At 37.9% G+C, this 72,089-nt stretch overlaps 3 protein-coding genes and 1 pseudogene across 3 annotated transcripts; 1 reads left to right on the top strand and 3 right to left on the bottom strand.

The window, feature by feature from the left end:
- Positions 1–19,374: 19,374 nt before the first annotated feature.
- On the bottom strand, positions 19,375–20,463 carry LOC145064648 (putative F-box protein At3g16210). Its single transcript, XM_079012055.1, has one exon. The coding sequence runs from the start codon at positions 20,461–20,463 to the stop codon at positions 19,375–19,377; it is 1,089 nt and encodes a 362-aa protein (XP_078868181.1).
- A 17,768-nt stretch (positions 20,464–38,231) lies between these two features.
- Positions 38,232–39,320, bottom strand: LOC145064647 (putative F-box protein At3g16210). Its single transcript, XM_079012054.1, has one exon. It carries the CDS (start codon positions 39,318–39,320, stop codon positions 38,232–38,234), a length of 1,089 nt encoding a protein of 362 aa, XP_078868180.1.
- Positions 39,321–45,552: 6,232 nt separating this feature from the next.
- LOC145064646 (putative F-box protein At3g16210) lies at positions 45,553–46,139 on the bottom strand (annotated as a pseudogene).
- Positions 46,140–47,453: 1,314 nt separating this feature from the next.
- Positions 47,454–49,055, top strand: LOC145064643 (uncharacterized). The gene is made up of 7 exons (XM_079012053.1): positions 47,454–47,529; positions 47,616–47,632; positions 47,719–47,776; positions 47,848–47,984; positions 48,078–48,245; positions 48,523–48,573; positions 48,931–49,055. Exons 1-7 carry the CDS (start codon positions 47,454–47,456, stop codon positions 48,949–48,951), a joined length of 528 nt encoding a protein of 175 aa, XP_078868179.1. The 3' UTR covers positions 48,952–49,055.
- Positions 49,056–72,089: the final 23,034 nt, after the last annotated feature.

Raw genomic sequence — 72,089 nt, 5'->3', positions numbered from 1 at the left:
ACGGACCATCCAAGCTCTGGAGGATATGTTGCGGGCGTGCGTGCTAGACTTCGGTGGTAGCTGGGATACCTATCTTCCCCTGGCCGAGTTCTCATACAACAACAACTATCACGCGAGTATTGACCGTCCCCTATTTAAGCTATTGTACGGACGAAGGTGCAGGACCCCGATATGCTGGGGTGAAGTTGGCCAGAGAGTCATGAGGAGCACCGAGGTGGTGCTCAAGACGACCGAGAGGATCCAACAGGTCCGGAGCAGGCTTCAGACTGCTCAGAGTCGGCAGAAAAGTTATGCCGACAAGCGTCGATCCGACTTGGAGTTCCAAGTCGGGGATATGGTTCTCCTGAAGGTGTCGCCTTGGAAAGGCGTCATTCGATTCAGGAAGCGGGGCAAGTTGGGCCCGAGATTCATCGGACCGTTTAGGGTTGTAGCCAGGGTGGGCAAGCTGGCGTATAGGCTGGATCTGCCAGCCGAGCTCAGCCAGATCCACAACACTTTCCATGTTTCTCAGCTGCGGAAGTGCCTAGTGGACGATTCAGCAGTAGTGCCATTGGATAATATTCAGGTTGATGCCAGCCTGAATTACATTGAGCGCCCAGTTGCAATCCTCGACAGGAAGTCGAAGGATTTGAGGAACAAGAGGGTGGAGCTAGTGAAGGTGCAATGGCAGCACCGCAAGGGTTAGGAGTGGACTTGGGAGCCGGTGGACGAGATGATGGAGCATTACCCCGAGCTGTTTCAGGATCGAGCAGCAGACTTCGAGGACGAAGTCTAAAATAAGTGGGGGAGATTTGTAGCACCTGATTCCTGGTATGTAAATCTTATTTGAGTATTCTCTTTCTTTTTACCTTGGACTCGGCGAGTCATAGGTCATACTCGCCGAGTAAGGACGGGACCCGGGACCATTTTAAGTTGGCGACTCGGCGAGTCCATATTCTGGACTTGGCGAGTCACCGATGTTGGATGAAACCCTAAGTTTCAGGGGTTTGCACCCTATTTAAACAACATATCCGCCCCAGGCCAGCCCCCATTCACCCCCCAGAGCTCCCAACCCTCGTTCTAAGCTTGTTCCTTGAGAGTTTGAGGCTATTGTGTGTGTTCTTGAAGGTTTTGAGGCAAAAAGAGGAAGTAGATCAAGAGGGAGGAAAGGATCCAGGCATCTTTGCACTCTTTCAGCAGTTCCTTTAAGGTATAATCCGTTTTTCCCCTGTTTCTATGCTTATAACTTCATGTAAGTCATCCTTGAGCCAATCCCCAAGTTTGTATGTGCAAATTATCTCGTAATAGGCTGATTGGCCCTTAGATCTAGGCATGGTTGAGCTCTAGGAGCTCAGATCTGTTGCCTTTATGGACCCTCATTGCATGAAGACCCTAGATCTACCCTCTTGAGTACATTTTGAACCCTAAAACCCTCGTGGGTGAATATCTACACGTAAAGTTGGAAACTTTACGTGTGATTCGTGTTCTAGAAGTCCAGATCTGTGAATGGCATGGACTGGAATCGAGCAAATCTGTGTATTTAGTGAGTGCATGGCAACGACTCGGCGAGTCTGCTCGCGAGTCTCCGAGTTTGTCCCCTTTTCGTAGTGTTGAGTGTGCAGTGAGTCACAGGGTGTGACTCAGTGAGTTGGCAGCTGAACTCATCTATGGAGGAACTCGACGAGTCAATGCCCTGACTCGGCGAGTTCAAGGCAATCTCCTTAGAACAAGAACAGACTCGGCGAGTTGTTCATACGACTCGGCGAGTCTTAGCATTAGTGTTCATCGGATGAAGATGAACTCGACGAGTTGTTCATACAACTCGGCGAGTAGGATGAAGGACTCGAATATCAGTTTAGAAAAAGAACTCGTCGAGTCATAGCCTAACTCGACGAGTAGAAATGAGACCCAGGGCAATCGTTTGGGTATGGACTCGGCGAGTCGGGTCAACTGAAAGTTGACTCTGACTTTGACTTAGGGCGTGACCAGGGGTAAAATGGTCATTTTACCCAAAGGTCAGCCAGCAGTATTTGATTGAGTATGTTGTGGGAATTGCAGCCGGAGGATTTCCGGAGCAGCAGCAGCAGCAGTAGACAGTCAGTTCCCAATCAGATCAGCAGCTACTTCGAGGTGAGTTACCTTCCAGTAGCGGTGGGTCTACGGCCACAATGGCGGCCCACCAGTAGGAGTTGTATGTAGATGATTGTCTTTGTGATATTCATCTAAGGGATTACTACTACCTGTGTTGCATTTATGTACTAGTAACAGTAGGGGGAGATAGTCCCCAAGATATCCGGTCGGTAGGGCCGAAGGGGTAGTCATACCCAGCCATGATAGATAGATTCTGATATTGTGTTACATGTTATGTGGTAGTGGTAGAGGGGAGACATGGTTTCCTCAGTATCCGGTCGAGAGGACCGAAGGGGAGGCCAGCACCCAGATATGCTAGGCAGTATCCGGTCGAGAGGGCTGAAGGGGAGGCCAGCACCCAGATATGCTAGGCAGTGTCCGGTCGAGAGGACCGAAGGGGAGGCCAGCACCCAGATATGCTAGGCAATATCCGGTCGAGAGGACCGAAGGGGTAGGTCGGGCACCCAGATATGCCTGACAATTTACGTATGTTATGTGATTATGTGGTATGTGGTACAGTGGGGGAATTCACTAAGCTTTGTGCTTACGTTTTACAGTTTTGGTTTCAGGTACCTCTTCATCGAAAGGGAAGGAGCTGGCGCGGTAGCGGCACATCATGCACACACTCTGGTTTCCGCATTTACGAGATTCTCTGGGATTTATACTCTGATATTTTGATGGGTTGTATGATTTTACTTTTTAACTTGGTCTACGTTGTATTATGGTTTGATCCAACAATGTTTTTAACTGATGATATTTCCTAAAGTAATGTTTTAAAACGAAATTTTTGGACGCGAAAATTGGGTCGTTACAACATGAGATGTTGGTTCAGTCAATGAGACTGTAAGCTTAAACTTCTTGATCATAATCATACCTACATTTTGGTTGATTCTATAGTGACTTGCATATTCGATGCAAAATTGTAGGTTGATAATAGTGTAATTAGCATATTTTCAACATTTTGGTTGTCTAGTAATTAATGCGACTTGTTTCAGTCACATCTTGTGTTACATATTTAATATTTATGTTTTATCATGATTGTTACTCTTTGGTTCACTTTTATGCAAATATGAAAGGTAGTGAACAATGGCAGAGCTAGACCATATATATGGTTGAATGTGTTCTAAAATGGTAATCTTCATTAAAAAGTATACATGTCTCCTCCCCCTGGTATTGCTTACCAATCAGGTGAAGTTTGTCGGCTTTAGAAGACACTATATGGCCTCAAACAAGCCCCTCGTGCTTGGTTTGAGAAATTTTCTATGGTGATTACTTCGTTTGGTTTTCAACCAAGTAACAATGACTCGGCTCTATTTGTTCGATATACGAATGCAGTTCAGATTATTCTTTCCTTATATGTCGATGACATGATTATTACTGATGATGATCATGATAGTATAGAGTCTTTAAAGCGTGATTTGGCTCACCGTTTTGCTATGAAAAACATGGGTTTACTACAGTATTTCTTGGGGATTAAAGTTGCTCGGTCTCCAAATGGTTATCTTTTATCTCAGACGAAGTATATTTCTGATTTGTTTCTACTACTCGAACTACCCGAGATAGAACCAGACTTGCGTAGGAAAGAAAACAAAGTAAGTCCTCTCCTTAGCCTTCCTCCTGAGTTGAGACCAATCTATCATATAGATGAGGATAAACTAGTGACCTCGGATATTAATGAAATCTATAGAAGAATTATCTATCGGAATAATACTCTTACAGATCTAAATCCGTGAATAGGATCTATACATCTCGATCGGAAAAGAATCAAGAGAAAAAGAAAGAATCAGAATTGATCGATATATTTCTCGAAACAAATGAAAAACCCGATTGGGAGTCAGAGGATCCATAGTACCTGCAGCCTCTCGGACTTCATATTCATCATTTTTGAAAGCGAACGTGCACGACTCACGGATAATCGGACAGTTGATATGCCTATATAGATTAATGCAAAGTACTCTCCAACTGATGGTGTCCCATTATCAGATCCAAGCCTTTATCATACCATTGTAGGGATTTTGGTTTACCTGACTGTCACTAGATCAGATATTGCTCATGCAGTTCGTGTGGTTAGCTAGTTTGTCACTGCTCCTACTACTGTTCATTGGGGAGTCGTTCTTTGTATTTTGAGATATCTACATGGTAATCAGTTCCCCACTCTTGTGTTTCCATCAACATCCTCTCTTGATTTATATGCCTGTTGTGATGCAAATTGGGATAGTCATATTTATGATCGTAAGTCCACTACTGAGTATTGTGCTTTTCTAGTAGATTCATTGATACCATGGAAAGGCAAGAAACAAGATATTGTCTCTCGATCTTCTACAGAATTTGAGCATTGAGCCATGGCTATCGCTACTTGAGAAATTGTTTGGTTGAGATGGTTTCTTGCAGATATCAGCATTCACATCTCTCAGCCTACCCCTTTGTATTATGAGAACGAGAGTGTGATAATGATTGCCAAGAATTCAGTGTTTCATGCGCGTACAAAGCAAATTGAGATTGATTGTCATTTCACACGACATCGTCTCCAGAATGGAACTATCTCTCTTCCTTATGTTTCCTCCACTTTGCAGATTGTTGATATTCTTGCAAAGCCATTGACTGCTCATCGATTTCATTTTATGTCTGACAAATTCTCAATGGATATTGCTTTGTTGCATTGTGAGGTTGAAGGGGATATTAACATAATAAGATTATGGACTTTATTTTGTATTGGGTCTTATGTTGACCCATTAGCTAGAAAACTGTAATTAGCTAGTATGTATTTTCCTTTTATTGTATCTTGTACATCTTATTTGATAATAATATAAAACCCTAGCCGTTTTATGTCTTGATGGTTTACATAAGTAAATGGATGCACCAGATATTCATCAACTAAGATTGACGGTGAAACTAATGAGCATGAACAACTCCAATAGAAGTAATATATTTACATAAAAAAATAATTATAAAATAGTTATGTTCTCAGTTATATGATGTACTTCCGATTGCCATGCATCTAAATTAACAAATTAACTCAAAACTGAGATAATGAAAAAAGTAATTGGTTGTGAACGAAAGCGATAGGGATAAACTTATTAAAATGCAATGAACTAATTGCGCATGTCCTATGTATACAAAATAGATATTCAAATAACCAAAGTTTGGTGGTCGTTATGCTCAACTACATTATCTAATATATTTTCAAAAAATATCATCAATACATGATTATAGTGTCGATGAATCTGGATATCCTTACAGCCATAATCATATAAACTGTAAGGCAAAAAAAGATCTTAAAGGGAAATTAAGAAAACAACTCAACAGATACGAGAAAGGAAGGAGCACCGAATCACGATGGAGAAGGAGAAAGATTTAGCAAAAAAGATAGGTTTTATGTTTGGATGTAAGCCCGATCATTAAGAAGTTGGAACCATTCAATTCAACATTGAATGCAATTTATAAACATCCGCTACGACCATGAGCATGAGTAAATCCTAGACAATAATACATTTGCATATATTTACACTAAATTTTAGTAATAAAAAAGTTATGTTATCATAACATACAATTTCAAAGAGAAATATTCAATAAATGTAGCTTACAAGATTATAAGGTCGGTTAATTTAAACATTTTAGTATCCATCCTCGCATAAAATAATAGGAGAAAAAAATAAAATCTTAAAGAGGAACTGACTATTAACAAAACCACTCAACATAGAACAATTAGAAGACAACTATGGATCACACGACGAAGAAGAAAGCTTTAAACGACTTAAATATGTTTGGATGTAGGCCTAACCCAAACTCTATTTATACTCGAGGCCCTACAAACTCAGTTATATTTATGGGTTATTGATATAAAAGCCTCTAATACTTAACAAAATGTTCGTTTATGCTCAAATGGTAGAAAATATGATTAGTTTTGCCTCTTAGCCAAATTTTACCTACTAAGGTCGGTTAGGGTCGGTCACCTAGTGTGTGTGTATATATATATATATATATAAAACGTTTTTATACATGCAAATAAAGTTAACAAAACTATAAAATTGGTCCAAAAAGTTTTCAACTTGTATGGATGATCCAAAATCAAGATTTTTTCTTTACTTTTGGTCCTGAAAATATTGAAATGTCCATTTTACCCTTATTATTTCTTTTTTCCATTTTTTTATTGTGTTATAATTTAAAAAATTATAAAAAAATAAAAAATAAAAATTATCATCCTCTCTCTCTCTCTCTCTCTCTCTCTCTCTCTCTCTCTCTCTCTCTCTCTCTCTCTCTCTCTCTCTCTCTCTCTCTCTCTCTCGTCAACAACCAATAACACTCACATTTATTGCTTTGTTCTTCAACATTCAAGAACACCGTTGTATCTTCTTCACTCACATCCTCTCTTGACTCCGGCTCAGGTAAGTATTTGCTTTGTAATTGGTTGTAAGATACATTCCTCTCTTCCGATCCACACCAGTGCCTTGTCGTCCTTGTGATCATTTATTTCGTATCGGGAAACAAAGATGAAGCAAAAAAAACCATAACTATTTCACCATCGCTGGAAACCCTAACTTTGCAATTCCGGATATAACCTCCATGGCAAGCGGCGGTGCAAAGCCTATATCTCAACAAAACCCTAAAAACGAAATGAAAATTGAAGGTAAGATATCGATTTCTCAATAAAACTTTGTCTCTGTATACCTCCACCTCGATTTAGGAACTTCAATGGCCAAATATACAACAATATCATTTTCTTGAAATTTCCAATCTATTTTTTTAATCAATTTTTGATCTGGAAGGGTTGAACGTCTGAAATCGAGTTTTGAACCAAATTCTATCCGTCGGGGCGACTCTATGGGAGAAAATGAAATCTAAATTTGAGTTGCAAGCACAATCAGAGGCCCAAGAATGCACGGGTCTAACATCGGAGGTCTAAAAAAAGGGAATTTTTTTGGAAGTGTCCCAGAGTCGACGGTGAGGAATCTCTTTGTGCAATTTCGCAAAACTCCACCGTCGCATTGGTTGTTTATGCTCTGAACGTGAAGATTGGGTGGTGGGGGCTTCGGTGGTCCTGAATCCGGGGAGTGATTTGAAGAATTTCGAGTTCTTTCCCATTTTGAAATGTGGTTAACAGTGGTGTATTGAGAGTAGCTCCGACAAGTAGTTTGTTGAGGAATGCATCTTACTGAGAGAGAAATCGATTTGTGTTTTTGTGAGAGAGAGAGAGAGAGATTAATTTTTATTTTTTATTTTTAATTATTTAAATACCAAAGTAAATAAAGAAAATAGAAAAAAAGAAACGAAAAGAGAAAAATCGACTTTTCAAGTGTCTCAGGACCAAAAAGCCAGAAAAACTTTGATTTTGGACATTCCATGCAAGTTGAAAACTTTTTGTACCCTATCCAAAGTTTTTTGAATATCACAGGGACCAATCTTACAGTTTTGTCAAATAAATTCTTATACATATTTAATTAACATATAGAAATATTTTTATACATATATAACGTTTATATATATATATATATATATATATATATATATATAATTAACCTTTAAAAACACATATAAAAATGTTGTGCATGTATTTGTACCATTGTACGTAAAAAAATGTTATATATCTATTTTTAGATATAAAAACATATAAACATCCTATTAATATATTTATACGTGTAAAAATGTTATATACATATTTATAGATATAAATACGTATAAAATTGCATTTACATATACATATATACATATAAATATGTATAAATACATAAAAAAGCATACAAATATTTGTACACAATTTTAAAATAAACAAAGCATATACCTATATTTATATACCTTTACAAACTTATTTATATGGTGTAAAGTATCTTTAATTATTTTTAAAGGTATAAATACAATTTTAAATAAATAAATACATTTTTTTACTTATAAAAATACGTTTATAAATTCATGAAATAATAATAATAATAATAATAATAATAATAATAATAATAATAAGAAAACCTACATGTTAGATATTAAGTATAATCTTTTAGGAAAGTTTTCAAACAAACTCTTTTAGTCTAGCAGTAAAGGTGTTGGCTTTCTGGGGAGGGTATATGGGTTTGAACGCCCTTCCTCCATTTCTCGTCGATTACTTGCGTTTTTTCGCTTGAATAAACCATCTTTCCAACCTAACAACTTCATCGCATCAACTAAGGTGTGACCTACCTTTAAAGGTAAACTCCTAATATGGGGTAAAAACAAACAAATTTGTTGAGTGCGTCAGCTAATGTGTGACCGTCCTTTAAATGTAAAATCCGGCTAGGGGTAAAAAATGAACAAATTTGTTGAGTGTAAAGGCTGAGTTGCTTATTGGAGTCATCATAAGCATGGCTACTTATTGGCAGTTCGCTTAAGCAGGTTACATATGGTAGTTAGTTAGCAGGGGGGAGGGGGGGGGGGAGGGGAGGGCGGGATGGACACTTTAATCGGAAGGCCCGAAACCAATAGTAATTGTTTTACCATCTAGATGCAGACTATGATTTATTAATAGTTAACAAAGTAGTAAAATATAATAACAATAATTATATTTTGGTACAACTAATTATTTTAACTTTACAAAAATTATTTTACAAAATTACTAATTATACATTGACAATTAGCCGATCAAATTATTTTCATTAATGTTAATTTTTCTTTAAACTTTATAATATTCTTTTATTTAAATAAATATGAGTTTAGGACTAACAAACATTAAATAATAGACAAAATTGCAAAAATAGTCCATGTGATATGCTTTTTTTAGGGGGTTTTAGTCCAAACTCTGATATATTTTTTTTTTTTGCTTCGTGATCCTTTTGAGCTAGTTTTATTGCCTATTAGGTCCATCGGTAAACTGAAATGTCTTTAATATGCTTGTGGTATTTATTTTTCATTTTTCTTTCAATTTTTTTAAAAATCTAATAGTTATTTAATTTATTTTAATAATTTTTTTAATAATATAAAAAGAGGGCCCACCTCTCTCTCTCTCTCTCTCTCTTTCTCTCTCTCTCTCTCTCTCTCTCTCTCTGCAAATACAAAACTCAAGAACATATATTCATATTCATGAACACACACTCAAGAACACATACACTCTCCACCTACCGTCCGCCACTACCACCGTGCCCTTCACCTCATTTTTTTTTTAAATTGATTTTTCTGGTAACCTCCACCCTCTCCTTCTTCTCCACACACGAAATCAAATCTGATGAATGATATTCGGATGAACACCTTCAAGAAGAAAAAATCAAATCGAGTGCATGGGTCTCCGATCTCCTCCTCAGCTGGCGAGCTCCTCCTCCTCCTGTTAAAGCAAGCCCTAACGTCGCCGCTGTAGGTCTTCTCTTTTAGCCGAGACGAGCTCAAGGAGATGATAACTTTCATATATGAGGACCTCGTTTTCAAATCCGAGTATCTTGTTTGCAGATCTGGTAGCGGTGACGAGCTCAAGGTTTTTTCATTTTTTAATTACTAAAATGAATAAATAAGTATTAAAACTTAGCAAAAATGAATTTAGAAATAGAAAATAAATAATCAAGGGTATTAAAGTCATTTCAATTTACCGAGGGACCAAATCCGCAATGAAACTAGTTCAAAATGACCATGAAGCCCAAAAAAGCGGGGTTTGGACTAAAACTGTAACATCCCGGAATAGCAAGAGTAAAGTTGAAGGGCTAAAAGAGTAAAATGGGAAGGAGCGACTCGGCGAGTCCACGAGTGGAATCGGCGAGTAGGGTCGCGACTCTAGTCGCGTGTTAAGTGACCAACTCGGCGAGTAGCATGGGTGGACTCGGCGAGTTGGTGCTGAGTGGAGAAAACCCTAAATCCGGAGGTTGAGCCATATATAAAGAACATTATGTCTCCTCCCCAGCCTCCTTATCATCCCTTGAGTTCCAGAAGCCCTAATTTCGTGAGGAAACCCCATTGTTGAGTGAATTAGAGCTTGGAGAAGGATATTTGGTGCTTTAAGCTAGAAGATTGGAGGCTTGTATCAGGAAGCTTGGGAGAATCAGCAATCTACAGTCGGTTGGGCTCATTCCAAGGGTAGGGAACCATTTCCTTAAGCTATTTTCTTCATGGGTTCATGTGTGGTGGTTGGTATGGCATCTAAATTGAGATAGAAGCTTGGATCTGAGGATGCTACTTCAGATCTAAGCTTGTGATGGTCCTATATGTCATAAAGTCCCTGTTGATGAGTGTTTGAAGGAGCTATTTTGTCCCAAACCCTAGCCCTAGAGTGTAAAGTGCCTAGATCTCCTTGGATTCACGTAAAGTTTGCCACTTTACGTGATGGATGGCCTTAGGAAGGGTAGATCTATGGTTTGGATCATCTACATGGCTTGGAAAGCCTCTGTATGGATTCAGACCCGGTGGTACTCGGCGAGGCACCGGACCCATACGCGTATCAGGGAAACCATGACCTCTAGGGTTGGGTTGAGAGAGTTGGTTCCCGGATTAGTGGGAAGTGTCTGAGATTTTTGTGGTGTTTTTCAGTATGGAGATTCCAAGGCATGTTGGGAGTGGATCCGGGTCAGGATCGGGAGCAGGAGAGGGAGTTCCGGGCGGGTCTGTGCCGCCCGAAGTTATTGGTCAGATGAGCACGTGCGAGCTGGATGCGAGGATTCGTGAGATCCTGCATGATGAGGTTGCTGCGTTGTTCCGGGCCGAGTTGCCGGAACTGTTTGGGTCGATCAAGACCGCCATGGTTGAGTATTTTGATGAGCGCTATGCAGCTCTCACAGAGACGGCTACCGTTGCAGCTACAACGGCTGTAGCAGCGGCAGGGGGAGGAGCCGGTCGGGGCTTTCAGTATTGGGACTTTGATAATACAAAGCCTCCCACCTTCGATGGATTTCAGGACCCGATTGTTGCTATGAGGTGTTTATCGGACGTGGAGGGGTGTTTCTTCACGTGTTCATGCCCTGCTGAGCAGAGGGTGAGGTGTGCTCTAAACCTATTGAGGCTCGGGGCGAAGGATTGGTGGAGATTGACCACGGGGTCATATTCGGATGCGCAGAGGGCTGCGGTTGCATGGGATCAGTTTAGAGAGATGTTCAGCACTCGTTATGTTCCGCGAGTTGAGAGGGAGAGATTGGCTCAGGGGTTCCTTGAGCTGAACCAGGATTCGGAGTCGGTGACTGAGATCACCAGGATGTTCACAGAGAGGGCGATGTTCTGCCCTGAGTTCGCTTCGGAGCAGGCTCAGATGTCTCGATATCTGAGCATGCTCAAGAGGGATATCAGGCAGTTTGTGTCTACACAGAGGTGCGAGACCTTGTTGGAGTTGCAGGAGGCTGCCAGGCGGCGTGAGTTAGAGATTGAGTTGCAGTTGCGTGAGCTGAGGCAGGCTCCGGTGCAGTCGCAGCCGACGCCAAAACGGTCCAAAAACGTTGATGCTAGAGTGGGAGATCTGAGCAGCCACACTTGTGGGAAGTGTGGGAGGGGTCACACCGGAGTTTGTAGGTCCGGTGGTGCATGCCGCAAGTGCGGAAAGGAGGGGCACTATGCGAGGGATTGTCGGCAGTCAGCGCCGGTTCGGGATTTGATGATTTGTTATCATTGTCATCAGGTTGGACATTTGAGGGTTTGCTGTCCACAGCTCGCTGCAGGACCGGTGCAGGCTCCAGCACCGGCCACTTTGAGGATCACGGGTGGAGGTCAGGGTGGAGCGGAGCCCCCAAGGGCTCAGGGTTGTGCTTTTCAGCTTACAACAGAGGAGGTCAGAGCAGTGTCGGATGCAGCTGCGGGTATGTTTCTTCCTTGATGTCTTGTTATCTTGTGATTATTGTGGTGTATTGTTTATGTGCTAGTATCTTTGTGTGGTTCTCGGTGTGGTATTCGTTGTTCTTTGAGGGTTATGGCATGGCTATGGGTTTAGTTTTGGGAATTTCGTGGTTATCAATTATGGGGGGTTGTTAGTGGAAACCTGGCATTGGTCTGAAGGCCGGGTAGCATCTGCTTTCTGAGGAGTGGTTAGCTACAAATTGATTTCTTTCGAGCGGGATAATCAGTGTTGATATGGGATTTTGTTAAGGTTGTTTATGCTTGTGGGAAGCAGTCCGCGTGTAAGTGTTGGTTTTGTGCAAGGTTGTTTTGGGTGGTCGGTAATGGTGACTGGTGTTTGATAGTCAGTGCTATAAGTGGGGGAGAATTGGAAAATTCTCCGGAAGATCGTTGAGCATGTGAGGTTGCTTAGCTGTTTGGGATTCAGCAGTGTTATGTCAGCCCAGAGTGTAGGCTAGTAGGAGCAAGTGTCGGGCATGCAGGGCGGGATACAGACCTAGAGCATTTGATTGTGGAGGGCCTGGGATCAGGCCGGGATCGATTATGTGTGATGGAGATAGAGTTCAGAACCCCTAGAGGGCTAGAACAGTATGCATGGGAGGATTTCTCGGAGAGGTAGCTCGGAATGATGAATGCTAGTTGAGCGGTCTGGATAGACCGGAGGCCGGTAGGCGTACCAGTCAGGCCGAAGGCTCGGAGGACGGTCCAGCCAGACTGAAGGCACAGAGAGCGGTCCAGATTGGCTGAAGGTTTTGAGAGTGGTCCAGAATGGCTGAAGGCCTGGTGAGGCGGTCCAGTCATGCTGAAGACTCTGCAGGCGTTGTTAGATCGGTTCGAGGATATGGATTGTGTTTATGTGGCATGATAGCATTAGAAGGTCTGGCCCCGGGTTTTGATCTTGATTAGTGGAGTTTGTGCATGGGCTTGAGAGTCCCTGCGATCAGAGTCAGAGCATGTGTGCGGTTACGCTATGAAGGAGTGGTGTAGCGTTGGGCGAGCACCGTGGCACTTGTCGGAGTGACAAGGCGGGCAAGTGGATTTCCTTGGCAAAGGAAAGAGAGAGGAGTGTAACTCCGAGAGGGAGTGCAAATTCACGGAAGTGAAAGCGGCAGAGCAGAGTTATGATTATAGTGATCCAATTATGGGCTTTGAGCAGCATGATTGCGGCAGTGGCATGGAATCACATCCGGTTTGGGATGTCTGCTGAGGTCGCGGAAGGAATTCCGCGGGTGTAGAGCCAAAGGGCTCGGAAGGGATGCAGGGAGGGAGTCTTGGGCTCTCAGTGTGATTCTGATCAGGAAATTGTGTATGTAGTAGTGGTTCATCCTGGGGGATGTTTGGAAATGTCATCAGTGTATCGGGTTTTCCCAACCTGAGGGTGCTAGAGCTAGTTGAGCATGTGTATGTGATTGCAAGAGGAGAACTCATGGGAGTTGCTCTGAAGAATGTGTCTTTCTATCAGCAGAATGATTAAAGTTGGACTCGGATCGGGAATCCGGTGGTGCATGGTTATTTCCTAGCTCATATGGGTCGAGTGATGGTTGTAATTTGGAGCAGTGTTGCATCATGAGTAGTACTCAGTTGTTAAGTGGAGTTATCAGAGGGTAAAGCCGGTGGCCGGCTCGAGACGGTGGTCAGGACACCGTAAGGAAGGAGAAAGTGAGTTTCTGGTTCTGTGGTTGTGTTTTGAGGAACCTGGTTGGGTTAATGCCAGGTGATGCGTGGCAGGAGTATTTCTAACAGTTGAGTTGTTGCAGGCTTCGAGGACGAAGCCTAATGTAAGTGGGGGAGAATTGTAACATCCCAGAATAGCAAGAGTAAAGTTGAAGGGCTAAAAGAGTAAAATGGGAAGGAGCGACTCGGCGAGTCCACGAGTGGACTCGGCGAGTAGGGTCGCGACTTTAGTCGCGTGTTAAGTGACCAACTCGGCGAGTAGCATGGGTGGACTCGGCGAGTTGGTGCTGAGTGGAGAAAACCCTAAATCCGGAGGTTGAGCCCTATATAAAGAACATTATGTCTCCTCCCCAACCTCCTTATCATCCCTTGAGTTCCAGAAGCCCTAATTTCGTGAGGAAACCCCATTGTTGAGTGAATTAGAGCTTGGAGAAGGATATTCGGTGCTTTAAGCTAGAAGATTGGAGGCTTGTATCAGGAAGCTTGGGAGAATCAGCAATCTACAGTTGGTTGGGCTCATTCCAAGGGTAGGGAACCATTTCCTTAAGCTATTTTCTTCATGGGTTCATGTGTGGTGGTTGGTATGGCATCTAAATTGAGATAGAAGCTTGGATCTGAGGATGCTACTTCAGATCTAAGCTTGTGATGGTCCTATATGTCATAAAGTCCCTGTTGATGAGTGTTTGAAGGAGCTATTTTGTCCCAAACCCTAGCCCTAGAGTGTAAAGTGCCTAGATCTCCTTGGATTCACGTAAAGTTTGCCACTTTACGTGATGGACGGCCTTAGGAAGGATAGATCTATGGTTTGGATCATCTGCATGGCTTGGAAAGCCTCTGTATGGATTCAGACCCGGTGGTACTCGGCGAGTCACATGGGTGGACTCGGCGAGTTGCTTGAAGATAGGCTGGAACTCGACGAGTTGGAAGAACAACTCGGCGAGTTGGATGAAGATGGCCTGGAACTCGACGAGTTGGAAGAACAACTCGGCGAGTAGGTTGAAGATAGCCTTAGACTCGACGAGTCTGTTCTTGGACTCAGCGAGTCTTGTCGAAGAGTCCCAATCTTTTCTGGATGAGCCGTGAATCGGTGAGTCAGGGGATGACTCGGTGAGTTGTGTGTGTGTGGACTCAGAGTTGTTGAACTCGGCGAGTCTCGGGGTGACTCGGCGAGTTGAGTCGCGGATTGGGGAATTTTTGAGCATGGGGACTCGGCGAGTCATCGGGTTGACTTGGCGAGTAGAGTCAGTCAGGGTTGACTTTGACCAAGGGTTGACCAGTGGTTTCCAGGGGTATTTTGGTAATTGATTGGATATTGTTTTGAGTTCAGTGCCTTGGTGGTTGTCTAGTGGTGGAGATCGTATCAGTGATCGGAGCAGCTTGGGTTATCTGTTCAGTCGGCAGTTTCGAGGTGAGTTATCCTCACTATATCAACAGGGTCTAAGGCACCAAGGCCGACCCTTTATCGGATTGAGATCCGGGTACTTGTTGTTATGTTATGCTTTGATATGTTTGCATCCTGGTAGCTAGGATGGTATATGTTAGAGACTTGGTTGAGATCGGTAATCTGAGATGTAGGGTGATGATATGCTAGTGACCGGTTAGGTCGGTATCCTGGTTAGGATGATGATATGTTATGTGATCTGTTTGATCGGCTTGTTGACTGTGAATTGTTATATGATTGTATGTTATGTGCACATGGTTGTTTGGACTGGAGTTGGGTTGAGGTGGGTCCTGCTTTGTGCTGTAGGCCAAGATACCCAGGGCGGACCGGTTGTCCCGAAGGCCCAGCGAGCGGTCCGGATAGGCTGTAAGCCCCAAGAGGGCGGACCAGACGTGCCGAGGCTCGGAGAGAGGACCAGGCCGACTGAAGGCCCGGTGCGGGCGGACCAGTCATACTGTAGACTCAGAGAGTGGACCAGGTGGATTGAAGGCCCGGTGAGGGCGGACCAATCACACTGCAGACTCGATGTATGTGGTTAGATTCGGAGAGTGGACCAGGTGGATTGAAGGCCCGGTGCGGGCGGACCAATCACACTGCAGACTCGAGGTATATGGCTAAACTCGGAGGGTGGACCAGGTGGACTGTTGGCCGGTGCGGCGGACCAGTCACACAGTTGACCCGAAGTGCATGGTTGTTCTGTGATCGGATATGTTATGGCATGTTATGCGTGTATGGTATATGTGGTTGGTATTTTGGGGATATCTCACTAAGCTTTCGGGCTTACAGTTGTGGTTTTATGTTTTTCAGGTTCTTTAGGAGACCGTGGCAAGGCGAAGGCGTGATCGTACCGCTCCTCGTGTTTATGTTGTGATGAGATTCTGGGAATACTTAAAATAAATTGTATTGAAAACCTTTTTGTAATAACTTTAATGGAATCGGGTTGTTTTCAAAAATTTTAAATTGGTTGAAATTTTTGGTCGTTACAAAAACCCCATAAAAATGCATACCACATGAACTATTTTTACAATTTTGTCTAAATAATATTAAAAATACTTAAGCCTCATAATAGACTAGCTAAATAGCTAATTCTCTTAAAAGTGGTGCGGGTTTATAACGAGTACTCTTTAAAACGTAGATATTGTAACATGCTAGTGAAAGAAATGGAAAGAAAGATAGAGATAAAAGAGCAACTTATAGATCAATTTCAATAAAAATCAATGTCAACGGAGGTCATTGCCTCACTGGTCCGAGATGCAGTGTGGCATACGGTGGAGAAAGCCCTCCAACAAAGGACTAGCAGAGATCGATGTCGAAGTTTCAGGCTACTCAATGGCTGAGAGGAGCAGGGTCGGCCCAATACATGGGCGAATTAGGCTTAGGCCCAGGGCATCAAACTTTTAAGGGCATCAAAATGGTCTAGCTATATATACTATATATTATAATGGCCCAAAAACTTAGCCTATATTTTGTTCTGTGATGTGATCTCAACGTGAGAAAGCAAGAGACGTGCCAAACAAATGAATAATCATCGTCTCATCAATCATTCGCATAGATAAACCAAACGTCGCCTCTCGCTTGGTGCCTATTGCCCAGAAACCTGTTGGCTTTGTCAATGGGATTAATGCGGCATTGCCTACCTAGAAACGTCGCCAACAAATAAAAAAGTAAGATTTGATTTCTCTATTTTTCACTTCCAGTCCATAAATCGATAACATATATATCTCTCAAATCTCGTTATCTCAATTTCTTTTTTTATTAGTTGACACTTAGTCACGATATATCAACGATTCCTCTGATCTAGTCCGGTTTCAAGGTCCGATTTTCTCTAATCTTTTCTTGTGAATTTCTGATTTAGTTATTCGTTGATTTTGGTGTGATTTGTTTCTTGTTGATTGTTTCAGAAATCAAGTTTGGGTGTGTTCATTCGAAAATTATGTTTATTTAATTTAGGTTTTCAAAAAACTAATTAATTTCTTATTTAACTCGTTTTCATAAGTTATTTTGAAAAATAGAATGAGAGTATGAGACTCGTCGATTTCACTTGAAAATAGTTGAGATTCAAAATAATAAGTAGAATCGACACCTTTATCTTGAGTTTTTCTGTACTCTCCTAATTTCAAAAAATATTGATATTCCAACTATTAAATGATTTCATTCGATTTGGTTTCTGTTTCAGAAATCAGATTAGTTTTTTATTTATTTGATTTCTACTCTATTTGATTACAGGAAAAAAGAGTGGAATCCTCAAAAACTTATTGGATTTTTATTTATTATCATTTTTTCACTGTTGCACTAATCAGATGTGGGTTTTGTTGGTTCTGAAAGCATATTTGGATGAGTTCATTCGAAATATGTGTTTAATTTGCCTTGTTTTATAAATCGAATTTATTTCTTACTTCTTGGATTTTATATTTGATTCAGGTGTTTTTGTTTCTGTAAGCAATTTAAGGTGAGTTCTACCGTTTTCTCCAAGTTTGAGCTGTTTCAGAAATCAGACTTTAAGAAATCAGATTTGTATATTTTGAAATCTGTTTGTATATGCTGTTTCAAATATGTTTTCTCCAAATCTGATTTGTATATGACTTTTCAGAAATCAGATTTTAGGATTCCGGTGAGTTTAATTTCTAATATGTTTGTGTTTAATATTTGTTGTCTAAACAAATTTTCTAAACCTTTGTGTTTTTTGAGGTGATGTGAAACAGAAACAATATTTCTAGCTGCTGTCAAAAGATCACTTCTAATCAGATTTTCGACTTCTAGAGGCAGCAAAATATTAATTATTGTAAAATAAGAGATGTTTTTGCTTCAAAAAATGCACAAAGACATCGTTTTAGATTATTTTTGTGTATTATTTGGTTGATTATAAAATTTGCTGCATTTTTTATTTTGTAAATTTTTTATATATAAGGACATAAAATTCTTATCTAGCCCAGGGTAGTAAAAAACAATGGACCGGCCCTAGAGTGGAGAGACAAGGACCGATAGAGGCGGACACAAGAGAGATGGCGGTGAGCACTCTGGCGGCGGCGATATATTCTAGTTGGAAGTTCGGCGGTGGTTATGTTTCCGGTGAGAAATCATTTTTTTTCGGCAGCGGTGAGTTTTAGTCTAGGGTTGTGTATCTTCTCAAATCTCAAGGTATGTGTTACTAGATTGGATGGTTTTTTTTTATAGAATTCTCGTTTCCTAATTTATCAAAATCCTAAATTTACTCATAATTCCTTTTGATGTTTTTAGTATTTAGTGGAATCTGTTAATTATTTATTTACCTTCCAAGTTTGTTAGGCTTGCTATTTCTATAAGATTATCAAATATAAATATCAAATAAGATTGTGTTTCTAGTTTACAATTAGTTATTTATGCATATATAGAATAATAGAAATGCATATATCATGAACATGGGGCCAAATGGTTAGTTAACACTCAACCTCCATGGATTGTGTTTCTATTTTACAATAAGATTGTGTTTCTATTTTACTTCTAAAATACTCCTTAATTCCATCTATGTCCACAACGAGACTTGAACACTCAACCTCAAGGAGGAAGGACAACACTGGATACCGTTGAGATAGAAGCCTTTTAGTAATTTAGTTTACAAGAATAAAGGTAGCAAAATTACAATTATTTCCACAATACTTTACAAATCATTAGGGCCAACAGCCGGTAGAATCAAGAAGACAAAAAGACATTATTATAAACAAATGCAGCATAATTTTATTACCTTTCCACTCTTGACAATGAACAACTTTAACCTCATTGGTCTAAGGTAGTTCCCAACAAAATAAACGTCCTCATTTAGCAGTTGAGACTCGATAGATTGTCCACCTGGTTCAACCTCGCACGTAGGGGGTAATCACATGCACCATTTGTCCGCTTTGCAATGCTTTCATCGACTCTTATATTGAACGACTCATTTGATGCCTTCCTAGGGATAAACTCTACTTATGGTGTGAAAACAGGTCTCAATATATTTTTGAAGAGATTTCAAGGGTGCTATTATTGACCATATGGACGTACAGGCACGGTATGATTTTCAATAGCAAAGTGAAGATATTGTCTACTCTAACTTATGAGGCCTAGACTTTGAGCATTTTATGGCTTAAAAGTAAAGCTAAATGGTGTAGGGATTTGATATGGAACTCATGGGCCAACACCTTCTATATTGTACAATGTAATTCCTGCTTCTTGAAGTTCAATTTATATAAAGTCTAGCCGTTAAAACAGCCCCAATAAGATCTCATTTTATTGGCAAAGAAGTGGGAAATTACATATTCGGTTTTTTATTAATAGAATGAAGGAATCAGTAACATCAACTCTTTTGTATTAATGATAAAGACTAAAATGGTAATCAAAATGCGTCAAAAACCCAAATGTTGTAAAAAAAATTCTCATAGTTGAGTTGTTTCGCAAGCAGCCTCCCCCATGTCTAATAAATGAAGTGTTTCCACACACTCCCAAAAGTCTATTAAACTAGAAGCAGCATTGAATCCAAGTATTCCTGATCGCACCCCTGTCTTGGGATTATAAATTTGGAACCCTTCCCCATAAGTAGTGAGCAACAAATTACACTCGTTGGTCGTTTGTGGTTGTGGTTGGAATTGAAAAGCTCCATCAACTGGAAGTTTACCTGTTCCCAATTTAAAAACCACAGACCAAGAAGCATCTCTCCATACCAGAATCCAACTATCATCAATACTCATGCGATAACAAATCAAAGCTAGAGAATCTTGGATGGTTGTTAGTCTTGTCGTCAACCAGTCCGGAGCCAATCCAGGAAATGGAATCATACCAAAAACATGAGTGCTCAAATCGAATGTCAGTATACAAGAAAAGTCTAAGTCAAAATGATTTACCTCCCAATGCAATACTCCTTTAAATAAAAACGCCTCACGTCGCACATAAGTAAACTCAGGTTTAGGGGAAGCAATCTCACACCAAGTGCCTGTCTTCACCGCATAAACAAATGAAGTGTCTTTTTCATATGATATCCAAACAATTTTGTAATCGTCACTGATTGGGTCAAATCCAAACCCAATACCTCCCAAAGCGAGTTCAGAACTCCGAGGACATTCAGCCACTCTTACTTTGCGTCTGATTGAAGGGTTCCATAGAGTCAAACCATTTTTAGTCTTCAAACAGAAAGTTCCATTACATGAACCAACAGTTCTGAACATATTGCTACAAGGAAACGGAATTCTTGTTGTTATACCAATATATCCGCGTTTGGGACACAAACACAATGGCAATTCGTCTTCTCCATGTAATGTATAAACGACTTCTGTTATTTTATTATTGTCAATATTTTCATGCGTGAAGCGGATTTTTTGTGGGGATCGGAATGTGTGCAAGCGTATGAACTGGGGACTAGAAATACAAGTATATAACGATTTAGAGAGTGATCTAAATCGGAGGAGGGATTTCGGTGGTAGTCTTGTAAATATTTCAACAATCAACTCTTCGCATAGATAATCTGTCATCTGCATTTTTCCAACAATATAAAAGTCAGTTGTAATAGGGTGCAATTAAAATTCTTCTCTGTTTGAATAAGTTTAGAATTCTTGTCAATATATATATATATATATATATATATATATATATATATATATATATATATATATATATATATTCATGTTTTTGTAAATGGATACACCTGATGTTCATCAACTAAGATTGACGGTGTTACTAATGAGCTAGAATAACTCCAACACAAGTAATTAATATATTTACAATAAAAAAATTAATAATAATAGAGTTATGTTACATGATCTAGGTCCAATTGTTATGCATCTATGTTAACAAACTTACTCAAAACTGAGAGAAAATGGAAAAAGTAATTGGTTGTGAAGGAAAGCCACAGGGCAATTATATGCATATTTATTTATGTATAAATATATTGGATTTAATTTGATTTGTCGTATTTGCAACTGAGATACAATTCGATTTAATTTTGTTCGTCATATTTGCAATCGATAAATTTATTAAAATGCAATGAACCGATTGCTAATGTCCTATGTATACAAAACAGATTCAAATTACCAAAGTTTGATCGTCGTTATGATTAACTACATTATCTAATAAACTTTCAAAAGAAATATCTTCCATACGTGATTATAATGTCGGTAAATCTGAATATCTTTACAGCCATCAATACATAAACTTGAAAGCAAAAAAAAAAAAAAAAAAAGATCTTAATGGGGAATTAACAAAACCACTCACCAGAGAAGAGGAAGAAGAGGAACACCGGATCACGACGAAGAAGGAAAAAGATTTAGCAAGAAAAGATAGGTTTTATGTTGGGATGTAAGACCAATTCCTCAAGGGCCCTATAACTCGTATCTATTTCATATTTCCTTCGTATATATTTTTGGTTTTATGTTGGGATATAAGACCAATTCCTCAAGGGCCCTATAACTTGTATCTATTTCATATTTACTTCGTATATATTTTTGTTGCGTTTGTTATTTAAAATTAGTTATATAACAGATGTTTTTGCTTTAAATGCAAATGATATATATATATATATATATATATATATATATATATATATATATATATATATATATATATATATATATACACACACACACACACTAGCAGGACACCCACGCACAGCGGCGGACGACCATTAGTTTTCTTTCATTCATTTTTTTTTTCGAAAACATGTCATATTCGGAAAATATAAACACGTAATAAAATGAAGCAAATGTGGAGATTTTAAGGCTGAACGGTATTTTTTTTTTTTGACATATTTGGATTGTAGACATATATGTTGGGGTTGGTGAGTTGGTTGAAATATTTTAGCTTTTACTATTGAGATTAATTTATTTATGTTAAGATGTTATCTTTATTTTATAAGAAAAATGTTTTTATGGTATAAACGGAAAACAAATTAGAACGACTAAATAAATTGTTAAGAACCCCACTTATTTATATAACTTAATAAAAAATTGTTAGGTCGCATAAATACATAACTAAAGCCTAAATTTTATTGTTATGTAACTTCTTTTTCATCTTGAACGAAATGGTGGCTATTTTTATTTTCGCATATTGAGCTTCCTTTATTATAAAGATGTAAAATTGTCGTTAATTTTAAAAATTACAAAAATGTCTTTGATTTTGTTAACTATATAAAAACATCATATTGTCTAAAAATAAAGGAATAATTCAAGTATTTTAAATGTTATGTCAAGTATTGTGTTGCGTCTATTGGGCTCGTTAGCTAGTCCATGTTTATCTCCGGTATGGGCCTGTCCATCCGTGAGTTTTATAGGGTTTAATATAAATAGATGCTTGCATGCATCCTAGAATGAAATGATTAGAAACGATTAGAGAAGTATTGTTCAGCATATTAATCGTTCTTATTTTGTAACCCTAGAAGTCCTCTACAGCGGAAGTTCTTAGTCGAGCTCTGTTGAGGATTGAGTAATCTAATCATTCGACTCCTTGTGATCCATACTTGTGTTTTATTTCCTTGTTTTTTACGTTCTTTACTTACCTGTTACGAAGATCTAATCGATCAAAGAGTTTTTATAACTTATCAATTGGTATCAGAGCAGGAGGCTGTGTAATCAATACACATCTTTTCTGTGAAAGAGTTTGCGATTAGGGTTATTCTGCATTAACTGATATTTATTGAGCCGTCATTCCATAATTGACGTAACTCAGCATTTATTTGTTTTGCCCTAATATTACGTATTACAAGTCTGATCTTTCAAACAGGTTAAACGATCAAGCATGGACGAGTCACAATCTAATCCTATCAACATCTCAAACAGCATTGGATCAACGACAAAGATTCCTATTCTCTACACCCAGGATTATGAAGTCTGGGCGCATCATTTTGAAGATTATGTCATCGGATCTGAAGATAATGGATATCTTATTTGGGAAGCAATCGTGTCTGGACCATTCACTCACTTAGGAACATCAAAGATCATCAAAACTCAGAAAGAATATAATGATCTGTTAAAAGATGTAAAAGACGTTGCTCAAGACGAAAAGGAGAAGTTTCAGTGCAATATCAAAGCATTGAGACTAATCCGATTCGCTTTTCAATCTGATACATTCAGGTTAGTGAGTTCCTGCAGTACCGCTAAAAAAATCTGGGATAGGTTGCGAGAGCTTTATTCCACAGATGAAGATTTGGAGCATTCCATTCAGACGTTGCTGTTGTCTGAATTTGGTGAATTTAAGCAGAATTCTGATGAAACTGTTACTCAGACGTTCGATCGCTTCAATCATCTTCTTATTAATATGATCAAACATGATATAGAAAGGAAGCTAATTGAACAGAAGGTCACCTTTTTTTGAATGGCCTAAGATCCGAGTGGAGGGCTGTCGTGTCCACTGTTAAAGCCCATGAGCAGTTCAAGTCTTATTCACTGGCCAAGCTGGTGGGAATCTTGAAATCTCAAGAAAAGATTGTCTTGCAAGAGAAAAATGTGGTCTCAAGTTTGGGGTCCTTGGCCCTGCTGTCTAAAAGCAAAAGTATGGTAGAAGATGAAGATCTCAACTTAGAAGATTATGATCTTACTTCTGAAGATTATGCAATGATGGTATCTAATCCAAAGAGGTTCATCAAGAAAAGGTTCCCTACCAATAAGAACCAAAATTGGCAGGGAAGCTATAGTTCTGAAAAGGTTAAGGAGGAGTCGAAGACAGAGGAACCAAAGAAAGAGGCGAAAGTTGAAGGAGATTCTGGTGTGAACTGCTACTACTGTGGAGGAAAGAACCATTATGCCAAAGACTGTGTTCTGAAGAAAATGACAGAGAAGGATGAGGAGAAAGATGAAGAAGCTGTGTTGATGAAAAAGCTGGATGAGATCAAGAGGAAGAAAGCTGCTACTAACCCTTCTATGAATGCTCTTATTCTACAGGGTTCGGCAGCGGATGACGAGTTCGGTGGCGTGCAAGTATGGTCTACCGACTCTGAGGATGATGAAGTGAGAAGGCCTTCACATGGAAAGGCGTATGTGGCAAGAGGTGACGAAAGTAGTGGGAAATGTTTGATGGTGACTGATGTATCTCACGTGAGGGGATACAATACTGATGGCGGAAAAGAGGAAACCAAGGAGCGAAAGGACTTATGCTTCACAGCAAAACCTCTCAGTGTGCAGATCAATGAGCTTGATGAATTGATCAAGAAGGTACAATCTCTTTTTGTTTCATTCAAAGTCCCACAGAAATCATATGAAAAAGAATTAAATAGCTTAAATTCAAGAATCTCAAATTTGGATAGTTGTTTAACTCAAACAAGATTCACCAATTCTAACCTAACTGACCAAATAAGCAGGGTGTCATCCAAGAGTGAGGAACGGAGGATGTGGATAGAGCTGAAGGAGTCGGAGCTGATTAAATCTAAAGACGGAAACATTTATTTACAAAGAGACAATTTAAAACTTTTGAAACAGAGAAATGTTTTTTGTTTAATTGCTAAACGTCTTTATGCTAACATCACTCAACTTCATCTGAGTTGTGAAATAAGGCAGAAAATTCATCGCATGATTTTGCCCTTCCTTGAGTTTAAGGAGGATGAAATCGATGCTGAAGCATATAATTGCGAAAGTGTAGTTTCGTCTGATGATGTGAATCTGACTTATATGTATGGACTGGACAAAATTGAATCTTTCATAAAGTCCAAGGACCATAAGGACATGCTGAAAAACCTTTTAGATGAAAACGATAAGCTGAAACTAAGGACCGAAACCATACAAAAATTTGACTCGTTGAATGCCAATTTAAGTTCAGAAAACAAAATTGATCTTGAAAACGCATCTGAACTTAATGAGGATGATGATATCAGCGTAATTTCTATAGAGGATGAAGTTGACTGTTCTGAGTTTGTCAAGAGCGAACCCGAAAACCACAAAAATCTTATTTCTGAAAATTCAGTGGAGTTTGCACGTTTATCCCAAAATAAGTCCCCGATTCTTGAAGAAAAGGCTGTAGTGTACCAAAAGGTGAGAACAACACCAAATCAGGTGTATAAGGTCACAGGAGTAACCGAACATCAGACAGCCGAACTCACCGCCATAGTGAACGAAGATAATGCAGATGGCTGTGATGAGTTTTTCTGGTCTGCTCCTATAAATAATGCTGACGAAACTGTCGGTCTGTCAGAGCGGACGTCATGGAAAACCAAAGGCAGATATGTGCCATAGCCACTAAACAAGCCTGACAACTTCGATGTGCCAAGCACTGGTGGTACAAAAGAAGTTCCTGTAGAAGAAGTCACTTCTACAAGCGAAACATCATCTGTTAAAAGTGAACCGGCTGATAGGAAGCAGAAGCAAAAGGCCAACATCCACCGACAGCCGAAACAAGTGAAGGATCAAAAGCAGCAAAGGAATCTGAGATACAAAAAGAATCCCTCAGAACGAAGACAATTTTGGCAATCTCAAAACGTCCATTTCTCTTATCATGACAAAAATTCAAAGTCAAAGAAAAGTGTTGTCAGGCCGCAAGAGAGTAACAACAACCGAAAGGACAAGTTCGATTCGGAAAGGAATAACAGCCGAAGGGACAGGTTCGATTTAGAGAGCACCAGCTACCGAAAGCATAGGTTTGGTCCCAAAAGCAAAAGCTACCAAAGTTCAAGGTTTGGTCCCACTAGTGACAAAAAACAAAAGGGTCACTTAGAACCTCAAGTCAATAAAACTTCTCAGTCCAAATTCTCTCGTTCTAATTCCTCTCAACCTCATTCTAAACCCAATTCTGTTCAAACTCAAAATCCAAAATCTTCAACAGATTTGAAAGGAAAATCGAAGGTTTCCTCATTCAAGAATGATCAACAGCAGTCCAAGGCCTAAACGCCAAAACCTGAATCCAAACCGAATGTAACAAATCCTAACAAAATTAAAGTATTCACCATTAAGAAGAAAGATGAAACAACTTTAATAAAAAGAACATATCTTGTTGACATTTCTCTTACTATTCCTGTTCCTGTGAAAGGCTCACGTGGACCCAAGAAACTTTGGGTTCCTAAATCTGCTTAATTTTTGCAGGTTATTAGTGACGAGCAGTTCGACGAAGAATGGTATATTGACAGTGGCTGCTCACGTCACATGACAGGGAGGAAAGAAGAGCTAAGGGAGTTTCGATCTCTTCAAAATGATGGAAATTTTAAGTTCGGGAACAACTCATATGGAACGATAAAAGGTTATGGGATGATAACAAATGGTGACTTCACAATTAGAAAGGTTGCGTACGTTGAAGGGCTACATCATAACCTCATCAGTGTATCTCAGCTTGTTGGAGGTACCGGTCTTAAAGTTTCATTTGACGATGAGGGTTCGGAAATAATAGAGAAGAAAACAAAAAGGGTAATTCTCAAATCAGAGCGTAAAGGCGAAATGTTTCCTCTCAATCTCAAACCTATCAAAGGAAATCCAACTATCTGTCTGTTATCCAAAGCACATTCTAATGAAAGCTGGTTGTGGCACCGAAGGCTCTCTCATCTCAACTTCAAGGATATCAACAAGCTTGTCACCGGAGGTCATGTTAGGGGTCTTCCATTGCTCAAGTTTGATCGAGAACATTTGTGTGCTACATGTGAAATGGGGAAGCAGAGTCGTCAAAGTCACCCATCCATTATAAACACTAAAGTTGTTGAACCACTTGAGTTACTTCACATTGACTTGTGTGGTCCATCATCTATCGAAAGAATTGGTGGTAGCAAGTATATTCTTGTTATCGTTGATGACTTTTCACGTTTTACATGGGTGTTGTTTCTGAAGCACAAATCTGAGGCCACTCTCAAGCTAAAGATGTTTATTAAGCAGGTTGAAGTGCAACTGAGGAAAGTTGTTCGCAACATCAGGAGCGACAATGGACTGGAGTTTAAGAATAAAGAATTTGAAGACTTTTTGGCAGAAAAAGGAACCAGTCACAACTTCTCAGCACCCTACACCCCTCAACAGAACGGAATTGTCGAAAGACGAAACCGATCTTTGTGTGAGGCGGCCCGAACCATGTTAAGTTTTGCTTCTCTACCTTTATATTTCTGGGCTGATGCTATTGCTGCAGCATGTTTTACGCAGAACAGATCCTATCTCTATAAGCGTTTCACTCTTACTCCTTATGAGATCATCAACAACAGGAAGTCGAACGTTAAATTCTTCCATGTATTCGGCTCACGATGCTTCATCTTCAACTCTAAAGAAAATCGCAACAAGTTTGATGTTAAAGCTGATGAAGGAATTTTTCTGGGATATTCATTCACTTCAAAAGCATATCGGGTTTTAAATAACCATTCGAGGAAGATTGAAGAAACGTATTATGTGACTTTCGATGACAGCTACGTCAAGAAGCTGAAGGCCTCTGCAGAAACAATTGGGGAAATTTTCTCTCAAACAGGTCAAGTCACGGCCTCAATTGCTAATTTGTTTGAGTAGTTTGTGGAATTATTCGATGAACCGGAGAAAGCTACTATATCGGAAGCCAAGGCAGCAGACAACAAAGTCGACCATCTGAAGCAAATCGTCGAAGATGCTGCCAAACGAATGAGTAAAGGAGAACAAGTTCCAAACGAACCTCATTAGCAAGGCGCTTCAGTTGAGGGGGAGAATCCATCTTCTCCAAAACAGTCGAGCTTACAAGTTGAGGGTGAGATCTCTACTTCAGTTGCACCCGAAAGCTCTACTGCACCCGAAGGTACTGTAGCACCCGAAAGCTCAACACCACCCGAAAGTCTTGTAGCACCAGAAAGTCCAGCTACACCTGAAAGCTCAGCTGTCGAGGGGGAGAATGCTGATGTATTTTATGACGATGATAGCCAATCTGAATTAGAAGAAATGGTGAATGCTGAATTGGATCCATCCTATGATCCAAATTACCCTCCTCTTGTCAAGTGGACCAGAGATCATCCCGTTTCACAGGTAGTGGGTAATGTCTCCGAAAAATTCCTGACCCGATCTCAACTAAAGGAAAAGCAAGCATCTCTATTCTCAAAAGTAGAGTTCTGCATGTTTAACTCTTTCATCTCAAAAGTTGAACCGAAGACAGTAAATACTGCTCTTGATCACTCTAACTGGGTTCAAGCTATGCAAGACGAACTCAACGAGTTCGAAAGAAATAAGGTTTGGTGCCTCATTCCAACTCCTAAAGACGCCTCAGTTGTTGGTCTCTAATGGGTCTTCAGAAATAAAATAGACAAGGAAGGCAATGTGATAAGAAACAAAGCTCGTCTAGTGGTGAAAGGATACTGCCAGGAGGAAGGAATTGATTATGAGGAAACTTTTGCTCCTGTAGCTAGGCTGAAATCTGTTCGAATATTTCTTGCCTATGCTGCACACAAGAACTTTGAGATCTACCAAATGGACGTAAAGTGCGCATTTCTGAATGGAGAACTTGAAGAAACCGTGTACGTGGAGCAACCTCCAGGCTTCGTTAATGAAAAATACCCTAATCACTGCTATATTCTTGACAAAGCGGTTTACAGTCTGAAACAAGCACCTAGGGCATGGTATGAAACGCTAACCAAGTTTTTAAAGATGTCTACATTCAAACAAGGTTCGGTTGACCCAACCTTCTTTCGTAAGAAGGAAGGTAACCACCTTATGATTGTTCAAATCTATGTCGATGATATCATCTTTGGCTCAACGAATCCTAGCTTAACGGTTGAGTTCAGAAAGCTGATGGAGACTAAATTTGAAATGAGCTCAATGGGTCCAATTAACTTTTTCCTTGGTTTAAATATTAGATAGGGACCCGAAGGCATCTTTATCAACCAGTAAGCTTATACCAAGACTCTTCTTGCTAAATTTGGCATGATGGGAGACTCAAAAGTTAAAGTTCCAATGGCATTCGGCACCAAGCTCACACCATCCTTGGATAAACCGGCAGTTGATATTACGCTATATCGCCAGATGATCGGTTCTTTAATGTACCTTACTGCTAGCAGGCCTGATATAATGTTTTCTGTCTGTTACTGTGCTAGATTTCAGGCGAATCCTCGTGAACCTCATATGCTTGCAGTGAAGAACATACTCCGATATCTGAAACGAACTACCTCTCTCGGTTTATGGTATCCATCAAACTCAGGTTTCTTCGTTCAAGCCTACTCAGATGCAGACCTTGGAGGTTGTGGACTAGACAGGAAAAGCACCACTGGAGGCTGCCAATTCCTTGACGGGAAGTTGGTTAGCTGGCAATCAAAGAAACAGACTTGTGTATCTCTGTCTACAGCTGAAGCAGAATACATCGCAGCTGCCTCCTGTACATCTCAAGTGATTTGGATCCAAAGCCAGCTCCGGGATTATGGACTCAATATGAAAAAGATCCCACTATATTGCGACTCAGAAAGTGCAATTAGGATCTGTCATAACCCAGTGCAACACTCCAAGACTAAGCACATAGCCCTGAGGTATCACTTCATTAAGGATCATGTGGAAGATGGGAACGTCGAAATTCACTTTGTTCGAACCACTGATCAACTGGCTGACATCTTCACTAAAGCTCTTCCTGAAGCTTCATTCAACAAAATTCTACAAGGGCTAGGAATGATGGAATCGGATTCAGTACCAAAGATTACTTCTCTAGATCGAAAGTTAGAAGCAAAATAGACCGAACGTTCGGGTTCGGGTCTCAAGTATGCGGAAATGAACCGAACGCTCGGGTTCGTGTCTTGTTCTGGTATACCGAAATGAACCGAACGCTCGGGTTCGGTTGTATCATCTGATCTTCGCTTATCACTCAAAGGTAGTTTCTTTGGTTGTAATTCTTTTGTATTATTTTCTCAAATTTATTTATCTTATTGTCGAAGTTCTTTTCTTTTTCAAACTTTTTTTTTTGGCAACCGAAATAGACCGAACGCTCGGGTTCGGTTCCAAAATTTTTCTCACCCGAAATAGACCGAACGCTCGGGTTCGGTTCCAAAATTTTTCTCAACCGAAATAGACCGAACGATCGGGTTCGGTTCCAACATTTTTTTTGTATTCATTTTTTTATGTTTTATTTATTTTTTTTTATCAAAAATTCCAAAAATATTTTTTATTTTTTTTCTCTTTTCGTAAATTCAAAAACTCCAAAAATAATTTTATTTTATTTTATTCTTATCTTTTTGTATGTCTATTTGTGGGAAAATCATTTCACTAGTTAAGTGTCCTTAGCATGAAAATCCTTTTGATTTTCCAAAATTCAGGTTTCATTAGTTACAAGGCATTTTAATGGGATTGGCAGTTATTAACGGGTTGTGGTCAACATTAATCCACGTGGGTAATTTTTTGCTTTAAAGATGCCGTTAACTCTAAAGGGATAAGATTATAAAAAGCTGACTCAGGCAGGAGTCCAATCGATTTGATTTCAAATGGCGCTAGAAGGCCACATGTGCGAATTGGAACCGTTTCATCTGAAAATGGCGCTTGATGGGAAGGCGTGTAAATCGGGACTGACACTCTCTCTCATGCGTAATCATCGGCAATAACAACTGTCACGCGTCAATCGCCTCTGAAAAACTCTTCATTTTTCACTCGAAGATTTCGAAAAGATTCTTCTCTCTCCTTTACCCACAGTATAAAAGGTAACGTAAACCTTTGTTTACCTCGTTACTGCACCCATATTTCCAGAGAGCAAGAAAACCCTCTCCAACACTCTACTGTTCATCATCTCTCCCATTCTCTTCACAACAATGGCAGATTCTTCATCAGTTCACGCTACTTCACACATCTTATCGATTCGTCCCCAGCAAAGTTTGATCATTGATCTTACTCCTCAAGCATACGACGCTTTCATGTTCCCCATTATCGAATGCTTGAAGTACTCGCCGATTGCTCCTGCTCTCACCATGGAGTTCCTGTCCCAGATATTTGCTACTGCTCACTACGACAAGGTCGTCGACCGGATTTTCTTCGACGTATTCAAGCACAAGGCGTCGATTTCCAAGCAGAGATTCTGCTCATTGTTAGGGTTTGAACCTGATTCGTCGAGGGTTAACCCTGAAACCATTCCAATGGGTCATCTTTTCAACATGTTCTACAACATGGGGTATACTGAGGTGTTGACCACAGTCACGAAGTTCATGAAATCGTGCCTACCCCCTCAGTGGAATGGGATGTTTACAGTGCTTTTCAAAGGGCTGTCTGAAAGGAGTGCTGGATCAGACGGGGCAAGTCGTCTGTTCCTTTCGATCATGTACGGGATCTACAACGATGTCAATATGGACTACGGGTCGGTCCTTTGGCAACAGCTCATTCAGAGCCTATCTTCCACTTCTCGACATTCAGAGATTTCATACGCCCGGTTCTGGACTCTTGTCACTAAATGGGTGATGGACAAGTACCACATCCCCATTGTTGCTGGTTCTCCAATGTCTTCGATTGGTAGCTTCCATACCACGAAGATCATTGTCTCTGACGCATCAAAATTTCCCTTCAACGGTTCAATCCCTGAATCAATGTACGGTGATGTTCCTGCTGACAGCCGGATTATCAAAGCATACAAGGAGTTCCGACGTTCTGGTCCGAGAGACCTTACTCCTAAGACGCTCAAGTCAATTCACGATGCTGACAAGCCTGCCCCAAGAGGAAAGAAGGCTGATAAGGGCAAGCAGGTTGCAAAGGGAGCGAAAGGCCCATCTCCCAAGAAGAGGAAAACCACCAAAGCCGCCCAATCCCCTCCTATGAAGAAGCGAAGAACCCAACCAAAGAGAAAGCTGATCATCGCTTCGTCCTCAAGCGAATCTGAGGAAGAGGGTTCTGATTCTGAAGGATCTCAACGTGGTAACACTCCACCACGCTCTCCTACACCAGAGATTCATATTTCCACTTCTCCAATTTCTTCTCCACCAGTTACAATTCCTATTTCCATTCCCCCCATAACTTCCACCACTCAAATACCATCCACCTCCATCCCAGTACCACCACCCATCTTTACCGAAGCAACCACCACCACTGCCGAAGTAAGAACCAACGTATCTGATACGGGGGCTCATACTGACGCACCCAAATCCACCTCAGCACCCGAACCCACACCAACAACCGAACATACCACCCAACCCGAACCTACTACTACTACAGAGCCTCAAGCTTCACCACCACCATCTTCTCCTGCTCATGCATCAGAGAGTGAAGAACCACTCCTTGGCGAGGAGGACATGACCTTCGATTCGGTCTATTATAGTCCGTTTCAAGTTCAGAGTGACGATGATGACGATGCTCCTGTCACAAAAAGACATCTCAAGGAGCTACATGATAAAATCGATTCGCTCATCGCCTCATCTTCTACATCTCAGTCCTCCATCTCTGAAGCTGCCATTCAGAAAATTGTTGATGCTTTTTCCAAAGCTTATCAAGTTTCCCTTGATTCCGCCACTGACGCCATTGACGCCTCAACCAAAGCTTGTGAGGCAGCGACCGAAAAAGTCGATAAACTATTTACTGATGCTTCTACCCTGTTACAATCTTTACAGGAAACTGCTGCAGCCACCAAAACAACGCTGGAACCAATTGTCAACCAGTTGGCTGCAACAGTTGCATCGGAGCTGAAGTCGTTCGCTTCACTTCGTCAAACTATTTCTGACGACAACTCAGCTTTCAGAACAACCATTGAGGAGTGCCTTGCCAAGCTTCAAGAAGACTTAGCTGCTGAGAACACCCTCATGGATGCTCTCGCAAGGAAGACTACCGCTCTGAAGGTCAAGAGTATTCAACTCTCCAACTCTCAACAGTAGATTGAGTTTCTTCGATCTGAAAGAGAGGTGGTTAAATCGTGTGTTTCGGATGTCCACTCAGCTATCTCAAACATCCTTGAAGCACATGACCCGATCCTCAATTATTCTATGAGGCGTGACCTTGCAGAGAAGCTTGCTCCCACCCTCTCTCTACTGAGCAAAATTGAAGGGCTCCTTGATTTCATGTCTATTCCGAAACAAGGGGGAGAAAAAGAGAAGGTGTCTCAACTGCCTCCTACTTCAACAGCAACACACACAACCGAACGTCCTCCAGTAGGCCAAGCCTCATGTTCCGGTGTGAAAGACAAAGGCAAGAAAATTGCTGAGGAGAGTGATGATGATGATAAGGAGACAATTGCCGACCTTTTGAAGCGACAGGGTCGAGATAAAGAGGCTGACATCAGCGCTCGTGTGGCTAGAAAGGCTGAAGAAGCCGAAAGGAGACAGAAAGAAGCCCACGACCTTCTCGAGAGCAGGAAAACCCTTTTTCCTCCTTGGACTCTTAAGAAACTGATTAAAGAAGCCATCGAAACACCCAGTATCTTGTGGCTAGAACCCGTGATCTCTTTAGATCGTTCTAACACTGTCGACTCTTAGTTCGATATGCCATTGATCCGAAAGGCGTTTATCTTTCATGCCTTTGCCAACATTGCTGAGTTCCCTCATCCTCATCCAAAAATTGATAGGGACTTAGTTGATTTCTATCTGAGGGCCGCTCAACCACAGTACCAAACATGGAGCGCTCAGAAGATTATCAATGTTCGGGTTCTAAAGCCGTACAGGGAAGGCAACTTCACCAACGTTCGGTTCAAGATACTACGGGGATCTGCCAAGACCGAACATGCCATCTCACTTGCAGATCTTCCCAACCTTAATCCCCATGACTGGATTATCTTACACAACATCCTTCTTACAAACGAAGCTGAATATGGTCCGATCATCGACCACTTTAAGAGGATGCTTGTATGCTAAGTCATGGAAGTTTCCCTGATGGATCAGGAGATAGCGAGCGTATTCAAGAAAAAGCCTACCATATCTCCTGTTGGCTCTGCCAGTGATCTCAACAAGATGCAGATGGGGAAGATTGACCCAAAGAGAAACTCCGTCATGTTTACCAGAAACGAAGGACATAAATGTCTTTTCGCCTTGGCCGACAAACATCTCTATACCACTGCTTGTTTGGAACACGTCTTAGGGATCTTCCATCGGTGCAAGCAGAACACAGCGGATGATATAAAGTACTTTGATGATATGATTCAATGGTACATTCGCTTCAGACAGACTATCCTTGCACTTATCTCACGTCTGTTTGATACAACAAAGAAGGCTCCCGCTGCTGGTCCAAGCAAGAAGAAACAGTAGTCTCGCTCCAAAATGACGCAAAGGGGGAGATTGTTAGGTCCAGTATTGTGTTGCGTCTATTGGGCTCGTTAGCTAGTCCATGTTTATCTCCGGTATGGGTTGTCCATCCGTGAGTTTTGTAGGGTTTAATATAAATAGATGCTTGCATGCATCATAGAACGAAATGATTAGAAACGATTAGAAAAGTATTGTTCAGCATATTCATCGTTCTTATTTTGTAACCCTAGAAGTCCTCTACAGCGGAAGTTCTTAGTCGAGCTCTGCTGAGGATTGAGTAATCTAATCATTCGACTCATTGTGATCCATACTTGTGTTTTATTTCCTTGTTTTTTACGTTCTTTACTTACCTGTTACGAAGATCTAATCGATCAAAAAGTTTTTATAACTCATCATTAAAATTTCTAAAAAATAGTAAAAAGCAAAAAAAATAAAAAATAAAAAAAATAAAAAATGGTTAGGTAACAAAGTTAAACTATCATCCATATTTACGCAATTCTACACAATTCTAATGAATCGTACGTACCTTTTTAGGTTGTGTAAAAAACATTGGTTGAATTTTCTAAAAATCATGGGTTAAATACAAGAAATGTCAAATTCCATTTGATGTCATCATTTGCCAATAATTTTTCGATTTTGTGTTATGCTAGGTTAGAAGTATCCAACCCTAACACTAACATGAAAACAAAAAATAAAAATAAAAATAAAAATCCATTCAATTTTCGTGTTTGCTAATTTTTAAATGAAGTATATATGATTTATAAATCAGGATTATATTCATAATTGCAACTGCATGCATCATATATGCATATGGACATATATGGCTTAATTATATGTAAATGCTATGACCATTTACATATTCTCTTAAAATTAATGGGAGTGAGAAAATTAATTTAACTATGTTCAGATGCCTAGACATAGTTACATATGCTAAACATTAGGTTGACATAAACCAGTTGAGATCTCTTGAGCCCTGTTTGCGACAATTGAGATATTATGATCAACCAAACATATGCTAAGATTCTAATATAAAAGTCTCATGAAGTAATTTTTTAAATTGTTCCATTTTGTCACATAGGATCAACATCATAAACTTAACATTTTTCAAGAAAGTTAACAAAAATCAACTGATTTTGCAGTGAAAATGAAGGATCATGCTAACTCTACCCATCTTTACTTGAGTACACATATCTTGATGAAAAATGCAACGCCAATCAAGTGAAGGGCTACCATTAAATTTGAGGATGGTTCAATGTTGTTTCCTAGCTTTAAAAGTCACTTGAACTTTTTTTTGTAGCTCGTTGATACAGTCTCTACATCTCCTTTATTTATGTAATTTGTGGTTATGGTCATCCAATGACCTTCCTTAAGTTGAAAGGATTTCTCGTCTTTTTTAAAATCAACTTTAAATATCATACCTTGAAGCCGAAAAACAATGCATTAGTTCCTCAATTAAAAGTAAAATATGTTGACTTTTGAAGCAAATAGGATACTGATAACAACATAAAATAGTTTAGTCGTTTAAATGCAAAAAGAGGCACAAAAAGGTTATTGTGCAATCTAGAGAAAATAAAGAAAATGGTAAAATAAACATTTTGAAGTTCATCCTAAAAGAATCGTTGGATCCTTTCCCAAAAAAACATTTCAACTTATGATAATGTTTTCAACAGAAAATTACAAACATTAAATATTAGTTCCTATTGGGCAAATTGTGAGAAATAAAAACATGATTTACTCCTTTTACCAATATAGACAATCTACTTTACTCTTTACTCATAATAAAAAGATATTTATATTCATTTACTGATAATGGAAACGTACTTACACTTCAAGCAGCATGTCGTTCATTCAAAATATCACCTCTTAACAAGCTTATGTTGAAGATCAGCATATGCAGATCACCGATAGTCATTGCTAGCCCATTTTCACAAAATTCCACCTCCTACGACAGCAGTTGCAGACTGAAAAAAAGTGAGATTCAAAATGTGTGACCTTGAACCATCCTTGAAGGGTAAAACAATAATTACATCAATCTTCGAATCATGTTTATTTGTCTATTTTATTTTTTTTTGAAATGAAAACAAACAAAAACTACATAAAAATAAACGAATTTTAAGAGTAACAACATAAATGATGAAATACATAACCACTATTTTTTAGGATGACACTTTTTTATATAAGGCTTTTGACCTTTCAGCCCACAAATGATGTCCACAGTAAAGCAAGATGGTGGGGTTACCCTACTCCCTAAAATGTCATGCGTCAAATCCTTTTTCTTTTTTAAAATACCTAGCATATGTAACCATAGGCTTCAATAAACATGTCATGTTTCTTATGCCTGAAACATTAACTAAACTTAAATCTAATATTAGAATGGATTAAAAGGATACTTTTATCAAAATTACAAATAGAATACACACCTTTAATTACAATGGAGATTCCACGAAAATGGATAAAAAAAGAAAATTTAATCAAAATTACAAATAAATTACACACCTTTCTTTTTATTTATATCTGACACAATCAGTTCACTGCAAAGATGGGGAATTCCAATTAGAAACTGAGAGTAATAGGGATAATAACAATAAAGCATACAATTTGATTTTAGATTTAACAGTCAGTTGCATGCTACTAAAACCAAAATTAACATTTGTCAAATTACAATTATGCCCTTGACTTTCAAAAACATCATATGGCCCGAATTTGAAATTTGAAAAGATTCTTGAAAAAAAATATAACATAAGCTTACTATTTTTTGTCTCTGATTATTGATGCGTCTCTGGGCCAAAAATACGTTGTTGTATAGATTGTGTTTCTGTTTTACAATTAGTTATTTATGCATATATAAAAATGCGTATATCATGAACATGGGGTCAAATGGTTAGTCAACAAATAAAACCAATCTTTTATATATAAAATCAGTATTAAGGAGGTCCAAAATCAGTGGGCCATGGCCCCTGGCCCTTTAGAAGCTCCACACCTGTTAGCAGGAGTAGGTTATTTATGAGTCAGCAGCCAACTTAACATTCCTTAAGCGTGCAACAAATGCTCAAGCAGCATAGCATGTTTTCTTTTAGAGCAAGTTTTGACTCGCACTGTGACCAATTTTGCCAACACTGACTTCGGCCCATGACGTTTTTTGCCCTCAACCACTCTATAAATAGTCTCATTTATTGTAATCCTAATGTATTGTACGAAATAGCCTTTTATGACAAGAAGTAATAAATCTCTCTCTCATGTTCGTCATAGATATAACCGATCAATCATAACCGATCAATCATGTGGTCCTATAGTTAGAGAATCCAACTTCTAATCTGTACGACGCACATTAGATTGGAGCTTGCCTGCATGAATAACATACAATCAAAATAAGACCATTAATGCACATCAAGTACTCGTTAAATTGAATGAGACAGGCCGGATTAAAAAAATCTAATGGTTGGAAATATGAGGTAGCAAAATGAAATAATATCCTAAATCATTTGCATTACTTTTAAGTTTTTTTTTTCTTTTTCTTTTTTGAACAGAAAATATAATATAACCTATCTACTTCTAAAATACCTCTTAATTTCATCTATGCCTACGATGAGACTTGAACATTTAACCTCAAGGAGGGACGGAATACCGGATACCGCTGTCCTAGAAGTCATTTGGTAATTTAATTTACAAGAATACAGGTAGCAAAAAAACAATTATTTCCACAATACTTTAGAAATCATTAGGGCCAACGGCCCCTAGAATCAAGAAGACAAAAAGACATTATTATAACAAATGCAACATAATTTTATTACCTTTTGACCGTTGACAATGAACAACTTTGCCTCATTGGTCTAAGATAGTTTCCGAAAAAAATAAATGTCCTCAATAGCAAAGTGCAGATATTGTCTACTCTAAGTTATGAGGTCAAGACTTTGAGTATTTTATGGCTTAAAAATAAGGCTAAATGGTGTAGGAATTTGATATGGAACTCATGGGCCAACAACCTTCTATATTGTACAATGTAATTCCTGCTTCTTGAAGTTCAATTTATATAAAGTCTAGCCGTTAAAACAGCCTCAATAAGATCTCATTTTATTGGCAAAGAAGTGGGAAATTACATATTCGGTTTTTTATTAATAGAATGAAGGAATTAGTAAGTAACATCAACTCTTTTGTAGCAATGATAAAGACTAAAATGGTAATCAAAAAGCATCAAAAACCCAAATGTTGTAAATCTTTTCCTCATAGTTGAGTTGTTTCACAAGCAGCCTCCCCCATGTCTAACAAATGAATTGTTTCGACACACTCCCGAAAGTCTATTAAACTAGAAGAAGCATTGAATCCAAGTACTCCTGATTGCACCCCTGTCTTGGAATTATAAATTTGGAACCCATCCCCATAAGTAATGAGCAACAAATTACACTCGTTGGTCGTTTGCGGTTGTGGTTGGAATTGAAAAGCTCCATCAACTGGAAGTTTACCTATTCCCAATTTAAAAACCACAGACCAAGAAGCATCTCTCCATAGCAGAATCCAACTATCATCAATATTCATGCGATAACAAATCAAAGCTAGAGAATCTTGGATGGTTGTTAGTCTTGTTGTCAACCAGTCCAGAGCCAATCCAGGAAATGGAATCATACCAAAAACATGAGTGCTCAAATCGAATGTCAGTATACAAGAAAAGTCTAAGTCAAAACGATTTACCTCCCAATGCAATACTCCTTTGAATAAAAAGGCCTCACGTCGCACATAAGTAAATTCAGGTTTAGGGGAAGCAATCTCACACCAAGTGCCCGTCTTCACCGCATAAACAAATGAAGTGTCTTTTTCATATGATATCCAAACAATTTTGTAATCGTCACTGATTGGGTCAAATCCAAACCCAATACCTCCCAAAGCGAGTTCAGAACTCCGAGGACATTCAGCCACTCTTACTTTGCGTCTGATTGAAGGGTTCCATAGAGTCAAACCATTTTTAGTCTTCAAACAGAAAGTTCCATTACATGAACCAATAGTTCTGAACCTATTGCTACAAGGAAACGGAATTGTTGTTGTTATACCAATATATCCACGTTTGGGACACAAACACAAGGGCAATTCGTCTTCTCCGTGTAATGTATAAACGACTTCTGCTATTTTATTATTGTCAATATTTTCATGCGTGAAGCGGATTTTTTGTGGGGATCGGAATTTGTGCAAGCGTATGAACCCGAGACTAGAAATACAGGTATATAACGATTTAGAGAGTGATCTAAATCGAAGGAGGGATTTGGGTGGTAGTCTTGTAAAAATTTCAACAATCAACTCTTGGCATAAATAATCTGACATCTGTATTTTTCCAACAATATAAAAGTCAGTTGTAATAGGGTGCAATTAAAATTCTTCTCTGTTTGAATAAGTTTAGAATTCTTGTCAATATATATATTCATGTTATTTTGTAAATGGATGCACCAGATGTTCATCAACTAAGATTGATGGTGTAACTAATGAACAAGAATATCTATTTATTTATGACATTTTAGATATTTTGTATTACAGATTTAAGAGTCCCAATGCCAAATAATTAACAAGTTCACAAGATATATATACAAATAAACATAACAACAAACTAAGATAAGAGTTCTCACAGTCATATGTAGCGTATCCTATTTGGATATTGGGTAGAACTGTTGAAGCATCATTTCTCTTTATTATCACAAATTTTTACATATGGCCAAATAGAAGACGTGAGATAGATTAAGGTTGTGAGACGAAACCTGTCAATAGGCCTAAGTTCAGGGATGGCATTCAGCATCGACTATTGGGGTTTTAACGGTTGTCAACTAAGACCGGAGGCTGCACATAGCAGGGGCAACGGTGACGGGGAATGGTGGTGTCCGGTGGTGACGGCCTGACGTTGTAAGGAGAGTAGGGTTTAAAGGTTTTTTTTTTTATCTTTTTGGTGAGTTTTGAGACTTGTTTTCCCCTTTTCTATATTTTTGTGGCATTTTATAAACCTTTAGATAGATCACACGATAATGTTTAGGATTTGTGGATTTTCTATTAAAGGAGTATTTTAATCTCGCATTAGAGAAGGCTTTTCTTTTTGGTAAGTTTTGAGACATGTTTTCCTCTTTCCTCTATTTTTGTGGCATTTTATAAAACTTTAGATAGATCACGGTTTAGGATTTGTGGATTTTATATTAAAGGGGTATTTTTATCTCGCATTATTGGAAAAGGCTTTGCAATTTTCATTAATTACCGCTCCATGTCTCCGTCTAACCGGTAGTAGGTAGATGGTAGCAGGTAGCAAGTTACAGGTAGTTGGAAGCTATAGTTTTTATTTATTATAAGAATGTTTGACAAAAATAGCCGGAAGCTTTTGAAATATAAATAATTACATACAATGACACTTGTTTAAATGCTAATTGTGTCAGATCCTCTTAAGGGCCATAGCCCCTTGATTTTTTCACCAAGACCAATATTATATGTATATAAACGATTGCTTTCATTTTTCCCAACCTATCCCCTATTCTAATAAATAATAACAAATTTGTCACATGGCATTTTATTAGCCCCCCCCCCCCTGCCCAACAATTTATCCCACCTAAAATACTTATGTAATTTTCCGAAACAACCCTTTGTGCCTCTTATTCATTCGTTATCGTCGAGAGACAGCAGCTCGTCAATTTGAAACCCTAATCCAGCCGCTCTTCAGTCGTTGGCCCTCTCTCTCTCTCTCTCTCTTGTCAAAACCACCATTGTTACCTTTTTCTCTTCTCAAGAAAATGGTAGCATCTCAACGAAAGAACACCATTTATGACGACTAAAGACTTACATATAGTAGGTATCTCTATCGCTGGTTTACAATCATAAACAACCCCATACCTAATTGGAGAAGTACTTTAGGAACGCATAAAGAGGGGACACAGGGGCTCGACACTCCGGTCAAGAGAAATTCCTTAGCATACGGAAATGTCATCTTCTTAGGCTACCATTTTTTTCTTTTACCGCTCAAATTCTAGATGTCGTTCAGGAATTGCTCAAAAGATTCCTAATTTTTCCTTTCATAATATTTGTTATTGTGTTCTTTGCTACCAAAAATCTAACCTCCAAAATCATGAATCGATGATATTTTGAAGAGCGAAGCCAAAAAACGCGAATAATGAAAGCATTGATATCAGGTTAGCTTCATCTCCGAAACTCATTCTCAGCATTGTTGAATTAGCCAAATTTTACCTACTAGAGTCGGTCACCTAGTAGGTAAATTATATATATATATATATATATATATATATATATATATATATATAATTTACCGATGAAAACATTGTGTATGTATTTGTACCTTTATACATATAAAAATGTTATATATCTAAAAATATACATATAAAAACGTATAAAAATCCTATTAATATCTCTATACGTGTAAAAATGTTATATACGTATTTATAGATACAAATACGTATAAATTGCATTATATATACATATTAATAAGTAACATAAATAAAAAACATACAAATATTTATACACAATTTTAAAATGAAAAATGCATATACCTATATTTATATACCTTTACAAATTTTTTTATATAGTATTAAGTGTCTTTATTTATTTTTAAAGGTATAAATACAATTTTAAATAAACAAATGCGTTTCTTTTACATATAAAATACATTTATAAATTCATGAAATAATAATAGTAATTAGAATAATTATAATCATAATAACATGTTAGATATTAAGTATAATCTTTCTAGAATGTTTTCAAGAAAATTTTGTTCTTGCTTCACATGTGCCGCCTCCGCCTCCACCTCCGGTGGCTTCACCTTTGTCGCCTTCGCCTGTGTTCTGCATGTAAAATTTTCTTTTTCTATTGTTATGTATTTCAAGTTTTATGCTTGAAAATCGAGTATGTTTCCCCTGTAATTTGAGTATCAGAGAATTGTTGCTCTTTTTTTTTACAGTGAAAGTTTTTTTTTTTTTCTAAATTCAAAGCATCTTTTGAAGTCGTTCCACCAAACTAGAACCTTACTTTGAGGTTAGTTGTGGTTCAGTTTTGATTTATGATAATGTGTTGATTTCTGAAATATATTGGTTGATTTCTGATTGTGTTTATTTGGTGAAATATATTGCTGAGAATATGTTACTAGTTTCTCATTGTTCTTTTTTATTGAAAATGTGTTCCTTGTTGCTAATATAAGTTGCTGATTTTGTTCATTTGCTAAAATTTGTTGGGGATCTTGTTATTATGTGTTGAATTGTCGTTGACATCTGTTGTTGATCTTTGAAATTTGTTAATGTTGCTAGTGAAATCATATGCTTTGCTTTTTTTTTTTCCCTTCTGAAATATGATAATATTTTGCTGATGAAATCATATGCTTTGATGTTTTGCTTGATGAAATCTGATTATTAGCATGTTATGGATTCACTAAATGAAAGTACAATGTTATATCTTGAAAATGTGGTGTCTATTAGTAGAGGAGATTTCATACCCACAAGTTTACGGAGCTCATTAACATTAGATTTGTTATGGATGGTGATGGTTCTAAAAGATTTCACAAAGCAACGAAACATGAGCTTTGGGTATAATCAAGAAATGATAATGTTATGTTTGATTTGGATTTATGTTTAATCTGGATTTTATATGGTGTTTGGAAATTTTTTATAATTATTCAAGAAGTTTATTCAGTTATTTTATAAAAAAAAATGTTAAATTTAGCAAAAAATAACATAGAATGGTAAAATGGCAATTTTATAATTCAGCACTACAATTCAGAGGTTCCAACCAAACAACATTTGAAAATTCAGATGTTAAAAATTCAGACCCTCTTAGAAATTCAGGCCACTTAAAAATTCAACTCTTATAAATTCAAATCCTGCCAAACAACCTTTTACGCCCTCCTCCATTTCTAGTCAATTACTTTTGTTTTTCTCCCTTGAATAAAGCAACGCTCCGACCCAACAAGTTCATCCCATTAGCTAAGGTGTGACCGTTCTTTAAAGGTAAACTCCTGCTATAGGGTAAAAATGAACAAACTTGTTGAGTGTGTCAGCTAAGGTGTGGCCTCCCTTTAAATGAAAAATCTAGCTAGGGGGTAAAAATGAACAAATTTGTTGAGTGTAGAGGCTTGAGTTGCTTATTGGAGTTATCATAAGCATGGCTACGTATTGATAGTCCGCTTAAGCAGGTTGCGTATGGCAATTAGCAAGCACGGGGAAACACGGACAATCGGAAGGGCTGAAACCAATAGTCATTGTTTTACCATTTAGACGTAGACTATGATTTACTAATAGTTAGCAAAGTAGTAAAATATAATAACAATATTTATATTTCGGTATAAAAAATTATTTTACAGAATTAATAATTATACATTGACAATTACCGGATCAAATTATTTTCAATAATTTTAATTTTTCTTAAATCTTTATAATATTCTTTTATTTAAATAAATATGAGCTTAGAAACTAACAAACATCAAATAAGATTGTGTTTCTATTTTATAGTTAGTTATTTATATGAATATATAGAAATACGTATATCATGAACATGGGGCCAAATGCTTAGTCAACAAATAAAACCAATCTATTATATATAAAATCAGTATTAAGGAGGTCAAAAATCAGGGGGCCATGGCCCCCTGGCTTAGAGGCTCCGCCCCTATTAGCAAGAGTAGGCTATTTATGAGTAAGCAGCCAACATTCCTTAAGCGGGCAACAAATGCTCAAGCAGCATAACATGTTTTCTTTGAGAGCAAATTTTGACTCGCACTGGGACCAATTTTGTCAGCATTGACTTCGGCCCATATTTTTTTGCCCATTATTATTAGGTCAACCACTCTATAAATAGTCTCATTTATTTTAATCCTAATGTATTTTACGAAATAGCGTTCTACGACAAGAAGTAATAAATCTGTCTCTCTCTCATGTTTGTCATAGATATAACTGGTCATTCATGTGGTCATATAGTTAGAGAATCCAATTTCTAATTTGTATGACGCACATTAGATTCGAGCTTGCCTACATGAATAACATACAATCAAAACAAGACCATTAATGCATATCAAGTACTCGTTAAATTGAATGAGAAAGGCCGGATTAAAAAAGTCTAATGGTTGGAAATCTAAGGTAGCAAAAAAGTCTACTCCTAAAATACACCTTAATTCTATTTATGTCCACAACGAGACTTGAACACTCAACCTCAAGGACAGAGGGCAACACGGGATATCGTTGAGATAGAAGCTCTTTGGTAATTTAATTTACAAGAATACAGGTAGCAAAATTACAATTATTTCCACAATACTTTAGAAATCATTAGGGCCAACCGCATGTAGAATCATGATGACAAAAAGACATTATTATAAGCAAATGCAACATATTTTTATTACCTTTCGACTGTTGACAATGAAAAACGTTAGCCTCATTGGTCTAAGGTAGTTCCAACAAAATAAACGTCCTCATTTAGCGGTTGAGACTTGATAGATTGTCCACCTGGTTCAACCTCACATGTAGGCGGTAATCATCGCATGCACCATGTGTCCGCTTTGCAATGCTTTCATGGACTCCTATATTGAACGACTCATTTAATGCCTTCCTAGGGATAAACTCTACTTATGGTGTGAAAACAGGGCTCAAGATATTTTTGAAGCGATTTCAAGGGTGCTATTATTTACCATATGGACGTACAGGCACGGTATGATTTTCAATAGCAAAGTGAAGATATTGTCTACTCTAACTTATGAGGTCAAGACTTTGAGCATTTTATGGCTTAAAAATAAAGCTAAATGGTGTAGGGATTTGATATGGAACTCATGGACCAACACCTTCTATATTGTACAATGTAATTCCTGCTTCTTGAAGTTCAATTTATATAAAGTCTAGCCGTTAAAACAGCCCCAATAAGATCTCATTTTATTGGCAAAGAAGTGGGAAATTACATATTCGGTTTTTTATTAATAGAATGAAGGAATCAGTAAGTAACATCAACTCTTTTGTACCAATGATAAAGACTAAAATGGTAATCAAAATGCGTCAAAAACCCAAATATATGATGTAAATTTTTTCCTCATAGTTGAGTTGTTTTGCAAGCAGCCTCCCCTATGTCTAACAAATGAAGTGTTTCGACACACTCCCGAAAGTCTATTAAACTAGAAGCAGCATTGAATCCAAGTACTCCTGATCACACCCCTGTCTTGGGATTATAAATTTGGAACCCTTCCCCATAAGTAGTGAGCAACAAATTACACTCGTTGGTCGTTTGCGGTTGTGGTTGGAATTGAAAAGCTCCATCAACTGGAAGTTTACCTGTTCCCAATTTAAAAACCACAGACCAAGAAGCATCTCTCCATACCCGAATCCAAGTATCATCAACATCCATACGATAAGAAATCAAAGCTAGAGAATCTTGGATGGTTGTTATTCGTGTTGTTAACCAATCCCAAGTGGGTCCAGGCAATGGAATCATACCAAAAAACATGAGTACTCAAATCGAATGTCAGTATATAGGAAGGAGCTATATGTCTTGTGATTTGATATGATCACGAGTTACTTCCCAATGCAACACTCCATTGAATAAAAAAGCCTCATATAACACAGAAGTAAACTGGTTTAGGGGAAGCAACTTCACACCAAGTGCCCGTCTTCACTGCATAAACAAATGAAGTGTCTTTTTCATATGATATCCAAACAATTTTGTAATCATCACTGATTGGGTCAAATCCAAACCCAATACCTCCCAAAGCGAGTTCAGAACTCCGAGGACATTCAGGCACTCTTACTTTGCGTCTGATTGAAGGGTTCCATAGAGTCAAACCATTTTTAGTCTTCAAACAGAAAGTTCCATTACATGAATCAACAGTTCTGAACCTATTGCTACAAGGAAACAGAATTGTTGTTGTTATACCAATATATCCACGTTTGGGACATAAACACAATGGCAATTCGTCTTCTCCGTGTAATGTATAAACGTCTTCTGCTATTTTATTATTGTCAATATTTTCATGCGTGAAGCGGATTTTTTGTGGGGATCGGAAAGTGTGCATGCGCATGAACCCAGGGCTAGAAATACAAGTATATAACGATTTAGAGAGTGATCTAAATCGAGGAGGGATTTGGGTGGTAGTCTTGTAAATATTTCAACAATCAACTCTTCGCATATATATTCTGACATCTGCATTTTTCCAACAAGATAAAAATCAGTTGTAATAGGGTGCAATTAAAATTCTTCTCTGTTTGAATAAGTTTAGAATTCTTGTCAATATATATATATATATATATATATATATATATATATATATATATATATATATATATATATATATATATATATATATATATTCATGTTTTTTGTAAATGGATGCACCAGATGTTCATCAACTAAGATTGACGGTGTAACTAATGAACAAGAATAACTCCAACAGAAGTAATTAATATATTTACACAAAAAATTTATAATAAAATAGTTATGTTCCCAGTTACATGATCTAGGTCCAATTGTCATGCATCTAAATTAACAAATTAACTCAAAAGTCAAAACTGAGATAAAATCAAAAAAGTAATTGGTTGTGAATGAAAGCCATAGGGCATATATAAGCCTATTTATTTATGTATAAATATTGGTGATACAATTCTATTTAGTTCTGTTTGTCATACTTGCAATCGATAAACTTATTAAAATGCAATGAACCGATTGTGCATGTCCTATGTATACAAAACAGATACTCAAATGATCAAAGTTTGATCTTCGTTATGATCAACTACATTATCTAATATACTTTCAAAAAGATATCATCAATACATGATTATAATGTTGATGAATCTGGATATCTTTACAGCCATACTTCCAACTTTGTCTTTTGTGATCTTCCTTTGAATATTGATTCACTTAATTAGGGGATGCATTGGAATTTAGATGGGTGCCAGGCAGGCAGGCAAACCATGGGTTTCAAATGAGAAGAGATAAAAAAGCCGGAATGAATCTGCTATATATGAGAAAAGGCTTCAAAGGCTATTTGGTGTGATTTCATTTTTAAGGTTAGTATCACATCTATTAATTTATGACATTTTAGATATTTTGCATTATAGATTTACGAGTCCCAATGCCAAATAATTAACAAGTACACAAGATATATATACAAGTAAACATATATAACAGCAAACTAAAAGAAGAATTCTCAGTCATATCTAGCGTATCCTATTTGGCTATTTGGATATTGGGTAGAACAGTATAAGCATCATTTCTCTTTATTATGACAAATTTTTACATATAGCCAAATAAAAGACGTGAGATATATTAAGGTTGTGACGACAAAACCTGACGATAGGCATGAGTTAAGGGATGGCATTCAGCATCGACTATTGCGGTTGTGACGACAAGGATCTAACCCTTTGCAGACGACACCTATCCAGACGACATATGTCGTCGGCAAAAGTCGATCTATAGAGACGACATGTCGTCTGGACAGAATTTTCAAACATTGACCACATGTCGTTGACCAGAAAAGCTATACAGACGACAAGTCGTCTGCATAGGTTCGGCGGGAAGGGGCAAAATATTGGGGGTATATCGAATTTTTATACCGACGACATGTCGTTGTGAGGAGGAATTAAAAACATATTTTCGAGTTATTTTAATCCTTTGTCGCAGAAAAGCAATACGATGCCGTTTTCGTCAGCCTATGCAGACGATATGTCGTCTCTATAGGGTGCTTAAAAATTAATTTTGATATATTTTTTTATCCGTCTTGCAGAAATGGAATACGATGTCGTTTTGGTCAAGCTATCCAGACGACATGTCGTTTGGAAAAGGTGGGACCGATCCGCGTGATCCGTTTTTTTATTTTATTTTATTTTTTAATGCCGTTTTCGTTTACCTATAGAGACGACATGTCGTCTCTATGTCGTCTCTATAGGGTTTTACCATAACAAAAACCCTTTCAGTCTTCATTTTCCAGTCGACTGCCCAGACATTTTCCTCTCAATTGCTTCGCCGATCCCAGTCGGCTGCCCAACAAAGGTTTTCTCCCCCTTTCTCTTTTGGATTTCGACTCTTTGGATGTCCGGTTTTTTCTTCTATACCAGGAACTTGTAATCTCTATTCCTTTCCCAGGTTCTACTCATCTGTAATCTCAATCCCCATCATCAATCGTCTTCTTCTTCAAATCGGTACTACACTTCTGCTAGGCTTGCTCGATTCTTCACATCTCTTCCTTCCGACACATCCATGGCTTCTGACAAGTCAACACCGCCGCTTACTATCGACTCCCTCAACCCAAAGGTCGTTTCCTTGCTTCTCATTTATGTTTTTCACTTTGTTCATCGCTTTGATCTTGTTTGCTTTAGTTCGCTTACTTGAGCTTTATACAGTTTAAATCTTAACGCCTGAATCGGAGTTCGGTACAAGATAACTGTTTAATTTTTGTTTTTGATTTTGAAGATTAATCTAGGGGTTTTAAGTTCAAGTAGATCCAGTCCCTTTTACTGTTTCTATAACACCAACAAGGAAAGGTTAGCTAGAATGTCCTTTGTACTAATTTTTTCCCCTTAATTTCCAGGTCTTGAAATGTGAGTATGTTGTACGTGGTGAAATTGTCTCTCTAGCTCAGGTAATGTAATGAACTGGATTCACTAAAAAACCTTATTAAATAAGCATGTCAGGGATGTATATATCGGGGAAATAATTAATAATGAGTATATTTATAGAAAACTTTCCATCTTTTTAATCAATATATGCATTCAAGTATACTAATTTGCATATATAAAACTTACAATGCTGATTTCATCGAACGAGCATGGCAGATTCTTGATCAAACTCCTGGTAGAGCTACTGGTGCATATAGACATATAGTCACAGGGGTAAAACAGGAAGTGCAGTTTAAGGGTTTAAGGAAATGCACTGTATCTTTTTTGAAAACGTTTTGGATACAAGAAAGATAATAGAGCAATGCATAATGATTTTTCAGGTTCCTTATTATCTTGATTAAGCAACATGGTAGGGAGTTGAGGTCTTTGAGCTCAACTGCTAGACAAAAGGGTATTACTCTGAGAGCCCTTTTTTTCATTAATCCAGGAAACCCAAATGGCCAGGTAAGTCTATATTAGTTTTTAAACACTAATAAATGTGTTTTCTCTATGCTATGATAATTAATTTCCAGTTTTTTTTCTTTCTAAATACGTGTAGGTTCTTGCTGAAGAGAACAACGAGACATTGTTGAGTTCTGCAAGAAAGAAGGTCAGGTTCTTCTAGTAGCTGAGGTAAAGAATGTTACATGAATCCCCCCAGACTTTTATTGGCATTTTAGTAAAAGCATGATTAAGTAGGGTGACATACACCATTCATGTACATTATGCAGGTTTATCAGGAAAACATTTATGTCCCTGAAAAGCAGTTTTGCTCTTTTAAGAAAGTTGCTCGTTCAATTGGATATGGTGACAAGGATATTCCCTGGGTTTATTTTCAGTCAGTGTCTAAAGGTATTGTCTCTTTGTGAATATGAAATAGTATTGATGATATGAAGAGAAGGGTGCAAAGGTAGTTAGTTAATTCAATTGTTAATTTGTTTGCAATTCTTAGTTTCTTGATAATTCTTAATTTCTTTTTCCTTCACATATTGAAACTACAGACATTGCTGACTTGTTAAATTCCACTTGTTTCTGTTTTAAGATCAAGTTTTTTTTTTTAATATATTTAGTTTATATCTTGAACTCCTATTGCTTTTATAAGTTTGTTTCAATGGCATATGTATAAAATAAAGAAATTTAATATTCAAAAAACCGGGTACCCGGAACCGGAACCGGTCTTGGCGGTTCCGGGAGCGGTTCCAAATTTCTAGGAACCGCTGTAAGCGGTTCCGGTTCCAAAACCAATAATTTCAGAACTGCCGGTTCTGGGAGTGGTTCCGATTCCAGCTAAAATAGGCGGGTATCCGGTTATGCTCATCCCTAGTCAATACCATGTTTCAGTTGTTCTTTGGAATGGAATCTTGCTGGTCTTCCGGATGATGAAGCAGCAAAATACTTTGAGAACAAGATCCGAAGGTCAGTTGAGATTATGTTTTCTTCAAAATCATATGCTTATTTTTTGTTGGGTGTATTTGGTTTTATTATAGTATAGTATTCTTTAAAAAGTATTAATCGAATATGGAATGTGGCACAGTACTCTCCCAAAGATTATTGTATTTTCTGCTATTAACCTTATCTACCTCTTCACTCAAAAGCAAAAGTACATTGCCATTTAGTGCATTTTCCATATTTAGATGGTAAATGCAGTCAATAGCAATGTACTTTATATCTTCACATTTTTTTCTTATTTTTTTGTAATCTGTTTTCATTTTTTTTCCAAAGACCTAACCGTATAACTACAGAGTGATCAATATTGACCTATTTAACTAATATTTTCATGCTTCTTAACAGTAATCATAATAATCGGCTAAGAAGGACTTGCAGAAGGAAGCCATGTTCCTAAGTGTCAGCCTTTTGGACAATTAGCAATAATAAATGCAAATGGGTTAAAAAAAAAGCAACCCTTTGGAGGATTTAGTCAGCATCCCTTTGGTCACTTTTATTTCTGTATGAATTTTGTAGTTCATAATAACACTACAATAGTCAAATGTTGTAATTCAACTGAAGAATTTCTTTTAATTGTAAAATCAAATTAAATTAATGGTATGTTATGAATGATATGTTTATTAAGTGTTTTTGGATTTTAATGGTATGTTATGTTATGTTTATATTATTCTGCAAATATCTCTTTTGGATTTGTTTTAAATGGTATATATAACAAAACATGTGGAAAATATTTTTAAAAAAAGGGCTATAAAGACGACATGTCGTTTGTATAGCTTTATAACTGTAAAAATGGTTTTCCCATTGCAGACGACATGTGGTCTGTATTGATCAACTTTTCCAAACGACAAGTCGTCTCTATAGGGTCACACTTTTACCGACGACTCGTAGTCGGTATAGGGTCCGAATAAAACATTTCTTTATTTCCTCGAAAATCAATCCCGATGACCTTTTATAGACGACGTGTCGTCTGGACTGGCTATGCTATACCGACGACATCTGTACCGACGACATTTTCGACTTTTAGCGACGGACCTGTACCGACGACTTTTTACAGACCACATGTTGTCGGTATAAGTTTTAGAGACGACAAGTCGTCTCGACAGAGTTCATAATTGTCGTCTGCATAGGGCATATATATGAGAAAAGGCTTCAAAGGCTATTTGGTGTGATTTCATTTTTAAGGTTAGTATCATATCTATTAATTTATGACATTTTAGATATTTTGCATTATAGATTTACGAGTCCCAATGCCAAATAATTAACAAGTACACAAGATATATATACAAGTAAACATATATAACAACAAACTAAAAGAAGAATTCTCAGTCATATCTAGCGTATCCTATTTGGCTATTTGGATATTGGGTAGAACTGTATAAGAATCATTTCTCTTTATTATGACAAATTTTTACGTATAGCCAAATAAAAGACGTGAGATATATTAAGGTTCTGACGACAAAACCTGACGATAGGCATGAGTTAAGGGATGGCATTCAGCATCCACTATTGCGGTTTCAAACGTTGTCATTGAAGACCGGGGACTGCATATAGCAGGGGCAGCGGTGACGGGGAATGGTGGTGTCTGGTGTTGACGGCATGACGTTGTAAGGAGAATAGGGTTTTAAGATTTTTTTTTTAAATCTTTAGATAGATCTCGATATGTTTAGGATCTGTGGATTTTGTTTATTTTGTTTGGATTAACGGAGTATTTTTATCTTGCATTAGAAAAGGCTTTGCAATTTTCCTTAATTACTGTTCAATGTCTCCGTCTAATTAAAGTAAGAGACCCAGGATGTGTTTGTTTGTTAAAAATTACTTTTGGACTTCTGGTTTTCTAGAAAACGTTTTAAGAAAATAGAGTGAAGTTTTCATTTCTAATAAAAAATTTAAAAAACATGTTTGGCTAAAACTTAACTACAAGGATGAATAATATAAAAAGAGGGCCTCTCTCTCTCTCTCTCTCTCTCTCTCTCTCTCTCTCTCTCTCTCTCTCTCTCTCTCTCTCTCTCTCTCTCTCTCTCTCTCTCTCTCTCTCTCTCTCTCTCTCTCTCTCTCTCTCTCTCTCTCTCTCTCTCTCTCTCTCTCTGCAAATACAAAACTCAAGAACATAGATTCATATTCATGAACACACACTCAAGAACACATACACTCTCCACCTACTGTCCCCCACTACCATCGTGTCCTTCACCTCATTTTTTCTTTAAATTGATTTTTCTGGTAACCTCCACCATCTCCTTCTTCTCCACACACACGGAATCAAATCTGAGGAGGAGGAGCTCATCAACTGAGGAGGAGATCGGAGACCCATGCACTCGATTTGATTTTTTCTTCTTGAAGGTGTTGCTCCTCCTCCTCCTGTTAAAGCAACCCCTAACGCCGCCGCCGTACGTCTTCTCTTTTAGCCGAGACGAGCTCAAGGAGATGATAACTTTCATATCTGAGGACCTCGTTTTCAAATCTGAGTATCTTGTTTGTAGACCTGGTAGCGGTGACGAGCTCAAGGTTTTTTCATTTTTTAATTACTAAAATGAATAAATAATTATTGAAACTTAACAAAAATGAATTTAGAAATACAAAATAAATAATCAAGGGTATTAAAGTCATTTCAGTTTACCGAGGGACCAAATCCGCAATGAAACTAGTTCAAAATGACCACGAAGCCCAAAAAGTCAGGGTTTGGACTAAAACCCCATAAAAATGCATACCACATGAACTATTTTTACATTTTGTCTAAATAATAATAAAAATACTTAAGCCTCATAATAGACTAGCTAAATAGCTAATTCTCTTAAAAGTGGTACAGGTTTATAACGAGTACTCTTTAAAACGTAGATATTGTAACATGTTAGTGAAAGAAATGGAAAGAAAGATAGAGATAAAAGAGCAACTTACAGATCAATGTCAATATAAATCAATGTCAACGGAGGTCGTTGCCTCACTGGTCCGAGATGCAGTGTGGCATACGGTGGAGAAAGCCCTCCGACAAAGGACTAGCAGAGGTCGATGTCGAAGTTTCAGGCTACTCAATGGCTGTGAGGAGCAGGGCTGACCCAATACATGGGTGAATTGGGCTTAGGCCCAGGGCATCAAACTTTTAAGGGCATCAAAATGGTGCGGCTACATATACTATATATTATAATGGCCCAAAAACTTAGCCCATATTTTGTTCTGTGATGTGAGCTCAACGTGAGAAAGGAAGAGACGTGCCAAACAAATGAATAATCATCGTATCCTCGATCATTCGCATAGATAAACCAAACGTCGCCTCTCGCTTGGTGCCTACTGCCTAGAAACCTGTTGGCTTTGTCAATGGGATTAATGCGGCATTGCCTACCTAGAAACGTCGCCAACAAATAAAAAAGTACGATTTGATTTCTCTATTTTTCACTTCCAGTCCATAAATCGATAACATATATCTCTCAAATCTCGTTATCTCAATTTCTTTTTTTATTAGTTGACACTTAGTCACGATATATCAACGATTCCTCTGATCTAGTCCGGTTTCAAGGTCCGATTTTCTCTAATCTTTCTTCTGAAGTTCTGATTTAGTTATTCATTGATTTTGGTGTGATTTGTTTCTTGTTGGTTGATTTAGAAATCAAGTTTGGGTGTTTTCATTCGAAAATTATGTTTATTTAATTTAGGTTTTCAAAAAACTAATTAATTTCTTATTTAACTCGTTTTCATAAGTTATTTTGAAAAATAGAATGAGAGTATGAGACTCGTCGATTTCACTTGAAAATAGTTGAGATTCAAAATAATAAGTAGAATCGACACCTTTATCTTGAGTTTTTCTGTACTCTCCTAATTTCAAAAAATATTGATATTCCAACTATTAAATGATTTCATTCGATTTGGTTTCTGTTTCAGAAATCAGATTAGTTTTTTATTTATTTGATTTCTACTCTATTTGATTATAGGAAAAAAGAGTGGAATCCTCAAAAACTTATTGGATTTTTATTTATTATCATTTTTTCACTGTTGCATTAATCAGATGTGGGTTTTGTTGGTTCTGAAAGCATATTTGGATGAGTTCATTCGAAATATGTGTTTAATTTGCTTTGTTTTATAAATCGGATTTATTTCTTACTTCTTGGATTTTATATTTGATTCAGGTGTTTTTGTTTCTGTAAGCAATTTAAGGTGAGTTCTACCGTTTTCTCCAAGTTTGAGCTGTTTCAGAAATCAGACTTTAAGAAATTAGATTTGTATATTTTGAAATCTGTTTGTATATGCTGTTTCAAATATGTTTTCTCCAAATCTGATTTGTATATGACTTTTCAGAAATCAGATTTTAGGATTCCGGTGAGTTTAATTTCTAATATGTTTGTGTTTAATATTTGTTGTATAAACAAATTTTCTAAACCTTCGTGTTTTTTGATGTGATGTGAAGCAGGAACAATATTTCTAGCTGCTGTCAAAAGATCATTTCTAATCAGATTTTCGACTTCTAGAGGCGGCAAAATATTAATTATTGTAAAATAAGAGATGTTTTTGCTTCAAAAAATGCACAAAGAAATCGTTTTAGATGATTTTTGTTTGTATTATATGGTTGATTATAAAATTTGCTGCATTTTTTATTTTGTAAATTTTCTATATATAAGGGCATAAAATTCTTATCTAGCCCAGGGTAGTAAAACGGCCCTGGAGAGGAGAGACATGGACCGATAGAGGCGGACACAAGAGAGATGGTGGTGAGCACTCCGGCGGCGGCGATATATTCTAGTTGGAAGTCCAGCGGTGGTTATAATGTTTCCGGTGAGAAATCATTTTTTTCCCGCAGCGGTGAGTTTTAGTCTAGGGTTGTGTATTTTCTCAAATCTCAAGGTATGTGTTAATAGATTGGATGGTTTTTTTTTATAGAATTCTCGTTTCCTAATTTATCAAAATCCTAAATTTACTCATAATTCCTTTTGAAGTTTTTAGTATTTAGTGGAATCTGTTAATTATTTATTTACCTTCCAAGTTTGTTAGGCTTGCTATTTCTATAAGATTATCAAATATCAAATATCAAATAAGATTGTGTTTCTAGTTTACAATTAGTTATTTATGCATATATAGAATAATAGAAATACATATATCATGATGGGGCCAAATGGTTAGTTAACACTCAACCTCCATGGATTGTGTTTCTATTTTACAATAAGATTGTGTTTCTATTTTACTCCTAAAATACTCCTTAATTCCATTTATGTCCACGACGAGACTTGAACACTAAACCTCAAGGAGTAAGGACAACACTGGATACCATTGAGATAGAATCCTTTTAGTAATTTAATTTACAAGAATACAGGTAGCAAAATTACAATTATTTCCACAATACTTTAGAAATCATTAGGGCCAACAGCCCGTAGAATCAAGAAGACAAAAAGACATTATTATAAACAAATGCAGCATAATTTTATTACCTTTCGACTGTTGACAATGAATGACTTTAGCCTCATTGGTCTAAGGTAGTTCCCAACAAAATAAACGTCCTCATTTAGCAGTTGAGACTCGATAGATTGTCCACCTGGTTCAACCTCGCATTTAGGGGGTAATCAACGCATGCACCTGTTGGAATAGTGTCTAAGGCTGCAACTATATTAGGCAAGTATTTGACCCGGTTATGCATGGTCATTTTGGGTTGCCTTCACCATAGTAACTTGATAGGATGATTTATTAAGAGAGAATAAATATTATTAATATATTATGAGAATAATATAAAGAATAATAATGTTATTATTTGATTAATATAAGTCATAGAATTAATTAGAATTAATTTGGTGACTTAAAGAGATTAATTAAATAAGAGGGTATAAACTGTCAATTGTTTGATAGTTAAACTTTAGACTTTAAATCCATATTGGATAGGGGTGGACGGATTCTAGAAGCTAGGGATAGCTTAAAATCGTCCAAGTCTATCTAAGGAATGGATTTGGATTGCTTTAAGAGAAGATTATCCAACTAGGGTTTAAGCTGTAACCCTTAAGGAGTCTACAAGTATAAATAGACCCTATGGCAAAGGGAAATCGGCACTTCATCTAAAGTAGAGAACCCCTAGCCGAATTCCCTCCCCTCTCCTCTCTCCCAAATCATCCTCCTTGCTATTTGGTGTTTCTAAGCCATTAGAGGAGTGACAATTATGACTCTAGAAGCTCCAAGACAACAAGATCAAACAAGAGATTCAAATGTATGATTCTAGATCTGATTTAATATTGTTCTTATACCTAATTAGTAATTAGAAGTCTTGGATTCAAAGCATGTTTAATTAAAAAGCCTAGATCCAAGCATTAGGGTTTTGCATGCGCACATAGGAAAGTTCTTATGGCTAAAACCCATCAGCACCATGTGTCCGCTTTGCAATGCTTTCATGGACTCTTATATTGAACTACTCATTTGATGCCTTCCAAGGTATAAACTCTACTTATGGTGTGAAAACAGGTCTCAATATATTTTTGAAGCGATTTCAAGGGTGCTATTATTGACCATATGGACATACAGGCACGATATGATTTTCAATAGCAAAGTGAAGATATTGTCTACTCTAACTTATGAGGCCAAGACTTTGAGCATTTTATGGTTAAAAATAAAGCTAAATGGTGTAGGGATTTGATATGGAACTCATGGGCCAACACCTTCTATATTGTACAATGTAATTCCTGCTTCTTGAAGTTCAATTTATATAAAGTCAAGCCGTTAAAACAGCCTCAATAAGATCTCATTTTATTGGCAAAGAAGTGGGAAATTACATATTCGGTTTTTTATTAATAGAATGAAGGAATCAGTAAGTAACATCAACTCTTTTGTACCAATGATAAAGACTAAAATGGTAATCAAAATGCGTCAAAAACCCAAATATATGATGTAAATTTTTTCCTCATAGTTGAGTTGTTTTGCAAGCAGCCTCCCCCATGTCTAACAAATGAAGTGTTTCGACACACTCCCGAAAGTCTATTAAACTAGAAGCAGCATTGAATCCAAGTACTCCTAATCGCACCCCTGTCTTGGGATTATAAATTTGGAACCCTTCCCCATAAGTAGTGAGCAACAAATTACACTCGTTGGTCGTTTGCGGTTGTGGTTGGAATTGAAAAGCTCCATCAACTGGAAGTTTACCCGAATCCACGTATCATCAACATCCATACGATAAGAAATCAAAGCTAGAGAATCTTGGATGGTTGTTATTCCTGTTGTTAGCCAATCCCAAGTGGGTCCAGGCAATGGAATCATACCAAAAACATGAGCACTCAAATCGAATGTCAGTATATAGGAAGGAGGGTATATATCTTGTGATTTAATATGATCACGAGTTACTTCCCAATGCAACACTCCATTGAATAAAAAAGTCTCATACAACACAGAAGTAAACTCAGGTTTAGGGGAAGCAACTTCACACCAAGTGCCCGTCTTCACTGCATAAACAAATGAACTGTCTTTTTCATATGATATCCAAACAATTTTGTAATCATCACTGATTGGGTCAAATCCAAACCCAATACCTCCCAAAGTGAGTTCAGAACTCCGAGGACATTCAGTCACTCTTACTTTGCGTCTGATTGAAGGGTTCCATAGAGTCAAACCATTTTTAGTCTTCAAACAGAAAGTTCCATTACATGAACCAACAGTTCTGAACCTATTGTTACAAGGAAACGGAACTAACCAAGGCCCTGCCCTCTGCATCTGACCTAAGTCCGGAACTAACTGCCTCGGACCGAAGTCCGGAACTAACTGCATCAGGCCTAAGCCCGGAACTGACTGCATCGGACCAAAGTCCGGAACTACTGAACATAACATAGCACGCACATATCAACTAGCATAACAACATGGACTGCATACTGAGTCGGGCCATACCCGAAACACATAACACACAAAACCTGTCTGAGCCACTAAGGCATCAAACATTCTAACTACTGCATCGGACCGATGTCCGGAAACTACTACTAATTAATCAGGCCGGCATTGTGGCCTTAGACCCGTTCCTACTGGAAGGAAACTCACCTCGTAGCCTAGCTGCTGAAAGAACTGCTCCGGAATCTGTCGGCTGTGGCACCGGCTTCACCCTGGCTACAATTTTCATAAGTACCCTCAATCAAATATTGATAATAATACTGAGGGTAAAAAGACTATCTTACCCTCGGTCAAAGTCAACCTATCGGTCAAAGTCAACATTCAGTTGACCTAACTCGTCGAGTCCTTACTCTCACTTTCTTGCTTCAGCCCGTTACTACTCGTCGAGTTTGGCATAGACTCGACGAGTTCCTCTTCAAAACTAACACTCAGTCAATTTGCATCCGACTCGCCGAGTTGTATGCACAACTCGTCGAGTTCTCCTTCAACATATGAACACTCTGACTGTGACTCGCAGAGTTGTATGAACAACTCGTCGAATCTGTTCTTGAGGCATGAAGATTGCCTTGGACTCGCCGAGTCAGGGCATTGACTCGCTGAGTTCTTCCATCTCTCACTCACTAGTTCCACTCAGCATAACTCGAAAAGGTGGAAAACAGGGGACTCGCAACTCGACTCGCCGAGTCTGAAGAACGACTCGCCAAGTCGTATACATGCAAACACTATATACTCGATTTTGCTTGAATCCAGTTCATTCCATTCATAGATCTGGGTTCTTAGGGCTTGATTAACACATAAAGTTTCCAACTTTACGTGTAAATAACATCAAATGAAGGTTTTAAGGCTCAAAGCACACTATAAGAGTAGATCTAGAGCTTTCATGCAAAATGGCTCCATAAAGGTACTAGATCTAAGCTTCTGGAACTCAAACCTAGCTAAATCCGAAGGCTATTCATCTCAATGAGTCATCTATGCTACTACCAAGCCAACAAATGGTTCAAGAATAGCTTTAATGGGGTTCCAAAGGGGATTAAAGCATAACAACAGAAAAGGGTCGAGTTATACCTCACTATACTCTGAAATGCCACAAAGATCTTGGATCTCCTTCTTCTCCTCGTGATCTACCTTCCTTCTTCTCTCAAGATCTTCAAAGTGATGGATTTTAGCCATATGAACATTCCTATGTGCACATGCAACCCTAATGCTTGGATCTAGGTTTCTCTAATTGAACATACATTGAATCCAAGACTTCTAATGGCTAATAGAGTATAATAACAATATGAAATCAGATATTAGAAGTTTACGTTGAATTACTTGCTTGATCTTCTTGTTCTTGGAGCTTTAGAGTCCCAATTTTCACTCCTCTAATGGCTTACAAACACCAACTAGCAAAGGAGATGATTTAGGAGAGAGGAGAGGGAATCAAATCGGCCATGGTTTCTTCTCTAAGCACAAGTGTCGATTTCCCTTGACCCTTGGGGTTTATTTATACTTGTAAGGCTCCTAGGGTTTTACCCTTAAACCCTAATTGGATAACTTAGGCCCTAAGCAATCCAATACCCTAATAGATAAGCCCTTGGACGAAATCTAAGCCTATCCAAAGCCCTAGAATTCGCCCCCCCCCCCCTTATCCTTAAGGGATTTATAGCCCAAAATCAAACTATCATACAATTGACAGTTTATACCCCTTTATTTAATTAATCTCTTTAAGTCACCAAATTAATTCTTAATTAATTTATGACTTATATTAATCAAATAATAATAATATTATTATTCCTTATATTATTCTCATAATATATTAATAATATTCCTTCTCTCATATAAATCATCCTGTCAAGTTGCTATGGTGAAGGCAACCCAAAAGGACCATGCACAACCGAATCAAATAATTGCCTAATATAGTTGCAGCCTTAGACACTATTCCAACAGTCTCCCACTTGGATAAGTCTAGTAACTATATACACAAGCATAATCCATTGCAATCGTAACTCTCAAAGACGCTGTCAAGCTCTGATCTAATCAATCTTGTCCTTCAGATAAGAGATCGTACAGTCCTCTGTTTAGATATCATGCTGACAATTCTATGGAACTAATTTGTCTAGCATTTGGTTTCTCGATCTCCGATTTATTTGACATAGAACTTAATCGAACACATCAATTCAGTTCTGACCGGGCCTGGCACATAAGTCAAATCAAATCATCGAGCGGCCGAGATGTCGCTTTTACCTTCTTAGGATAAAAGTAACAGATAAACTTCGACTTATATGCATTTACTTATTCATTAATCAACTATACACAACAATGCGTTTTATAACATCAAGTTACTGATGCGGTTTCGCATTATCAATGTACAACCAATTAACAAATAACAAACCATATATCTTGGCTTTAAGACCATATGATATTATCATCTTGCGATCACCTTTTATCACATTCCATAAGGTGATTCCAGCAAGCGGGTGTTTGTTCCAATGCTCAAAACTAGTTCATAAGCACTCATGAACGTTGCAGCAAACTTTTGCTATGTCTAATACCATTTAGACAATCTACACACCAATTCATGACAATCTTCATTCATACCTACTTCCAACATATGAACGATTGTGGACAATTTGAACAATTCGATTATTCTTAATAAACTCAATTATTCTGGAAGTCAAAACATGCAAAAAAAATGAAACAATAGTTAAACAATTAACATAAGGCAGTAACATTACTCATAAATAATACTCCTTTATTTAATCATCAAATGTTAATTACATTTATCTATTACACGTTTCTACTACTATCTAATAAATACTAATATCATCCTTTAGCCCAATACTCCTAGCATGCTGTAAGTGCTTAACCCTACTCAGTCCCTTCGTAAGCGGATCTGCTGGGTTGTCTTCAGATGATATCCTCTTCACCACGAGTTGTCCTTCTTCTACACGATGTCTAATAAAGTGATATTTTCTGTCGATATGTCGAGATCTACCATGATCCCTCGGTTCCTTGGTCAAGGCAACCGCTCCTTCATTATCACAGAAAATCTCCATGGGCTCCTTTATGGCAGGTACAACTCCAAGATCACCGATGAAGTTCTTTAACCATATTGCCTCCTTCGACGCTTCGCTCGCTGCAATGTACTCTGATTCGCACGTTGAATCAGCTACGGTTTCCTGTTTGGAACTTTTCCAAGTCACTGCTCCTCCATTCAGGGTAAAGACCCAGCCCGACTGCGAACGGTAGTTGTCCCTGTCGGTCTGAAAGCTGGCGTCACTATACCCTCGCACCTTCAAGTCATCACTCCCTCCGAGGACTAAGAACCATTCCTTCGTCCTCCGAAGGTACTTAAGGATACTCTTAACCGCAATCCAATGGGCTCTGCCAGGGTTCCCTTGATATCTACTAACCATGCTCAAAGCAAAGGCTACATCAGGGCGAGTACAAGTCATAGCATACATGATTGAGCCAACTGCGGAAGCGTATGGTACTCGGCTCATTTATGCTATTTCAGCTTCGGTACTCGGACTTTGAGTCTTACTCAATTTGGCATTACTTTGTATCGGTAATTCTCCCTTCTTCGAGTTTTCCATACTAAAACGTTTTAGTACCTTATCCAAGTAAGTGTTCTGACTAAGTCCTATTAGTCTCTTACTTCGTTCTCTCACTATCCTTATTCCCAAAATGTAGGAAGCCTCTCTGAGGTCCTTCATAGCGAAGCACTTCCCGAGCCAGGACTTAACCTCCTGCAGAGTCGGGACGTCGTTTCCTATGAGTAGTATGTCATCGACATACAGAACGAGGAAGCTGACTATACTCCCACTGGCTTTGACATATACACATGATTCATCTTCGCTTCGTACAAATCCAAACTCTTTGACTTTCTCATCGAAGCAAAGATTCCATCTGCGAGACGCTTGCTTAAGTCCATAAATGGACTTCTCAAGCTTGCGCACTCTATTTGGATGCTTTGTATTGATAAAACCCTCTGGCTGAGCCATGTAAACATCCTCAGCCAACTTCCCGTTAAGGAAGGCGGTTTTGACATCCATTTGCCAAATCTCATAATCATGAAATGCGGCAATAGCTAGCATCACTCTAATAGACTTTATCTTCGCAGCTGGTGAGAAGGTCTCATCATAGTCAACTCTGGGAGTTTGAGTAAAGCCCTTCGCAACCAATCGCGCCTTATATGTGTGTACTTTTCCATCCATGTCGTTCTTTTTCTTGAAGATCCATTTGCACCTAACGGTCTTACGTCCGGGCAGATTATCAACCAAATTCCAAACTTTGTTGTCATACATGGACTGAATCTCGTTGTCCATTGCCTCTTTCCATTTTACAGACTCCGGGCCTGCCATGGCTTCCTTATAGCTATTAGGTTTATCTAGATTTATTAGTGTACCATCACTAATATACGTATCCCCTTCGGTAGTAATATGAAAACCATAAAACTGGGGTTGAACTCTAACTCTTTCGGAACGTCTAAGAGGTAATGATTCGTCAATTGGTTCAACCGGAGTTTCCTCCTCGAGTTGAGTGCCAGCGGTAGAGGTTCCTTCATCTATCGACTCTTGAATCTCTTCAAGCTCGATTTGCCTCCCACTGTCTCCTTGGCTTATGAGTTCTCGCTCTCGGAAAACTCCTCTCCTCGCAACAAAGACAACATTGTCCTTCGGTCTATAGAAGAGATATCCAAAGGATTTCTGCGGGTAGCCGATGAAAATACATCACTCACTACGAGGTTCAATTTTGTCATGAGTATCTCGTCTTACGAAAGCCTCGCAACCCCAAACCTTGATATGTGCTAACGAGGGAGCTTTCCCTGTCCACATCTCGTGAGGTGTTTTGGCAACCTTCTTAGTAGGGACTCGGTTAAGGATATGGGCAGCAGTCTCTAAGGCATACCCCCAAAAAGAGATAGGTAGCGAAGCACAACTCATCATAGAGCGAACCATGTCTAACAAGCTTCGATTACGCCTTTCTGCCACACCATTTAACTGCAGTGTCCTAGGTGGCGTCAATTGTGAAACTATTCCACACTCCTTGAGATAGTCGTGGAATTCAAGACTTAGGTACTCTCCTCCTCGATCGGATCGAAGCATCTTGATTTTCCTGCCCAATTGATTCTCCACTTCATTCTTGAACTCCTTGAACTTTTCAAAAGTTTCTGACTTTTTCTTGATTAAGTAGATATACCCATATCTACTATAGTCATCGGTAAAATTCACATAGAAGCGGTTCCCATCCTTCGTGGTTGATCTAAACGGTCCACATACATCGGTATGTATTAGGTCCAATAGACCCTCACCCCTTTCACATGTACTTGTGAAGGGTGACTTAGTCATCTTTCCAAGCAAACAAGACTCGCATGTGTCATCTTCCCTTAGGTCGAATGACTTCAACACTCCATCCTTTTAGAGTTGGGCTATGCGCTTCTTGTTGACATGTCCAAGACGACAATGCCACAAGGATGCTCTATCCATACCATTGGAAGAATCCATGCATAAAACATCATTTCCTAAGTTATCTACAATCATAACAGTTTCATAAATTCCATTACATGGTATTGCTTCAAAATATAAGACACCATTTAGATAAGCAAGAATAGAACCATTCTCATTATTGAAAGAAAATCTAAAACCTTGTCTAAACAAACCATGAAATGAAATGATGTTTCTAGCCATTTCTGGCGAATAGCAATAATTGTTCAAATCTAAAGATAAACCATTCCTAAGCACTAAAGAATACACTCCAATCTTGGTCACAAGCGACGATCTTTTGTTCCCCATGATTAGATTTATTCTTCCATGCGCCACATCCCTATTTCTTCTTAGTCCCTGCAAATCAGAACAAATGTGGTAACTACAACCGGTATCAACGACCCAAGAAATAGAATGAGATGAGTCATTAGATTTAATTGTATATATACCTGCGAAAGATGGCTTGATCTTTCCTTCCTTGATGGCTTGCAGGTAGTCTGGGCAGCTTCTCTTCCAATGCCCTATTTTATGGCAATGATGGCACTCTGCCTCCTTAGGGTTAGGACAGGGTTTAGCAGGATCAACTTTGGTCCCACTAGAAGACGAACCATCTCGGGACTTTCCCTTGCGGTGGCTCTTAGACGGAGCCTTCCTCTTCTTACCTCTTCCTTGCCCAATGGCCAAAACAGGAGCAGCGGGTGGATTGGGAGCGGGTGCAACAGACTTGTCCTTGAGGTTGCTTTCAGCAACCCTAAGGAGACCTTGGAGCTTACTTAGGGTGACCTCTTCTTTGTTCATGTGGTAGGTCATCCTAAATTGATTGTAACACGGAGGCAAAGAGTGAAGCACCATGTCGATCGCCAAGTCTTCCCCAAAGTCAACATTCAACTTGCGAAGACGGTCGACATACCTTTGCATCTTTTGCAGGTGCACGGTAAGAGATTCTCCATGACCCATTTTGGCGGAAATCATGTTAGTGAAAATCTCATAACGCTCTTGCCTCACGTTTTGGTGGTATCTCTCCAACAAGTCTTGGTGCATTTCATACAGATACATGTCCTCATAGGACTTTTGGAATTCGGCATTCATGGTGGCAATCATGATGCAATGTACCTTCATTGCATCACGTTCATGAGTCTCAAAAAGCAGTCATTTCAGGCGGAGTAACGATTTTTGGGTTGATTTTCTCAAGCTTCTCATCTAGGACATACTCCTTGTCCTCATAGCGAGCAATTATGCGAATGTATCTTATCCATTCGCTAAAGTTCGTCCCATCGAAAGTCACCTTCTGACAAAGGCTCATCAATGTGAATGAACTAGCAGCAGCGTTGTTTGCGTTCAACATCTACAAATAGAAAGGACAAAGATAGATTAGAATACGAATCCCTAATTATCACCCAATAAGAAAAATTAGGGCTAGGATCCAACAACAATATTTACATATTAGAAAAGGGATACCGTAATCTAACATGCAAACAATTTGAAGGTAAGTGAATGTAGATTCACTAATTCTCCATCACGAAAACATAACTCTAAGTTCTAAATGTATTGAGAATTCATAGGTTTGGATGAGATTCATTGAAACTTTTCAATGGCATGTTTAAATCTTGATATGCCCCTCTCGTTTGTGATTGGGATACCGAGGATCACAAAGTGGGTGTGAATTACCATGCAAATTTACATGGTGCCTTCATTGTAACAATCATCTATTCGATGTGCCGGTAAACCACACACGCTCCATCGAACTATGATAAACAATGAATCACCCTTTGCCACCTTTGCTTAAAACCAATTAGTGTGCCGGTAAACCACACACGCTCCACTAACTTCTTAGCAAGGGTGCAAAGTGTAATTTCATGGGATTGCATCAATTCACTTTTCCTAAAGTAACTAAGATTGGGAAATTTTAAAAACATGTAGTTACTTTGTATTTCATATTATACTTTTAATGAAGAGATGAGGTTGCCCTATCCAACCCGTTCGGCTAACGACCCTCCACCGATCAAGCAAGCGGTGGGTGTGAGTGTACACCCATTAAGCGCCATTTTATAGGCAGCAACCTTATACCCACCTTATAGACCGGCTTCGTGAATGAGGCCTACTAACGGTAAGACTAGCATTTTAATTATACATACATATATATATATATATATATATATATATATATATATATATATATATATATATTAATCTTGTAATATTATATTAGTATAGGGTTGAATTTTAAACTTGTAAAAATTCTAGGGTTTGAAATTTAAATTGTCTAAATTAAACTTTTAATTACAAAACATAAATTTCAAAACTTGAGGGCAAGTTTTAAACCTTTTTAAAACATAGGGAATCAAATAACAAATAATCTAAATTAACAATTAATCACATAATTATCCGTATTTGATTTATTTAATGATTTCTTGCAAAATGATTTACCAATTAAATTAAAATAATTAATCAATTATCACATAAGGAAACAAATATTTTATTAATTGATAAATATCTTCAATTAGGTCAAGAATATACTCATATATATCATAAAATCAGATTTATATTGATCTAATATGATTAAGGCAAGTATCTCAAAGATAAACAACAAGAAATCCCGAAGTTTCCTTTTTCTGACGCTCGAACTCGCCGAGTACCCAGATGGACTCGCCGAGTTGAGCCTACTCACCGAGTACCACCATGGGACTCGCCGAGTTCATCAGGCAGAGGACAAAAAAACAATTTTTTAAGCATCAAACAAGCAATCAATGCATCAATTCAATAGAAACCAATCTAGGCTCTGATACCACTGATGGATTTTAGCCATATGAACATTCATATGTGCACATGCAACCCTAATGCTTAGACACTATTCCAACACAAAGAATCACACCAAAACACACAAAAATGCTAAGAGAGTTCTAGGGTTTCAAGAAGGATGCTCTGGGGGTGTTGGGGGCTGACTTGGGGTCCCAAAAAGTTGTTTAAATAGGGTGCAAACCCTTGAAATTAGGGTTTCATCCAGACTGGCGGACTTGTCGAGTCCAGAATATGGACTCGCCGAGTAGCCAACTTAAACGTGCTCAATATCCCGACTCTACTCGACGAGTCTGGCTACTGACTCGTTGAGTTCCTCTTGAAAACTTGAAAAATAATTATTTAAATAACATACCAGAATTTGGGGTGTTACAGAAGGTTTGTAATGTTGATTTGGAATTAAATGATTGTTGATGCTTGGTTTCCTTCCAACTCCATGAACTTGTACGCGACTCTCACCAAGGGCATGAAGGATACAATGTTCTTCATTTAAGTGTTTTCCCTTCCCGATCTCTTCTTGCATCTTCCTCTTCTCCCTTTGAATCTTTTCCTAAAATAAAGAAAAAAAATAAACATATATTAATTAAAACAATTAACTAAATTTAAAAGCTGGAATAGTATATATGTGTGTTTGGTGAAAAACTGAATAGTAAATATACATTTCATAAGAATTTCTTATTTGCAATAACATTAATCATTCTGTTAAATAAGTAATTCTATATATAAACACTTCAAAAAATAAACAAAATTAAATTTTATAAACGAAATAAATATCAGATAGAAAAGAATTTAAACTTTAAAGAGTTTGAGAATTAATAAAATTTGGGTTGGGCCTATATCCAAACATATTTAAGGCGTCTAAGCTTTTTTTCTTCATCATGATCCGCCGTTCCTCTTCTTCCGTTTCTCTAGTAACTTGTTTTGTTAATAGTCAATTCCCCTTTTAAGATCTTATCTTTTTCCATATCAATTTATTCGATGATGGCTACTAAAATTTCAAGTTTTCTATCTTCTGTCATGGAGAGGTAGCAAATGAACAGTATTGTTGCATCAATAAAGAATATGGCATATTTATACAAGGAATAAGGAAAACCAAATTTAAACTTAACTGATTTTGTTTGATTTCAGTCAAGAATTTGATTCATTGAAAAGCTAACACAAATAGTTTGATATATTTCAGCTGATTTTTATCTTGTTAATGAAAATGCAGGACTAAACAATGTCAGATTATTTATGTGAAGAGTTACTTATTTAAATATTTACAAGACTACTTCCTAAATCTCTCCTCGGATTTAGGTCACTCTCTAAGTCGTTATGTAGTTGTATTCTAGCCCCAGTTTCTTAGGCATGCACACTTTTCGATCCCCACAAAAAATTCTATTCAGACATGGAAAGAGTTACAGAAATGAAGAGACATATTTTTATACATTACATGGAGAAGACCAGTTGCCACTGTGCACTAAACATGGATACATTGGTATAACACCAGTTCAGTTTCCTAGTGGCAGAATTGTTGATTCATGTAATGGAATCATCTGTTTGCGGATTAAAAATCATTTGAGTCTATGGAACCCTTCAATTAGGTTCTTAGTAAGTGTGCCTGAATGTCCTCGGAGTTCTGAACTCCCTTTGGGAGGTATTGGGTTTGGATTCGATCCAATCAGTAATGATAAAAAAAATTGTCTTGATATCATGTGCCAAATCCCATTCATTTGTTTATGCTGTGAAGAGTGGCATTTGGTGTGGAATTGCTTCCCCTAAACCTCAGTCTACTTATGTGTCATATCAGGTCTATATTTTCTGTGGAGTGTTTCATTGGGAGGTACAAGGTTATCATATAGAATCACAAGACAAAGGCATTTCTTGTATACTGACCTTTGATTTGAACACTCATGTTTTTGGTATGATTCTGTTGCTTGTACCCGGTTTGAGTTGGGTAGTGAACAAGCTAACAACCATCCAAGGTTCTCTAGCTTTGATTTCTTGTGAAAGTTATTTAATTAGGTATGGAGAGATACTTCTTGGTTTGTGGTTTTAAATTTGAAAACAAATGGTTCTTTGATTTCAATCAAAGGAGCTTTGCAACTGACCAACAATGGTGATTTGTTGATCAACACTTATAAGGAGGGGGTCCAAGTTTATAATTCCAAGACGGGTGTGCAATAATCCAGACTAGTGAACTTCAATGATGCTTTTCACATACAAAACATTTTTAAATGTGTTGAAAGCCTTCATTTAATAGACACGGGGACTGCTTGCGAAAAATATTCGTTGTTTATTTCCGTAGGAAAAAGACGAGTATGATTCAGTATTTAAATGATTTATATTTATTATTTTCAAATTATTTAGAAACCCTTGTTCAACATGAGACGTTGGTTCGGTCAATGAGACTGTAAGCTTAAACTTCTTGATCATAATCATACCTACATTTTGATTGATTCTATCGTGACTTGCATATTAGATGCAAAATTGTAGGTTGATATTAATGTAATTTGCACATTTTCATCATTTTGGTTGTCTAGTAATTAATGCGACTTGTTTCAGCCACATCTTGTGTTACATCTTTAATATTTATGTTTTATCATGATTGTTACTCTTTGGTTCACTTTTATGCAAATATGAAAGGTAGTGAACAATGGCAGAGCTAGACCATATATATGGTTAAATGTGTTCTTAAATGGTGATCTTCATTAGAAAGTATACATGTCTCCTCCCCATGGTATTGCTTACCAATCAGGTGAAGTTTGTCGGCTTCAGAAGACACTATATGGCCTCAAACAAGCCCCTTGTTCTTGGTTTGAGAAATTTTCTATGGTGATTACTACATTTGGTTTTCAACCAAGTAACAATGACTCGACTCTATTTGTTCGATATACGAATGCAGTTCGGATTATTCTTTCCTTATATGTCGATGACATGATTATTACTGACGATGATCATGATAGTATAGAGTCTTTAAAGCGTGATTTGGCTCACCGTTTTGCTATGAAAAACATGGGTTTGCTACGGTAGTTCTTGGGGATTGAAGTTGCTCAGTCTCCAAATTGTTATCTTTTATCTCAGACAAAGTATATTTCTGATTTGTTTGAACGTGCACGACTCACGGATAATCGGACAGTTGATATGCCTATATAGAGTAATGAAAAGGACTCTCCAACTGTGTTGGAATAGTGTCTAAGGCTGTAACTATATTTGGCAAGTATTTGACCCGGTTGAGCATGGTCCTTTTGGGTTGCCTTCACCATAGCAACTTGACAGGATGATTTATAATGAGAGAAGAAATATTATTAATATATTATGAGAATAATGTAAAGACTAATAATATTATTATTTGATTAATATAAGTCATAAATTAATTAGGAATTAATTTGGTGACTTAAAGAGGTTAATGGAATAAAAGGGCATAAACTGTCAAATGTGTGATAGTTGTATTTTGGGCTATGAATCTCTATGGATAAGAGGGTGGACGATTTTAAGGTTTGGAGAAACCTAGAAATCGTCCAAGGCGTAGTCCTTAGGGATTATTGGATTGCTTAGGGCCTAAGTTATTCAATTAGGTTTAAGCTGTAACCCTAGTAGCCAATAGTATATATAGACCCTTAGGGTGGAGGAAATCGGCACTCTTGCATCTCAAGAAACCCTAGAGCCGATTTTCTCACCCTCCTCGCTCTCTATTATCATCCTCTTGCTAGTTCGTGTTTGTAAGCCATTAGAGGAGTGACAATTGTGACTCTAAGCTCCAAAGACAAGAAGATTCAAGCAAGCAATTCAAGGTATTCCTTTGGATTTGATTTCATATGTTATGATTTGAATTTTCACACTAGATCTATCAATATAAGTCTTGGATACATTGCATGTTCAATTAGAGAAACCTAGATCCAAGCATTAGGGTTTGCATGTGCACATAGGAAAGTTCTTATGGCTCAAACCCATCAGTGGTATCAGAGACTTGATTGGTTTCTATTGAATTGATGCATTGGTTGATTGCTTGTGGAGTGCAAAATTCGATTTTTGTCCCTCTGCCTGATGAACTCGGCGAGTTCCATAGTGGACTCGGCGAGTCCATTGTGGTACTCGGCGAGTTCGAGCGTCAGAAGGAGCTAGTTTCGGGATTTCTTGCTGTTTTTCTTATGGAAACATGCCTTAATCTTTATGGGTCAATAAAATTCGAATTTTAACATATATGTGAGTATATTCTTGACCTAACAAAAGATATTTACCAATTAGTTGAATAATAGTTTCCTTATATGATATTAATTGATTATTTTAATTAAATTGGTAAATTGTTTTGCAAGAAAACATTTAAATAAATCAAATATGGATAATTATGAAATTAAATGGTTAATTTAAATTATTTGTTATTTGATCCCTTATGTTTTGAAAAGTTTAAAACTTGTCCACAAGTTTTGAAATTTAAGTTTTGTGATTAAAACTTTAATTTAGACAATTTAAATTTCAAACCCTAGAATTTTACAAGTTTAAAATTCAACCCTATACTACTATATGATTACAAGCTTTATATATATATAATATATATATATATATATATATATATATATATATATATATATATATATAATTAAAATGCTAGTCTTACCGTTAGTAGGCCTCATTCACGAAGCCGGTCTATAAGATGGGTATAAGGTTGCTGCCTATAAAATGACGCTTAATGGGTGTACACTCACACCCACCGCTTGCTTGATCGGTGGAAGGTTGTTAGCCGAACGGGTAGGATAGGGCAACATTATCTCCTCATTAAAAGTATAATATTGAAATACAAAGTAACTACATGTTTTTCAAATTCCCAATCCTAGTTACTTTAGGAAAAGTGAATTGATGCAAACCCATGAAATTACACTTTGCACCCTTGCTAAGATGTTAGTGGAGCGTGTGTGGTTTACCGGCACACTAATTGATTCTAAGCAAAGGTGGAAAAGGGTGATTCATTGTTTATCATAGTTCGGTGGAGCGTGTGTGGTTTACAGACACATCGAATAGGTGATTGTAACAATGAAGGCACTGTGTAGATTTGCATGGTTATTCACACCCACTTTGTGATCCTCGGCATCCCAGTCACAAACGAGAGGGGCATATCGAGATTTAAACATGCCATTGAAAATTTCAATGAATCTCATCGAAATCTAGGAATTCTAAATGCATTTAAAACTTAAGGTTATGTTTTGTGGTGGAGAATTAGTGAATCGTCATTCACTTACCTTCAAATTGTTTGCATGTTGGATTACGGCATCCCTTTTCTAATATGTAAATAATATTGTTGGATCCTAGCCCTAATTTTTCATATTGGGTGATAATTAGGGATTCAATTCTAATCAAACTTTGTCTTTTGTACTTGTAGATGTCGAACGCAAACAACGATGCTGCTAGTTCGTTCACGTTAATGAGCCTTTGTCAAAAAGTGACTTTCGATGGAACGAACTTTAGCGAATGGATAAGATACATTCGCACGATTGCTCGCTACGAGGACAAGGAGTATGTCCTTGACGAGAAGCTCGAAAAGATCAATCCAGAAATCGCTACTCCGGCTGAAATGACTACTTTTGAGACTTATGAGTGTGATGCAACGAAGGTTCATTGCATCATGATAGCCACAATGAACTCCGAATTCCAAAAGTCCTAAGAGGACATGTATCCGTGCGAGATGCATCAAGACTTATTGGAGAGATACCATCAAAACACGTAGCAGGAACGTTATGAGATCTTCACTAACATGATCACGACTAAAATGGGTAATGGAGAATCTCTAACCGTTCACTTGCAAAAGATGCAAAGGTATGTCGATCGTCTTCGCAAGTTGAATGTCGACTTTGGGGAAGACTTGGCTATCGACATGGTCCTTCACTCTTGCCTCCGTGTTACAACCAATTTAGGATGACCTACCACATGAACAAGGAAGAGGTCACCCTAAGCAAGCTCCAAAGGCTCCTAAGGGTTGCTGAGAG

The sequence above is a fragment of the Lactuca serriola genome, chromosome 7 (genome assembly GCF_051521515.1).
Source record: "Lactuca serriola cultivar US96UC23 chromosome 7, Lser_US96UC23_V15, whole genome shotgun sequence".
NCBI classification, from domain to species: domain Eukaryota; kingdom Viridiplantae; phylum Streptophyta; class Magnoliopsida; order Asterales; family Asteraceae; genus Lactuca; species Lactuca serriola.
Note: the sequence above shows the minus strand (reverse complement) of the source record. Positions and strands in the feature narration are given on the sequence as shown.

Coding starts and splice junctions, on each gene's coding strand:
- LOC145064647 (XM_079012054.1), bottom strand. CDS start 39,320: ATGTCAGATTATTTATGCCAAGAGTTGATTGTTGAAATTTTTACAAGA.
- LOC145064643 (XM_079012053.1), top strand. CDS start 47,454: ATGTCGTTGACCAGAAAAGCTATACAGACGACAAGTCGTCTGCATAGG. Junction 47,777..47,847: donor CGACATGTCGTTTGGAAAAG/GTGGGACCGATC, acceptor GTTTACCTATAG/AGACGACATGTCGTCTCTAT. Junction 48,574..48,930: donor AAATTGTCTCTCTAGCTCAG/GTAATGTAATGA, acceptor ATGATTTTTCAG/GTTCCTTATTATCTTGATTA.
- LOC145064648 (XM_079012055.1), bottom strand. CDS start 20,463: ATGACAGATTATCTATGCGAAGAGTTGATTGTTGAAATATTTACAAGA.